Source organism: Cynocephalus volans, chromosome 4 (assembly GCF_027409185.1).
Source record: "Cynocephalus volans isolate mCynVol1 chromosome 4, mCynVol1.pri, whole genome shotgun sequence".
Taxonomy (NCBI): domain Eukaryota; kingdom Metazoa; phylum Chordata; class Mammalia; order Dermoptera; family Cynocephalidae; genus Cynocephalus; species Cynocephalus volans.
Genome location: NC_084463.1, coordinates 6,347,859 through 6,419,947, shown reverse-complemented (window position 1 = coordinate 6,419,947; position 72,089 = coordinate 6,347,859). Strand labels below are relative to the sequence as shown.

Genomic DNA, 72,089 nt, shown 5'->3' with positions numbered 1-72,089 from the left:
TTTCAAATCCAAAGGCTTTGTCCTGGAATTCTCAGCCTCTGGAAATCAAATTAACTGAGAAAATCAAGGAAGAACAAGAGTAGTTTTCAAAATATATTTTAAAACACTATCAGAACAGGAGCAAGGGGGAAAATAAAATAAAATAATGGAAGAAAATATGATTAAGCTGTAATAAAAGAGAGATTTCCTTAGGAGATGTGTTGCAATCTAGAGGACAAATTAGAAGATATGAAATAGGAAATTAGATATGTAGGAATCAGAGGGTGGGAGGAGAGAGAGGCTGAGGCACTTACTCACTGGCTGCCTCTCTGCCAAGCTACAGTTTGGCTGCATTTCCCTGCTGGGAAGCCCCTCTCTTTCTCCTATAGCTACATCTCCCTCCGCCTTTCAGTCTAGGGCTGGTAATAGCTTCCCAGGTGTTTCCCTTGTAGGTTACCTTGACCTGTCTCAAACGTAGTGCTTTGGGAAAAAAGGAAACTTAAGAGGTTTTGAATTATGCAGAAAAGCAAAGAAAGGTACCTCAGATAAAATCTGTGGACTGATGCTGTCATCATTGCAGATCTCTAAACTTTGCAGTAACAGATATTCCTTGCAAGAATGTCTTGAATGCCACTCTTTGACATAATGACAGCATGCAAGGGTGGAGTTACTCTGAGATAGTGTCAAAATTAACCCGGCAATGGGAGCTTTCTTCTCATTGCACTGAAGGGCACAGATGGGGACTTTCTAACAATGGCAGAGACTCTGGTGTCTGGGTGAAGTTGAACTAAGAGATCTTTGTCTGACTTGCATTTTCCCCTTATGGCAGTGAGTCTTTGCTCTGGTCTGTGGTACCACAAAGTACTCATAACTGGGGATGTAGGGATGCAGGGATTAATAGTTTTAGGGTCTATATTTCATCACTGTGGGAACTGTGCTATGATAATTTTATAGGTCCTGTTAACTCTTTTGATTCCTTAAAAGTGGGACATACACAAAGCTTGTTATTTAATTCAACGTGGAAGTGTCTGAAGAGATTAAATACATGCAGTAGACAAGAACCCAGGCAGCAGGGAGTGAAAAATTCAAAATCTACGCAGGCATTGAGAATCCTCCTACCTGAAACAGAGAAGTATTAAAAATAGAGGAAAATTAATTATGGTTTTTAAATTCTTTGGGCTTTGAATTTAAAAAGGCAAGAGAATTTGATTTTGGAGTTTAATTGGCAAAAAAGATTCATTTTCTGAACATTAATTTCTTCCTGGAAAATTTATAATTTGAAATAGTTTATACTCAGACTTGGGGACATGTACTGTTGGTATTTTATTAATGGTGTACAGTATTTGTCTGTTGCTATTTAATAGCAATGCAGAACTTCTGATGAGCTGTACTAAATTTAATGGCTGGGCAAATTTGGGATGGGAAATGGAATACAGAGTGAAGTTTTAAGCTGTGAAGTTAATTGGATTGATGAACTACATCAACCCATTTCAGAGCTCTTAGAGGGCAAAAAGCTAGAGGGACCCCAGAAAAACCCACAAACAAACAAGGATTGGCATTGGGAGATTGAATTCAGGAAGATGGGACAGACTCTCTGACCTTCTTCCTCTCATCTGTTTGGACATGGGATTAATGCAGTGGTTCTCAACTATGGCTGCTCATTAGAATCTCCTGGGAAGCTTTTAAAAATCTCAATACCCAGGCCACATCCTAGACATTAAAAGATAACCAACAAGTGTTAGGCTGAAAAGAGTATTTCCCCCTCTTTTAGTTTTCAGATGAGACAACCACTTCTTTTACCTGAAAAATGGTAATCCTCCTCAGAGAGAACTTGGAAAAAAATGTTAATTTGAGCAATATTAAGACAATAATAGTAACCATTTGCTGAGACCCAGTATATGCCAAAATGTAAGATTTTATTGTTGCCATTTTACAGATGGAAAAATAGAGGGGGTAATAAGCTACCACATTATAGAACACATGCTAAATGCCAGGCACTCTGCTAGGATATAGAAAACATATATGTGTGTGTGTATATATGTATGTATATGTATATCTATATAATCTCAACGCCATAATCCTGTGAAGTTCCACTGATACACTGTGCTATATGGATCTGTTCAGTTCCTGAATTTGGATAAAATAATTTACATAGTGAGAGATACTTATATTATCAGCTCCATTTTATGTGGAGAAATTGATGAGGTAGGTAGTACCCAGCTCTTAATAGCAGTGCCAGAATTTAACCTGGGGTTGGGGGGAGTGGTGGGGGGGAAGAGAGAACATTCCCTGCTCTTCCTGTTTCCAGGTGGGATGGCTTTGTCAGTTAAGAATTTTGGCTACTTTCTGATCTCACTCATTGCCTCTTACAGTAGGAGAATGGAATTCTGATTGAGAAGTTTGGGAGGAGTAACTGGTTATACCTTTGCTTTCTGTTTTATTTCTTTGGATCCCCCCTACTGCAAGAAGTGCTAGGTAAATTCAATGTTCAGAGCATTTTGCTTTTGGGTAAAATGCTGGTCTCTGGGTGCATGAGGATAAATTCGTACTAGAGATATTAGAAAGACCACTTGACCCAGAATTTAGTCATCTTCTCCAAAAAGCATTATCAGTTAAAAGAAAAAAAAGTCAGTTTTTTTTTCTTTTACCTCATCTGCCTGACTTATGTGTTTTTCTCTCAATTTGTCCTGACCTTAAGAGACCTGGGGTGGGCGGATACATGTGAATACCCACAGGCAGGCATATAATTTGCTAATCCTTTTAATCAGTATTTTTAAAATACTTGTTCAACATTTACGTAAGGGAATGGGACAAATTTATATATTTTGCTACTAAAATTTTTATGCCTCTTCCTTTATGTCCAAAATTACTTGTGTTGTGATAATTTTATGTCTCATTAACTCTTGATTCTTTAAAAGTAGGGCATATGCAAAACTTGTCATATACATTGCACCAAATGTAACCTGATGTTTTCACTGCTTTTGTTTATTTTTCATTTTTCAGTTTTTATATCACTCAGATGCACTGAGGATAGAAGCAATTTACATAGAGATACTTGCTAAGTCTTATTCAAAATATTTTGAAACTTATTTTTTCTGTCTTATAGGTAGGCACAATGTTTCCCATTTCTTTGTTGTTTCTATTTTATATTCATTTTTATTTTTGAATTTTGAACTGGACCACTTCTTCAGAATCATACTAAAAGGGTTACTATATAGATATTAGAATGAAGCAATCATTTGCAGTGAAGGGCGTTGCGTGATGCTGACAGTGACTGCCAGCTTCAGATTACTGCAGGTGCATACCAAAATGTGCATATGTGCCTCGTGGAAATAATCAACACAGAGAGATCAGCACCAGCGAGGAGAACTTTTTAAATTTTCACTCGAGGGTACTGCCCACCTCTATGTGATCTGGACCAACATTCATTCTGCTTATGATGTCATCATGTGTGGAAACTGCCACCTCAGTGTCTGCCTATTCCCTGGTGCTTTACTGTTTCTTATAGATTGATCACACCAGACATCTACCTTTCTGGATCCTCCCTTAGGCAGGGTGATGGAGTTTGGATGTGTTGTCCCCTCCAAAACTCATGTGGAAATTTGATCTCCAATGTGGCAGTGTAGGAAACTGATTGAGTCATGGGGGCAGATCCCTCATGAATGGATTAATGTTCTCCCTGGGGGAGGGGGAAATGAGTGAGTTCTCACTCTATTAGTTCCTGTGGGAGCTCGTTGCTTAAAAAGATCCTGGCACCTTCTCTCTCTCTCTCTTGCTTCCTCTGGCCATGTGATCTGCTTGTACCCGCCGGCTGCCTGCCACTTTCCACCATGAGTAGAAGCAGCCTGAAGCCCACGCCAGATGCAGCTGTCCCAGAATCGCAAGCCAAATAAATCTCTTTCCTTTATAAATTACCCAGTCTCAGATATTTCTGCTATAGCAACACAAAACGGACTACAATACAGGGGCTGACTAGGATGTGAAAGGAGAGACTGCTAGCCAAAATGTCAAAAAGAGGCCCGGCTTAAAGTTCATGGTGTTTGGATTATTCAATACAGTAGCGAGTTCTGATGGTGGTGGTGGGGGCGGTTAGAAGTGTGGGTAGGAGCTCGTGTGCATGCCTCTTTTAATTAAATATCCTGAGGATTTACCAAGTAGATAAGCATGGGGTGGATTCTGATGATGTTTATATAAATGTGACAGTTTTCAACTTTACAAATAGTAGCATTAAAATATTGTATATCTGGGATTCCCAGAGCACATCAGTGCAGAGTTGAAGTAAAATAAAGTAAAATATTTTTCGTCACTGAGATGCAGTGCATTACAATAGGCTTTAATGAAATAATTAAATACTATTTATGCGTACGGCCAGTTGACGTTGTTATATCAATTGCATTATATAAATTTGTTATTATGGAAATTTTGCTCTAATGTGTAACTGACTTATTGATAACAACAAGATTCTCCTTTCATGTCTAGTTTCTCCAGAGAAAATCAGACATTAACATCTATAAAGATAATTATTAAGTGAAGAAACACTAGATTATTTGGCTCACCAAAGACCCAAATGAGTTAACTATCTTAGAGTCTCTAATCTTCATATTAAAACCTATTACTGTTCTTTTATCTCATTTCTGTCCTTTTAATGCCCCTAAAGATGACCATAACATTGTGACCTTTAGTACTTAAGGCAGGTTACAGTAGTGGCTTTTTGATGGCTTCCTCCCTGTTCCCAAAGTGCTCTTTTCATTCTCTCATTATATCTCTTACCATATTCCTCTAGTGAGTCATATACACGTCTGTCTTCCCAGTTAGTCTATGAGCTAGTTAAGACCAGGAACTGTGTCTTTCCATTTTTGTGTTTTCAGCATCTGGCACCCGATGGGTACATAGTGATGTTGTATTGATCAAATTATAAAAGAATAGACAGAAGAAAGAAGTAACTGAAGTTTTAACAGGCCATACAAGCCAGCACTGCAAAAGCAGATAGGTCCTTAAGTGAGCTATCCGAGGGAAAGAGCTGGCCAGACAGACACTGGGGGTTGCCTAGAGAATGTTGTCATGTCACTGCACACTCACGGCCTCTTTAAAAAGTTTGGAAATTGAAAAAACTTTGTGATTCCCAACATCAGCCACTGTTCCAGTGGGGACCCAGGAGAGCAGATCTTGATGGTAGCAAAGGAAAGTGGGAGAGACACACTTGTGAATATGTCCTCATTCCCATGGTAATGATAATAGCTGGCATACTTTGTGCAATTGCTACACGTCAGGCACTGTATAAGTATGTTACATATATTAACCCTTGACAACAACCCTATGAGCAGGTGCTCGGATAAGAACTTGAGAAGCTTATAAACACTAATACTTGTCAGAGAAGGGATGCAAATCCAGGATGTGTGTCTCCAGAGCCCAGGGTCCTAGCCTCCACATAGTGTTGCCTCTCATATTTCTTTGTTTGGATTGTTATCTTGATGTAAAGAAGAATGGTGAGTATAGCAATGTTCATCAGCATTTCCAGCATCAGTATTTTCAGCAAACACACCTATCCTATGCAGCGTTCTGCTAGACATCAGGGGTAAAAAGATGTGCAACACAGAGTTCTAGTTTAAGAAACTTGAAATCTTGCCGGACAAATAAAACATAGAGCTAAAAATTGAACAATAATATAAAACAGCCAATGCTAAGGACAAAGAAAGATTATACAGCTAGTATTAAAATTTATTATCACATAAGATACTTTGAGTAAAAATGATCATAAAATCTAATTTTCCTTCTTTGGAAACTAAAGTACACAGAGATTAACTAACTCGCTCAAACCCTTAACCGACCATCTATCCATCCATCCATCCATCCATCCATCCATCCATCCATCCATCCATCCATCCAATGTTTATCATGTGCCTACCTTGTTCCAGAAACTGTGCTTAGGTTCCAGGGATCAATGAAATAAGAAACAATCCCTGTCTTCAAGGAGCCCCTGATCTAGTGGTGAGGACAAGCCCATAGCACTTATGACCATCTATTGCACTATGCAGTGAGCTTTTCTGTTCTGTTTGTTTGTTCTATTTGATTAAGATGGAGGTAGAGATTTTGTTCATTTATTTGTTTCACTCTCATGTCTCCATTTCAGGTTGATATAAGTTTCATGGGGCCTGAAGCTTATACAATTTTGGGGGTCTCCCTTTTTAAGAAAAAGAATACAAAATTGTTAATATAAAATTAGTTATGAGTGGGTATTTGTTTGGAAAAGGAAATCACAAAAATTGTACATTTGAAAAAGCTGACAAATATCATAAACATAATAAATTCCAGAAAATAATGTAATGTCCTCATTAATTAAATGTCTGCCACTGTCACTGCCACAGAACTTTTTTTAATACAATTTTTGGCTATATACTCTTCAATCATATCATTTATAACAACACCTTTTAAATTTATTCTATATTGAGAAAGTTGAATTAGAATTAAAATTTATTCTTTTCCAGTTGACCAAATTTATTTTTTATTATTGAAAGTTTAGAGAAGTTTTTTTTTTTAGCTTCATAGCTTGTTATTTTGTTGTCAAATGAGCTGTTACAGACATATTTGCTATTCACAACATGGTTACAGGTTTGTGCCCTATAATTACGGGACTTCTGATAAATTCTACATATTTTGCAGGATTCCTATCTAAAAAAATTAATATGTGGTGAGTTTATAATTGTATACATTGTATTATTGGATATATTTTGGTCAAGAGAGAACTTCTGTTTTGAATAGGTGGTGATGAAGACCTAATTGCTTGCTTATAATTTTCCATGTCTGATGTTTGGAGGGATTTTACATAGACTAAGTTTTGATTAGTGCATTTAAACTTATTTGTCCTCCACATATATAATTCTGGAGCTGGATACCACAGGATAGCTTCATATTGTGAGACCAAGTCTGGCCCTGAACCTCTGTATTACGATGGCTGGAGAGTTGGCACAGCGCATGGTGGGATATTTCTGGAATTTATTCTTACCCTAGGAAGGCTAATGACAGCTTAACTATATACAGAAGTGACTGAAAACCACATAAAAATACCCCACTAAGCACAAACTAAATGCATCGCAATTCAACCTCCCCTTGGCCAGATCTCTTGAATACTTACTTTGAGTCCAACACCTCAGAGGAGGTCACAGAGTGGAAAGAGAGAGTGGTCTTAACCAATTGAGGTTAAAGTATCTTACTTGTGCAAGCACTGTGGAAACATGTTATAGACTGAATTGTATTGCCCCAAATTCATTTGTCGAAGTTCTAATCCCAATTAATGGACTAAGTTTGGAGACAGAGCTGTCAAACAGGTAATTACGTTAAACCAAGGCTGTTAGGGTGGAGCCCTGATCCAGTATGACTGGCATCCTTAAAATGAGAGGGTGAGACACCAGTGATGCTCTCACATAGAGAAAAGGCCATGTGAGGACATACTGAGAAAGCAGCCATCTACAGGCATAGAAGAGAGGCCTCAGGAGAAATTAAACCTGCTGACACCTTGTTCTTAGACTTCTAGTCATCAAGGACTGTGAAAACAAATGTCTGCTTTTGAAGTCACACAATCTCTGGTATTTTGTTGCAGCAGCCCTTGCAAACTAATACAACATTTGACTATATGAACACATTAAGGCCTCTCTGAGGGTGTTAGAGGGGACTCATGTAAGTGAGGGGCTCTCAAGTTCCACCTTCATTAATTTTCTGAAAGATCCACCACTTTATCTGGTACCTAGAATAGTGTCCAGGACTGTAAAAATGTCTGTGCAGTGAATGACTGAGGCATGAGGAAGGAAGATGCAAGGAGCTCAGTGTCCTAACAGACCTTTGAAAGCATCCTTTGGGGGTTGAGTGTGGGCACAGTGATGTCAGGGAAGCTTTTCCAACTGCCTCTGGTGGAGCAGAGGAAATAGAGACATTCGAAGCAGGGAAATTGCATGAGATGAAGCCTGAGTGCAGGGTAGGCTTGAAGAGTCGTGACTTTGTGGCAGAAGCCGGATTCCACAGGAATCTGTAATTTTAGTCCAGTGTTCTTCCCGCCACATCACAGCAGGTGCTTATTTGTTTTGAAACTGGTATTTCTTCAGCTCTTTAACCTTTAAAAACTTCTATGAGATGACATTGTTGTAGCAAATTGTATTTTCCAAGGTGGCCACTACAGAATCTCTCATCCCCCATACTCTTCTTGCAATATGATGTTGACACTCCACCCATCAAGGGCTCGGGTGAGAGGGTGAGGAGGTGGTTGGCTCCCCAAACATTTTTACATAATGATGCTCAACATAGCAAAAAATCTCCTTCACAGGATTGTAGTAATGAATGTGCAATATTTTTGGTTCCTGTATTAGGCATTTGATTTTCTTTGATCCTTGTTACCTCTCTACCTTTGCACATATGCAGTCATGGATGTAGACAAGGCCAGCTTTGCTTTTATTTATTTGAAAAATATTATCTGAGTGTCCCCTGTGTATCTGGCACTGTTCTAGTCACAGGTGATACAACCATGAACAGAACCAACAAAGCCTGTGCCCTCATGGAGCTTATACAATAGTGTGGGGAGATGAATACCCATTAAGATACATAAAATAATTTTAGATAGTGATGGGTGTTGCAAAGAATAATAAACCAGGGTAAGGATACAGAATATGACTGGAGGGCTTTTTAAAATAAGATGATCTCAAATGATCTTGGAGGAGGAGGCATAGGGATAGAGAATTGAATTGAGCAAGGGGGGAAACCGTGAAAGTGTCTAGAGGAATCGAATTCCAGGCAGAAAGAACAAGTACAAAGATCTGAAAAGGACTGCATGCATTTTTCTTTTCTCCAGGGAACTGTAAATATTTTGAAGGAGAGATGCTCCAAGGATGGGATCTAAGTCCAGCTGCCCTGCTATTGTTACTATTTGTCAGCTGAGACCTCTTCACATTCCCAAAGGAAGGAACAGGGCTTCCTACCCCAGGACACAGACCAATAAATGGAGCCCAAAGTCTGCGCATTTTCATCATATGACTCACGTGCATTAGGATCATTGAGCAAAGACTTACTTCTCTCCTGTGGAGTTCTTTGGAACACATTGGCCAGTTTTCGTCTCTAAGTAGATCACTGGGTTTCATGTCTCTTTTGAAAGCCCTGCTCTATGAGTCTCTAGAATCTTACTTTTTAGCAATATTACCTTTACTTGAAAATATAGGGCTTTATTTTTATGGATTACTGCCCCTAGCAGCAGATAGTCTCTGTTGTGTTTAATTACCTGCTCACTGCACTTGTTTACTGACATTTCTAGTGAGACATTTGAAAAGAGCATGGGCTCTCTTAGGCCAAACTCATCCACTATTGAATAGCCATGTAGCCTCAGGCAAATGATGCCTCTCAGGGTCTCAGCTTAGCCATCTGTAAAATGGCTACAGGTCCTACTTGATGGTAAGTCCTTCTTACTTCTATTTGGCAAATCCTGAATAACTCCTGGATGCAATAGTGTTAAATCACCTTAATTTACCTGGCAGATAGGGTAAGAGGCATTCAAGCACACAGTGAGCTTGCTTCCTAAATGGAGAGTTTGTCTGACTCCACCGGCAGACACTAATTTTAATGACCATTCACTCAATTTTCCTGTTGGCAGTCAGACACTAGTTGCTGGCTCTTGAGAGGGTTGTCAATCCTGTTACTGGATACAGAGGCTGGGAGAAAAAACAGAGTGTCCAAACACTCTAACAAATGGCTCTAAAACTATCCATTAAGGGAAATGGGTGGACCAAAGGCACTTGAAAGCTTTGATAGCTGGCAGGACAGATATTATTTTTTTGTTCATTCATTTAGCTGCTATTTATCAAACACCTATTGTGTCTTAAGCAGGAATAGCCTCTTTCTTACATATATATTACCTCATTTAAATCTCAAGACAACCTTGAAAAGAGTTCTCAGAGTACCATTTGCCATCTGAGACAGTCTTAGGAAGCTAAAGTACTTATTTAGAGTCCCCAGACTAGAAAGCATGAAAGCAGGGCTGGTACTCAGCAAGTACACACCAATGTGGCTATACTTTTTACTATACCATCAAAATACTTCCAAACCTTAGGTAAATAGTCACTTCTTGGAGCCCCTCAAACACTGATTATGCTCCTCTGGTCCCTTCCCCTGCAACCCCTGAGGATCTCCCCATGATTAAACAAGCAACTGGCCCAGCACAGCAGGAAGCTGCCAGGGCCCTTCTCCAGCATTACAACCAGTGTTGGTCCTTAAGTGGTCAGCGCCTCTGCAATACTGGCCAGTAGGTATTTGAGTACCCCGTGCTGATCAGAATTTTGAAAGTCACAACCCCAAATGCGATAATCCCATATGCTGACATCTCTAAAGAGCAAAATCCCTAAAGTCTAAAATCCTTAATATCTAAAATCCAGAAAATCACAATCCCTAAGGATTAAAATCCCGAATGTTTATTTTTTAACAATTCATCCTCACATCATTTCTAATACTGGAGGTATAAATTGTGTAAAGACTTTTAGAGAGTTCTAACTCTTTTAAAGCATCTTTTGTATATTTAACTCCAAGAAAGTGCATTATCACAAAGTTGACTTTGTAAGCACTGTGCCTGCATGTGAAAATGTTGAAACTTCCTCAGTAAATGAGGAGATGTCCTTTTTTTGTACATCTGCATTTGTGAAAGATAAAATTTCTCGAGATCATGGCTCTCTGGGCAGCTGCATATGTGGTGATGACCCATTGTGGTTTTTGACAGATCACGACAAAAGACTTAGGTTGCCGGTCATGGTATCTCAGAGGACTGCAGTTACAAAGCTTGGTGCACACAATTACCAACCATAGAGATACGCCTTTATACATTTTGCTTTTTGATCTATTTCTTTATGAATACAGTTCATCTGCTCATAACTGTTAAAAGTGCTGTTAGTATACCTGTGTTTATGCTTACAAAAATATGTGTGTTATTATTGCCTGTTTTATTGTGCAAAGTGGCCTATAAACTGTTCTGTGATGTTTTTACATGTTTCCCCAATAAATACCCTTTAAAAAATGTAAATACATTTTTCTTACGAAATTTTTAAAATTATATTTTTCCAGAATTATATTTTTGAAATTTTGATCTTTTGTGATTTCAACATTCAGGATTATGGCCCAAGCCCATTTAGGACAATTTGAGCAAAAGTTCTAAGGCACTGACAGTCAAGAAGTTTAATCACAGTTTTGTTGTTTTCTAGCCGTAGAAAATGGCTTCCATCTTTCTGCAGAACATGATGGAAGCTTTCTCAGACTCCGTTTACTGTTCTATAAAATGGGGATTCAGTTCAGTTCAGGTTAGCCTACTTTCTTTAGCAGAATGCTGCAGTGCTAAAACATGGGATTCAAAAGCTTCAAAGGTGTATTGATATAGTTTATGTGCTACAGGAATAAATGCACTTTGGGAGAGAAGACAAATAGATCATTTCAGTACAAACTGATAAATGTTAGGATGTGGACGAGCACACTAAGGGACCATGATCTTGGAGCAGGAAGATGGGCAGAGAAAGTGCCTGGGAGAGCTGGCCCCAAAACATTAAAGGACAATAGGAACTGGAAAGGCAACAAAAGGGGAGGGCAAGTCATGGCCAAGGAAGAGCAAGAGCAAAAACTGGCAAGTGTGGGATGGTGTGGTGGGTTCTGGGAACTGTGCTTAGTTTGGCATTGCTGAATCACATAATGAGGAGAGGAGAGTGAAGTGAAAAGCACTGGATAGGTGGAAACCAGCAAGATCCTGTGGGCATAAGAAACCACTGAAATATTTTAAGCCAGGGAGTGATATGGATAGATTTGTCCTGCCTGAAAGATTCCTCTGGTAGCAATGCAGAGGAAGAATTTGGGGTGGACAGACTGGAAGTAGAGAATCCAATGTCTGGTTGTAATAATCCAGGTATATGCTTCATGGATTTGCTGGCAGGAGCCAATGAAATGATGCATGTGGAAGCAGACTATAAACTGTAAAGCAAACAAACATAAAACAATATTTTTCTAATGAAAACAGCAAATGTTGGAGGGCAAAGTAAAGTGAGAATACAGCAACACAAGAATGCAAGTTCTCCCAAATGGAGGAATGTGCTAGAAAGCAGTGAGATCACACATGAAACATAAGATCACTAGTTGGAAAGCTGTGAAGGTAGCAGAAGTTTTGGCATTTGATCTGAGAAGTCAATGGATGCTTCAGGAGGTTGACAGGAGTGGCATAGTATAGCCATTATGGAAACCAGTATGGTGGTTCCTCAAACAATTATAGATAGAACTACCATATGATCCATCAATTCTACTACTGGGCATATATCCAAAGGAATGGAAATCATCATGTCAAAGGAATACCTGCACTCCCATGTTCATTGCAGCTCTATTTACAATAGCCAAAATATGGAACCCACATAAATGTCCATTGAGGGATGACTGGATAAGGAAAATGTGGTATATATACACAATGGAATACTACTCAGCCATAAGAAAGAATGAAATTCTGCCATTTGCAGCAACATGGATGAGTCTGGAGAAAATTATGTTAAGTGAAATTAGCCAGACAAAGAAAGCAAAATACCACATTTTCACTTATAACTGGGTGCTAAGAAAGAAAGAAAGACCTAAACAATTCCTTGAACTTTCAGAATACTAGAGATGGGGGAGAGGGCAGGGTGGTGGGGGGGGGAGTGTTGGGGAGGGATAGGTTGGGTAAAGGGCATAAAGAAAAATCACAATTTGTAATAATATGCTTATAATAAATAATATCCAAATAAAATAAAATAAAATGGCCAGTTCTGGATTTTTGAGAGTAGGAGAAAGGTCGGAAGCCAGCAAACAAAAAGTTCTAAGAATCTAGATGTGACTAGCTACATTTCTACATTCAGGATTATGGCCCAAACCCATTTAGGATAATTTGGGCAAACATTCTAAGACATTGACAGTCAAGTGGTCTAGTCCTAGCTCTGTCATTTTCTAGCCATGAGACCTGCAGAAGTTGATTTGTACCTTTCGCAAAATTACTTAAAGTCCTGAATTCTGATAATGTGTCCTCCACAATGAGAAGAAACAGTGAGGGCCTTGAAGAAAATTAAGGAATCTTAAAACTGGAAGGGGCTGTAACAGAGGCAATACAGCACAGTGGACAGAAGTACAAGATCTGGAGCCCAGCTGTCTAGAATTGTGTCTTAGCTCTACCTCTTCTAGCTGAATGGGAGAGTTACTTAACCTCTCTGTGCCTCAAATTTCTCATCTGTAAAATGGGGATAATAATAATAATACCTACTTCTCAGAGTTGAGAGGATTAAATAAGTTAATAAATGTGAAGGGCTTAAATTCTTGCCTATTAAGTATTCAATACCTGTAATTTATTAATTCCACCTTCCACTTTAGAAATGGGAACACCGAGGTCTAGAGAAGTTGATTTATCCAACATCCTAGAATTTCTCATAGCCCTCATTGATCTGCATATTAATAGAAAAGTCATGGTTCCTTCCATGCCTGGGAGGCCTAAACACAAGCACCATTAGGTTCTGTACTGGAATGGAAAAGGATCCAAGGAAGAGGAGAAGTGATTTTCATTGACAAGATGAGAGCTCTGGGAGCTCGAGGGTGACCTGATCTGAGTGTGGAAGGCAGGGTCTAATTTGCAGTCTGTAAAGCACTCTCAAACAAGGGGGCTGGGAGCTCACTAACTGAATGTTCACCAGGAGATAGAGGTGGAGAAGGCAGAGTGGCAGATGGAGAGGTGCGGAGAGTTACCTCAGGAAAGAAAAACAAAAAACTGCCTATTAGCTCTGCCGTGCTCTGGATTCTAAGGTGGAGTGGCTGGTTCGTTTCAAGTGTGTCCTCTTTTCCCCTCTCCTCTCCCCAGCACTGTTCTTGGCAATGCATTTTATCTTCTAGCAGAGTGGCTGCAGCTGCTATCATGGCATCTGTTGCTGCTCTTTCACCTTTCAGCTTTGGCAGGAGCAGTTGGCAAGATGAACTTGCAAGGTCTGTCAATATCCAGTAGTATCGCTATCTGTCAAACTTGCAAAAAAAAAAAAAAAAAGAAGAGAGAAAGAAAAAGAATAATCTCAAGGCAGAGAAAGTGCTGGTGCCACTGGCTGCAGCGATCCCTGGGGCCTGTTTGGTTGAAGATTCTGCTTCACACTGGCTCCTCTCATGGGATCAGAGGCACAGAAGGAGGAGCATGGATGTGCTTATTTCACCCGTCACCCCTACTTAGCAGTGAGGACCCTCTGACTGGCCAGAAAAGAAGCCCAGCTGCAAAGAACAGCAGGTTGTACAGATGGAAACTACATTGAAAACCCAGAGAAGGAATTTGAAGGAACGATATGCTAATCCCTGCCTTCCCCAGCCTCACTCTGCAGGATGATCCCAAGCCTGGCCTGAGTCAGTGCTCACCAGCTTGGAGGGACATTCAGAGCCCTACCCACATTGGTGACTGGAGTCTGTGTGAGCCCTGGCCAGCCACTGGGTGTCACAGGCTGTGGTCTTCTCTCCACCTCTGCTATGTTTGCCCAATCTTGGGAAAAGGTGGTTGCTGTGATTGTTTTGTCTGTTCCCTCTAGAAGCAAGATTTGTGTTTCGAACCCCAGCTCATTTGGCCTGAGCTCCAGGCTGCTATTTAGCACTTCTTGGATCCTCCCCTCTGCAGCCTGTCATACAAATAAGAGGGACCAGCCAGAATGAGGATGTGTCTGTCCCCTTGGCACTGTCATCCCTGCATAGAAGCTTTCAATGCCATGCCCCACATGCAATGTCAGAAATAATAATACTGAATCAAGCTTGAGTTAAGCCTGCGTTTACTAAGCCCTCTGAGAATTTGTGATTTGAATGGAACAGCTTACCCACCACTTCACCAGCTCCACTGAATCACTACAGGAAGGATCTGTGAGCCTTTAAATTACTGTCTCAGCCGTTATTGGAAATTGGAAGAGAATCAGCAGTCAAGGGTTGGAAGCCAAAGTTGAACAAGAGGTCAGTATTTTCCCAGTGACCAAGTACTTATGTCCAACTGACAAGTCATAGAAGAAATGATGTAATAAATTTTGAAGAAGATTACTTTGATAAAAATACATAAAAGAGATAGAGGAAAATACAATATTTAGTTCAAATTATTCAAACATTCGTTGGGTGTACAGCTGGGTATTATACTAGGGGTTAGCCCCCAGAAGAGGTTTACAGCACGTGGTGCCCAGGAGGAAAGGTGAAAAACTATTCAGAAGGTGGAGGGAAAGCTAATAGAAATTAAGCTAAACGTAAGGGCAGAAGATATAGCATCAGAGCAGAGCTGACAATCAGACAGCACATGTAAAAAACAATAGTCAAAATACAGTCTAATTCTGACAAATATGATTGAAGAAGAGTACTTCTGTTCAAAGTAGCAATATGAACACATATATCTACCTTACCTCTTGCCAAAGGTTCTGCTGAAATAACAAAAATAGGCATAGTGTTAAGACACAACTATAATAAAGAAAACAATAAAGAATGCAATCGATGAACTAAAAATGTTAAGAAATTTATGCTGTCTGGAAATCCCTGGGATCAGATAGACAGAGAAGCTGTCACAGAGAAAATGTCTGTCTCACATACCAGAGGGGAGTACAATTCTTCTCAAGGGGCACCCTGGAGAAGCTCCAAGCTCAGAACAACTAACTACAGCACGTCAGAGAGGCTAATGGGGGAATCACTAGGGTAGTTAGTTTAAGAACTACATTTGGAACAGCTGAGCCTCAGGCCCCTCCCCGTCACCCTCACATACAGAACATCTGGCAGAACAGCTTTTGCCCCCAGGCTCAAGCTCTGATATGGGTTCTCTAAGAAAAAGGGTGGAAGGTTTCTCAAAAGAACAAACAGACTTTCTAGGACGGATTTGGAACCCTAAGAGAGGAGAGAGCCCATCCTTTCTTACTTTAAAAGAATTCTGGGGCCTTTGCATTACCAGTGACCTGAGAGAATAATAACCATGATAATGGTAATGATGATGAAGACGACGACAGGAGGAGGGGGAGGAGGAGGAGGGAGACAGAGGACAATGGCTGATACACACTGAGTTCTTGGTATCAGCTGAGCACTGTTCTAAGCATATTTAATATATGAACTCATCCGAGGCAATTACTACTATCAGTTCCATTGTAGATATAAGAAAACTAAACCACAAAAAAAGATAAGCAGATTTTGAGATCACAAAGTCAAAACAATGAAGAAGCTAGGACCCAAACCAAGGTACTCTGACTCCAGAGCAATAATAACCACCATTCCAAGAGAATAGTCCCTTACTCTTATAAAAATGTGGACACGGACAGAGAGTGAACACAAAAACATCTCTTCTAAATTTTTTTTTTTTTTTTTACTTTTTTATTGGGAAGTAAAACACATATGCAAAAAGTGCATAAAAATAAAAATATATCTCAATAAAGCAGATACCCATTTAATTGCCACCTGGTTTGAAACATAGACATCACTGGCATCCCAGCAACCCCCCGCCTTCCTGATACTGCCCCTCTCGGCCACTACCTCAATCACTTCCCTCCCCCCAAAGGTAACCCCTACAATGACTGCTACTACTGTGGTTTAGTTTTGCCTGATTTTTGTGCTTTATATACATAGGATTATATTATATATATTTTTGTGTCAGGCTTATTTCATTCAACTTTATATTTAAATGCTTCATGTTGTTACATGCAGATAGATATAGTTTATTCATGTTCATGACTATATAACATTTCATTGTATGGGTCTACCACAATTAATGGTTAGTAAACCATTCTATTGCTGATAGACGTGGTTGTTCATGCAATGCTACTATGAACATTCTTGAACATGTCCCTTGGCGCACATTATACACACTTTAGTTGTGCTTATATCTAGAAGAGGAATCACTGGGTGGTGAATATGTGTATCTTCAGCTTTAATACAGAATGTTAAACAGTTTTCCAGACTGAGTATAATAATTTGTACTCTCACCAATTTTCCATTTGCTTCATATTTTCGCCAACACTTGGTTTTAGCAGTCTTTTTCATTTTAACATTACAAGTTTTTATTTCAATTTTTATAATATAATTTTAATGAGATTCAATCCATTTTCCTATTGGGTTGGGTTGTCTGTCTTTTTCTTGTTAATTTTTAAGATTTATATGTACATAAGTACACACATTCTGGATAAGAGCCCGTTGTCAGTTGTACATGTTGCAAATATCTTCTCTGTAATATGCCTTTTCATTCTCTTAATGGTTTCTTTTGTTTGGAGCTCTTAATTTTAATTTAATCAGAATATTTTATTAGAGAACTTAGTAATAACTATGAAAATGGCATAAGGATTTGACCCAACCCTTTGATCCAGCAATAAAACTACACATTTGCAAAAATACAAAAAGATGTATGCAAGTGGCTACATATTGCAGCACTATTTATTATAACAAAAGACTGGAAACAACACAAATGCCCATAAATAGAGAACTGGTTAAATAAATTATGGTCCAATCACACTACAAAGTACTATTCTTCTGCAAAACATTGTGCAATATTTCTATATACAAGTTAGTTGAGAAAAGGAAAGTGCAGATCAATGTATAGTATGGTACATTTTTATAAAAAAGGGAGAAAAAACACAAATATGTATTTGAATGTATGTTTATGTGTACTTATTTTTTTACAAATGGAAAGATAAACCATAGACTAAAAAAATTATTACTTAGAGGGACAAAACAAGATAAAGGGATCAGGAGTCAGAGAAGAAAGCTAGACCTTATTTTGCATATTTGTTTTTGGATCTATGTTAGAAAGTTATAAAACACCATTAAATAAAAATGAACAAAGATAAACAGCAGTGGCTAAAAATTAAAAGCAATAAAAATAACTTTGTAATGACATAGAGGAAAATTATTTCAAGTGATTTGAAAACAGTAATTTGACAAAAACTTCAAAGAAATCTTAAACTATTTTAATAACATGTTATTAATAATATTGCAGTTGTTTTCCTGAAAGCCCTGTGTGTGTGCAGAGAGTGTGTGTGTGTGTGTGTGTGTGTGTTGTAGTACTGTAGTAGTAGTAGTAGGATAACAGTACTAGTAGGATAAAGCAAATTAATCCTGCTTTTCCTCTGTGAACTATATTCGGATTAGCTAAGCAGTTGATAAAGGAAAGTTCCTTATGGAAGTATTCAGGCTTAATAAATAAAGAAGGAAAGTTAGAATATCCTCATTTTCAGCCTTTAGTAAAATAATGGATCTAGGCAAATTACCAAGTGAATCTAGTTTACCAACCAAGTCCATTAGGTTAAAAAATGATGGGGAATTTTAAAATGGATGAGTCAGGCTGATAATAAGTGAACTCACTGATCAATATTAAAACCACAAAGAGATAAGCATACATTATATGCCTTCTGCTATGTTGCAATAAAAACACAACATTAATGGTCTTTACACAATATTGAACCCGAGTCTGATTGAACCTCTATCAAACTCCTAATTTATATGAAGTACAGGTGCCACAGGAACATGCTAAATGACACTGCAGGGGTACAAAATTCAAAATGTAGGAAGCTCTACAGGACAAAGAACTCAGTTACTTTACAATAATTTGCAAGATAAAAAGGAAGGGAGATCTACAGATTAAAAAATATTTAAAAGATAACAATAAATGAAAAGTGTGGGTTTCATTGGAACTGATTTTAACTCGCCAACTATGAAAAAATTAAGACAGGAAAATTTGGACACTGCTTGGATATCCGAGTATACTAAGGGATTATAGTAACTTTTACATGGGATAACGGTATTGTATTATGTTTTTGAAAAATCCCTTAAATATACTTAATGAAGTATTTATGAATGAAATAATATGATTTCTGAGATTTACTTCAAAAGAACCCTGTGGGATACTCAATTGACTCAGCCAAAATTAGTTAAGATTATCCTTTCCTTACTGTTTTGCAATGCCTCCTTTGTATAGATCAGGTGGCTATTTACGAATGGTGGTGTTTTTGTACCACGTCTTGTTTCTTGGCCCATTTGTCTTCTCCTTATGTAGTATTGCACTATCTTGATAATAGGAGATTTTTCAGAAGTCTTGGTACCTGGTAAAGAAAATTATCTCACCCAATTCTTCAAGAATGCTGTGTTTATTCTTAGACCTTTGTAATTCCATACAAATTTTATTTTATTTTTAAATTTATTTTTAATTGCAACATAATTGATTATACATATTTGTGGGGTACAGAATTGACTATCAGTATTTACGTACAATACATGATGATCAAATCAGTATAGTTGGTATATTCATCGTTATAAACTTACTCATTCTTTGTGTCCATTAAGCAATTTTCTCCCTAACCCTCCTTCCACTCCCCTTCCCCTTCTAACAACTATAGCTCTGATCTCTCCTTCTGAAAGTTCCATGTCTTATTGTGTTTGCTGTTTCTTTTTTAGCCCCATTTATGAGTGAGGACATGCAGTATTTCTTTTTCTGTGTCTGGCTTATTCACTTAACATAATTTTCTCCAAGTTCATCCATGTTGTTCCAAATGGCAGAATTTCATTCTTTTTTATGGCTGAGTAGTATTCCACTGTGTATATATGCCATATTTTCTTTATCCAGTCATCTGTTGATGCACATTTAGGTGGGTTCTATATCTTGGCTTTTGTAAATAGAGCTGCAATAAACATGGGAATGCAAGTATCTCTTTGACATGATGGTTCCCATTCTTTTAGGCATATACCCAGTAGGCGGATTGCTGGATCATCCATAGAAATTTTAGAATCAGCTTTTCAATTCTTACCTAAAAATCTATTTGGATTTTTATTGGCATTACACTATTATTTCTTTAGTTTTACTCCCCTTAGGTTTAATTTGCTGTTTTTTTCCCTAGCTTTTAGACAAGGAATTTTTTAGTTATTTAGGTTTCTAGTTACTGAATTGATAACTTTAAGTATTTAATCTTTGTTTCCTTAGTAGTTACATGCTCTTATGATTTTTTAGTAATTACTCTAAATATTAAGATATATCAGTTTATCAAAGCTTAATATTTATTGTTAATTGCATTTTTACCCTCTTCCTGGGCAATGCAAGGACCTCGGAAATATTTTCACATCTTCCTGACTTATACACTACAGTTTTTGAGTATTTTAATTCTGTTTATTTTAAACTAACAACTATTATTGTTGTTTTAAACAATTATTTTACCTCACTCTCCCCTTTTGTCCTCTCAATTCTTCTTACATATCTTCAATCTAAAATTCTAAAGAATTCTCTTGTTATTTTCTTTAATGACATACTGGAAGTGATCAATTCTCTTAGCTTTGCTTTGCCTGGAAATTTTTTTACCTTCATTCTTGAGGGATATTTTTGCTGAGTTAAATATCTTTTTTTTTTTTTTTTTTTTTTGAATATAGATATCTTGTTTGGCAGTAATTATTTTTCAGAACTTTGAAAATGTATTTTAATCATCTGGTTTCTTTTTTTTTTTTTCTGTTGAAATGCCAGCTCTCAATCTATTTGTTGCTTCTTTGAAGGAAATAGTCCACTTTTCTCTGAATGCTCTTAAATTTTTGTCTTTATCTTTCATATTCACTAATCTTCCCATGTTTTGTTAGATGTAGATTTCTTTAAATTTTTCTTCTTTTAGTTTTCATAGAAATTCATGAATCTGCAAGTTGATGCTTTTCAGCAGTTTTGAAAAATTCTAGGCCATTATCTTTTAAAATATTTCTTCTGGTCCATTCTACTTTCTGTCTTTCTGAGATTCCACTTATAAAGTGTTAGACTCTGTTGCTTGCCTTCTCTTCTGTGTTTTCCACCTCTTTGTTTCTAAATGGTTCATTCCAGATATTTACACTGACCTATCTTACAAGTTATTGATTTTTTTTTTTTTTTAGCTGTTAAACCCATCCATTGAGTCCTTAAACCCAGTTACTGTGTACTGTATTTTTCAGCTTTAGAATATCTATTTGGCTTTTTTTTTTTTTTTTTCAAATCCGCCATTCCTTTTTAGACTTTTCACTTCTTTGCCAGGTTTTTAATCTTGTCTTTTACTTCTTTGAATATAGTAAGCATGCTTATTTTAATGTTTGGCTACATGTTAATCTAAATATCTGGGGTCCCTGTGAGTATGTTTCTATTGTCTATTGTTTCTGCTGGGCTGTGTTTACATTGTCTTGTCTCATGTCCCTAGTTTCTTTTGGTTATGTACTGCACATTATATATTTTTTTTAAAAGTAGAAATAATTAAGGACTAGGATGTGTTCTTTTTTCCAAAGAGAATTTCCATTTGTTTCTGGCAGTCTCATGCATTGAGATGACTGAAACTTGAGCAGCAGTCCCTGTGAAAAACCTGTTTACTTCTTATTTATCTAATCACCCTTATCTGTAGATTTTAGTTTTTCCATATTTAATCCAAAGCAGGAGGTACTCAGTAGGGCCCTTACATCTTGGCAGTCTATGCACTTCAATGTCTGTCCCACCAGCCTCACAAGACTTCCAGAAATTCTGATTAGCTTTTCACCCATCAGCACGTTCCTCAGGAAGTAGTAGATGACTCTACAGGAAAAAAAGAGCTTCAATAGATTTGACTTTTTCCAGCTTTTGGCATAGTAATTCTTTACTGCCTTGTTAGTTTGCTCATTACTTTAAGTTGACTTTTTTTTTTTATCATCTTGTCTATTTATTCTCAGTGGGAAATTTGGTTCGAACTGCCAACTCCATAAGTGTGGGGCTCTTTTAAACAAGTTTTTTTTTAACTTTTAAATTTTTTGTGTGTGTGTGTGTGACCAGTAAGGGGATCGCAACCCTTGGCTTGGTGTCATCTGCACCGCGCTCAGCCAGTGAGCGCACCGGCCATCCCATATAGGCTCCAAACCCGTGGCGGGAGCGCCGCTGCGCTACCAGCGCCGCACTCTCCCAAGTGAGCCTCGGGGTTGGCCCTTAACTTTTAAATTTTTAAACACGTTTTTAAGCTTTATATTCTAACTATTAATGTTAGACTATAGTAAGAAAAGAGTACACAGTAACTGGGTTTAAGGACTCAGTGGATGGGTTTAACAGCCTATTGGACACAGCTAAAAAAAAAAAAAATCAATAAATTGTAAGATAGGTCAGTGAAAATATCCAGAATGAACCATTGAGAAACAAAGAGGTGGAAACACTTGTGATTACTATCCCCAAATTTAATCACTGTTAAGATAGGAGATTATTACAAAGTCAGGGGAACATGTGAAAAGCATGTATTAGAATTCCCATTTAGGGATGTATAATGAGAAATGGTGCCACTGTCTGCAGAAACAGTGCTCTGAACAAGAAAGGATAAACACTTAAGGTTACTTTTTTTTTGGAATACAGATTGGTAGCTTATAGTTGCTGGGAAAAAAAGCTTATTGTTGTTTTTATGGAGCTATCATTGATAAACACTTTTCACCAGAAAGCTTTAAAAATAAACATTTTAAGTGATATATTGAGGCTATAGGAGAAGACTCAGGGAACACTCTTTTACAGACACTCCTTGTAATCTTTACATCATCTCTTCCCTGAGTAGGACAAATATTAGAGACTCTTTGATACAGGAGAAGGGTGGTAACACCCCTCCCCCCCATATTTTACAATATGATGTAAAACAAAAGCAAGAGGCACATAATTATTGGAAAACAGGAGAGTCTGTTAATTACAATTGGTGTTACAGAGTTTTAAAAATATAGTCTTAGAATTGATGTTTAGTAAAGTATAGGATATAAAATAAATATATAATTTTAAATGTTTCATGAATACCACCAACAATTCATTAAAGAATGCAAAAATGTTCATTCATAACAGCAACTAAAAAGATAAAATATATGGAAATAAGTCCAGCAAGAAAAGTGAAAACCTATATTACTGGGGATATTATTTTTATTCTGGCCTGGCATTAGGGACAGAACTGTCTTTGCTCAGGAAAATATCTAATAAGCTCCAGAAAAAGTAGAAACCATGAGGAAAAGGAAAGTTACCTTAATTGCTCTCCACAATAAATAAAGAGGCACTTGGGGACAAGAAATGGCTGATGAATAAGGCAGGATAGCCAAAGTGTTTTTAACAACCTGCATGTTTAAGGTTGAATTTTATATCCTCTCAAACTTATAGCCAAGTCTGCCGAATTTACAGTGCCTTTTGAGAGCAGATTGTGTGTGAGTGTGAGCATATGAATTTGTGTGTATAAGTGCATGTGTGAGTGCAAATCAGGGAATTAGACCAAATTCTACACCAAGCATAGAACAGGGGCAGTCAGGGTTAGATGGCAAAATGATCCATAGACTGAACCTTTTCAGCCAGCTTAGGTATTTGCTCAGAGCAAGAAGTGATTATAAAACATGTATGTTGCCAAATAACAGTGTTTTAGAGAGGGAACTGAAGTTCCATAAACTGTAGAACTGGAATTTGAGTGACAATGTATTTAGATTTTTAAGAAAAAAAGAGGTCAGGATTATATCTTCATGAGGGAAAATCTACAAAAGAGAGATATATAAGAGATTTGAATAAGTAGACAAGCCAGGTTGCTGCATGAGAAGACAGACTACTAAGGAATGTCAATTCTTTCCAAGTTAATCTTCAGATTTAATGTTTTCCAATCAAAAGCCAACTGTGTTTTTAAATATTTTGACAAATGATTCCAAAGTTCATCTGGAATAGCTAAGAAAAAATTGAAAAAGAAGATTAATGGCCCCCCTGGGTATTAAAACAGTATAAAGCTAATCAGTGTGAAACTGGTATGAGGACAGATGGACAAATCAGTGAAATGAGTATATAACCAAGAAATAGGAGCTATTAAATATAGAATATTATTATATAATAGCAAATAAGGGAGAAAAGGTAGAGGCACTCAACAAACAGTGCTAAGACCAGTTTTTAGCTATTTGAGAAGTAATCTATTCAATTCTCATACCATTTTTTCCAAATAAATTTGAGATGGGTTAAGAAGTTAGATGTTAAAATAAAGTCATAGAAAACGGAAGGAAATAAAGTTGTATATTTGTCTGTTCTCTAAGTAGGGAAAGACATTGTAGGCTTAAAAGAAATCCAAAAAAATAAATATTGACAGATTTAACAGCATGAAAACATTAAATGTCTGTATTTCAGATACACCTAGAGGAAAGGAAACTATATATAAATATTTACATTCAATATAATCAAGTGGTAATATATCTAAAACTCATATAATTTGATAAGAAAATATTATTCTTACCCCATCTACTCCCTACCTCCTAATAGAAAATGGATTAAGGACATAAATATATGTCACAAGAGAAAATGAATATCTAAAAGACATTTAAATTCATTGTTTGTTAATAAGATAAATGTTAAACTTTTAATAAAGTATCATTTTTTGCCTATTAAAAAATGTAAAGGATATTTTAAAATTAAGAATATCTTTAGAAGTTAGGCTGTTGTAAAATGGCCACCACATATAGTTTGGGGAATGTAAGCAGGTTCAACAATTTCAGAAAGTAATCTTATATTGCATTGTGTAGAAGGTTTAAATTATAACAATTTTTAACCCAGGAAATTTCACATTTTTGGAAATTTATATTAAAGGAAAAAATAAAATGCAAAGGTTAATATCACAAATATGAGCCACCATGACATGTATAATAGCAAGCACCAGAAAACTTAGTTCTCAAGAATATAACTACACAAATATTACAAAATGCTATGCAGGCCTTACTGAGGTTTTTTTTTTTTTTTTTTTTTTGAGGATGTTTAGTGACATTAAAAAATGCTAAGGAGATAAAAATTACATTTTTATTCTGATCGCAGCTCAGTAAAATAATATGCATGGAAGAAGAAAAATATAAAATGTTAACAATGATTACCCCCGAAAGAAGGTATCATGGGTAATTATTTTATTCTCTTAATGCACACTCTAAATTTTTTTCCTAGCTTTGCATAATGAACCTGTATTATATTCATAATATCTCATGATTTTTTTTTTTAAAAAGAGACCGTGTCTTGTCAATGCAATTACATGCCATTGCTTCAGGTACTCTTGTCAGAAATTTCTCTCTGCCAGTGTGAAGAATGCCAGAGAGGGCCACCCTAAAGGAACCACTGCAGAAGTCCACCCCAGCAAGCATGGCTGGTGATATCTTGGGTTTCTGATCTTTTGGCCAAGCTGTTCCTTCTTTCTTGACTGTATGCTGAGTCTCCTTGTCTTTCTCACAAATTCATACGGTGTGCTTAAACACTTGGCTAAAATATCCACTCCCTGACCCGTTGCACACTCTTGCAGGAAGAGTTAGGTGCCCCGCTTTCTGCAGTCCCGCAGTGCCTTGCTATATGCACCACACTTTCGCAGTCATTAAACCTCTGGAGAACAGAGCCATGTTTTCTGTGCTCTTAGACTACAGCCCACTCTAGGGGCTCAAAAACTATTTTCCAAATGTTTGGGAAATTAAAGCGAGCTGTAAGGTTTAAAGAACAAATCTACTCTTCTAGCAATGTTTCTGTAATGCACTTATTAACTTAAAAAAACCACTATTAATTCCCTATTATGAAATGATTCAAAGATCAATCAAGCCCTATCTTTTCCTAGAGGGACCAGTAGCTTGAGAGAACTTGGATTTTTAAAGAATTAATTGTATCAGGTATGCATGAGATTCTTCTAGTCTGCAAAATGCTCCCTTTTGGAATTTCTGAATTCTTTTATTGCTAATGATCCCAGCAATAGTATTAGAATAAAGTGCTTGAAATAGTCTAAAACCATTTTCCTTTTCTGAACAGAATTTTTAAGGGCAGAGACATGAAAACAAAGGGAAGTACTAAGAGTAGTACTTTAAAAAAAAATTCCCCCTGGTTAATCAAGAAAGACTTTGAAGCTAAAAAGGGATGCACATTCAGTGAATTTTTGGAATATGTTTAGAGGTTCTTACTTTCTTAAAAAAACCATAAGTTGACCAATCTGCTGAGAAGACATGCTTTTGCTGCTATTCCTTCAGCAATATTCCTTTGAATGCTTTCTCTAAGAAAGGCAGAATACTTTAAAGCCAGTTCATTTATTAATGGAGCTAGGGAAAAGGGAGTCTTAATACAACACTAATAAAAGTACATTAACTGCCAAACTCAGGCTGATCCTCTGCACATCCTGTGAGAAAAGCCTGCAGAAAATATCAGATCCCTACCCTCTTTGCACATAGGGAAACCAAAGGGCGAGCAGTTTGCCCAAGGTCATACCAGTCAAGGGACAAGGATGGAGCGGGTCTCTGGCTTCAAGCCCAGCTCTGTTCAACCAGAAGGTACTCCCACCCCTCGAGAGTGCAGCTGGAGTGGGGCAATGTCAGGTGCAAACAGCAAAACAAACATTAAGAATGCAAACCTTGCGACAGCAACAGGGCGGCTTCAATGAAATGGCATTGTCTGAGCCAAGATTTTTAAATACTCAGAAGCCTACAAGAGAGCCGAAGCATCATGAAGGCAAAAGAAATGATGGTAATCACTAAGAAGTCAGGTGTTCATTAAGACACTCTTAGTGTTTACTCCGGTAGAGGAGAAGTCAGCCACATTGTCAGCATAAGTAACAATGGTACATGCTTCTGCCGTCCAGTCTCCCTCCCTGACTCTCTGCTTGGAGATGATGCTCACCAGGAGGCCGTCACCCAGATCAATGAAGACAGTGATAGAGATTGTAACCGAACATCGATGGACTCCGATGCATCCTGCACATTCATTCAGAGTTTGCACACCCTCACGATGTTTATGTGACCTTAAACAGGTGGCTCATTCCTGCAGGAGGAGAGGAAGGACAACATCTGTTATGCTGGCAGACCTTTCTTCATGGAGCCATCCTTGGGAGGGTCTTCTTTGGCCTCGCACTCTAAGTCCTGTGGGCATAGGTCTTCACAGAAGGGCTGCATGATTCTATGTCTTGGATAGGAGTGAAAAGGGATAGGAGTGGGGTCAAGATGTCTGATTTTGACTTTCGTCCATATCTTTGTGGGATCTGAATGGGAGAGGGTTGATGAACATTTGTCCAAGAACTCTTGGCCATTACTGGCCATTGTTAATTTTTAGCTAATTGCTTTAGGCAACTTTGGCTATCATGGAGAACTTACATTCTCTCTCACTCTCTCTTTCTTACACACACACACACACACACACACACACACACAGAAAGAGAGAGAGATACATACCCACATATCTCCATCATTGATATTTACAGCTGCTTTGATCACAAATAATAATAAAACAGTCCACCCTGGCAGAACTCTCTGGAGGAGACATTGTGATAGGAATTTAAGGCCACTTAAATATAGTACTAATATATTAGCCTTCATAACCATCTGGCAGCTCTCCTGAGAGCTCTGGAATCCATGGATTCATTCAATCTTTGCTTTTACTCTTCCTGAGAATCTGCCGTATCTCAGGCACCATAACAGGTGCTGAGAAGACAGAGATAAAGGACCATCTCTGATTTCAATAAGATCTTAGTCTGAGGGTAAGAGATGTGAGGATCTTATAGAAGTTAACCAATGATCTTAATACAATGTGCTAAGAGCTTCAAATATAATAGCATATATTTACTGAGTTTCTATTATATGACAAACCATATTAAGTTCCCCATGTGTATCATTATCATTTTACAGAATCTTCAAACAACCTTTTTATGAAATTACTAATTTGTGTTATAGAAGAAGACACGGAGACATGGAGAAGTTAAATAATTTGTTCATGGTCACACCACTTATCACTAGTGAAGCCTAAATTTGAGCCTGGGTAATGTGGTCTACAGGCCAAGGTTTTTTTACCTGTTAGCTACATTGTGATAGAACAAGTACAGGCTGAGAAAGATGCACAGATTTGCACAAGACTCCACAGATTAGAAAGTCAAAGAATCCTTTCTAGAGAAGTTGTGAAGGATAGGAAGTAATTGGCCAGGCAAAAGGGGAGAGAGGGAATTCTAGAGAAAGAGAGAAGCATGGCTAAACCCGCAGAGGTACGAGCCAGTGTGGAGCTTTCAGAAACTTAGTGTCATTCTCAAATCTAAGTGGATCCATTCACAAATCATTTTCTTGTCTTTGGAAGTTTAGATAGGTAGAACAAAAGCAAAAAAATAGGCTCAAGTAGTTGAAAAATTTGTTACAACTTTTGGTCAAGAAACAGAATTAAGAAAAGAGGCTTTTTCAAGAGAGGCTTCAGGAACAAATCTAAGAAGTGTCTTTGTAAGTGTAATATTGGAATTACTACTAAATATGAATTAATTTCTTCACCAAGAATAATATCCATAGGTCAACTTCACTTCCAGTAGCTCATCCTTCAAAACAAAGCAAACATTTACAGCTATATAGTAGACACATGAATGTGTAAATATAAAATGGTAAGGTAGTGAACACTGGGAAGAAAGGTTTAAAACACTAAATTAAGCCAGAATCAAAGTATTCCAAGTGCCACAAAGATAAGTTAAGAACAGATTGCCTGTAACCCAAAGCTGAGCACAATCAAAGCAGATGTGAGCACAGATCAAAGGCCATGGAAAGACAGGCTCAGCTCATCACTGAGAGACCTCCTTGGCTGCCTTTTTTTTTTCAATAGTCACTCAAAGCCATGTCTAACTGTGCTCATTTTCATCCTAATCCTTTTTATGAGTTACACTTTGGAGATCAATTTTTTTGTAGTTCAGAAATGACCTCAGTCATATTAATATTAACCAGAGAAGTGTGACCCAGTGCTTGCCTAAGGGCTCAAAACATGAAAGGAAATTTTAAGGTCCCCATACATTCTGCCAAAAAGAACACTAAAATAAATAAATTGATAACCAGACCCAGCTCTTCAGATAGCCCTGAAGGTGGTCATTTGTACTTTTAGAAGATAGTATTTACAGAAAATACTTCTAGAGCTCTCCATTCAATAGAAAAATCTAAAAAAGCCAACCAACCAACCCCCCCACCCCAAATAATACTTTCTCTTTTGGCAATGCAGGGGGCAATTTTCCTGAAAACCTTCTGCTGCAAAACAACAAAAATGTTAAATGAATTGTTAAGAACATATTGCAAATGAATTCTATTATAGTAATAGCAGGTTAAATTATGGGTATTAACATTTTTGCTGAAAACAATGCCAGATTATATATATATATATTCCCAAGTCACCTTAAAAGTGTTGAAATGATGATGTTAGCAAGATGGTGGAATAGGAGGCTAAAGGCCTCATCCACCCACAGAAACACTGATTTAACAATCATCTGCTGAAAAAAATACCTTCATGAGAGCTCCAGAATCCAAGTGGGAGGCTACAGCTCCCAGATAGAGCACAGAAATTAGAAAAGGCACATTGAACAGTGTAAGAAGTACAGTTTTATCTAACTCCCATCACCCTTTCTCCACAGTGTAGCACTGATAGAAATCCTATAAGCATGTGAGTTCTCTTGTGGGGGAAATGAAGAGAGAAGTGAATGTCTGATTTCTCTGTGGACCCTGTCATGAGGCCCTCCGCGACAAACCCTGGCAACAATTTGAACCCACAGACCCTGGCATCAGGCACACCCATGGACTCTGGCAACCAGTTTTCCTTTGCAGAATCCAGCACCAGCACCATCCCCATAGATTCTGGCACCAGTCTAGCATATCTGTGGATGCTGACAATGACCCACCCATACACAGGCACAAGTAGAGGCCCATCCATAGTCCCCTCCATTCAGCCCACTCAGAATTGCTGGGTGGGCTGACTGGTGAAGGGCTTCCCTTGGTGAAGCCAGTCTGCAAAACTACAAGAGGCAACCAATTCATCAAATGTGCAGACAGCAAAGCAAATTTATGAGATTTATGAAGAACCAGGGAATCAGGTTACCACCAAAGGAACAAAATGAATCTCCAGTTATAGACTCTAAACTCATGAAGATACATGAACTGCTTGACAAAGAATTCAAAGAAATCTTATATGAGAATGCAGATAGATAACTAAACAAAGCAGGTAACAGTACATGAAAAACATTAGAAACTCAACAAACCATACAAACCATAGAAATGAACTGAACAGAAAATATGGAGCTGAAGAACACAATGACCAAAACAAAAATTTCAGTAGAGAGTTTCTACATCAGACTTGACCAAGCAGAAGAAAGAGTCATCAAGTTAAAAAACAGGTTAATTTGAAATTACCCAGTCACAGAAACAACCAATGGACAAAGAATAAAAAAGAATGAAGAAATCCTATAGTACTTATTGGACCCCATTCAGCAAAACAATGAATTATGGAATTTCCAGAAAGAAGTGAGAAAGAGAAAGAGGTAGAAAGCTTATTTAAATAAATAATGTTTGAAAACATCTAAATCTTGGGAGAGAACTAGGCATCTAAATTTATGAAGTCCAAATAATCTCAAATAGTTGGAACCCAAAGAGCTCTACACTGAGACACCTTATAACTAAATTGTCAAAAGCCAAAGAAAAATTTGAAAGCAGCAAGAGAAAGGTGATTTATCATATACAAAAGAGCCTCCATAAGACCACAAGTGGATTTCTCAGCAGAAATCTTTCGGGCCAGGAAAAAGTGGGAGGGCATATTCAAAATGTAGAAGGAAAAAAAAACTGCCACTCATAAGCACCACACATGATAAAGTTTTGTGTTTTTTTTAAATGAAGGAAAGATACAGACTTTCCCAAACAAACAAAAACAGAGTTTGTCACCACTAGACCAGCCTTACAAGAATTTTGAAAGGGAGTTCTTCAAGTTGATACAAAAGTTCTTCAGTAACACAAAAGCATACAAAAGTAAAAATTTCACTGGTAAAGGTAAATACATAAGCACACCCAGAATAATAGTGCAATGGTGGTGCATAAATCACTTTTAATCTTATTATAAAAGTTATAAGATAACAGTATTAAGAATGATTATACAAACCTGTCCTCAGAAGACCTGCCCCCAAATCACTGAACCACCACATGTCCATGCCCCCAGACAGATAAACAGCCTGCCTTTGGTGACCTGCCCCCAAACCAGACAAACTGCTTCACACCTGTGTGCCAGCCAGAGAGACAGCCCATTGGGACCTGCCTTCAAGTTGTCAAATTGTTGCACTCTCCCACCCATGGCTGGAGAAACATCCCAGTACATATGCCCCTGGTGGACCTGCCCTCAAGCCTCCTAGCCACTGTGGAATCAAGCCTGTGGCCAGGGAACAGGTTGGTAGCCCTGGCCCTGATAATCCACTCTGTGGGCTGTCCAACCCACTTTATGCCTGTGCCCTGGCCCAAGAAACAGCCTGGTGGCCCTGCCTCAGCAAGTTAGTCTCTGATATGGCTAATCCATTGTGTGCCTGTGCTCTGGCCTAAGAAACAGCCCAGTGGTGCTGCCCCAAGTGAGCCAGTCTCAAAATTGGCTTACTCAAAACCTGCATATGCACATCCCTGGCCTGAGAACAAGCCCAGTGAGGCCAGCCCCAGAAAAGTTGCACTGCTGTTGCCTCAAACTCTCACACCCTAGGCCATGAGGCTCTAGCAAAAATCACTAACATGGATTACAGATGAAGAAACTTCATAGAGACTATACTACTGTGTTTACCTGGAACCAAAACCAATACACCTGACCCAACTGACACTCTAGCACCTATCTAAAGGAATGTCTTTCCCTATTAAAGCTACTCTGTAATATTGGAAGAGGCAACTGTTCCACCAAATATGCAGGTATCAATGTAGAAACATAGGAAAAATTAAAAAGCAAGAAGACATGACACCTCCAAAGGAATACAATTATTCTCCAGTATCAGGCCCCAAAGAAAAGGAAATTTATGAAATGCCTGAAAAAAAATTCAAAATGATGATCTTAAGGAAACTCAGTGAGATATAAGAGAATACAGATAGACAATTCAATGAAATCAGGAAAATAGTTTATGATCTGAATGAGAAATTCAACAAAGAGATAGATATCATAAAAAATAACCAAACAGAAATCTTGAAGTTGAAAAATTCAATGAATAAAATAAGAAATTTAATCATGGGCTTCAACAACAGACTGATTTGAGCCAAAGAAAGAATATCTGAACTTGAAGACAAGTCTTTTGAAATAACATAGGAAGACAAAAACAAACAAACAAACATACACACACACACAATAAAGAAGAAGAAAAAAGAAAAAAATAATGAAAGCCTAAAGGAGTTTTGGGACATCATTAAGAAAGAAATATTTGCATTATGGGAGTTCCAGAAAGAGAAAAGATGGCAGAAAGCATAGGAAAACCTATTTCATGAAATAATAATGGAAAATTTCCCTAGTCTTCTAATAGATATGGAAATCCAAATCCAGGAAGCCCAAAGGTCCCTAAACAGAATCAAGCACAAAAGGTCCTTTCTGAGGCACATTATAATAAAATTGTCAAAAATCAAAGACAAATAGGGAATTCTAAAAATAGCAAGATAAATGCATCTAGTCATATATAAGGGAGTCTCCATTCCACTAACAGCATATTTCTGAGCAGAAACTTTACAGGCCAGGAGAGAATGTGATGATATATTTAAAGTGCTGAAAGAAAAAAAAAAACTGCCAGCCAAGAATACTATCCCCTGCAAAGCTATCCTTAAGAAATGAAGGAGACAAGGTCTTTTCCAGACAAGCAAAAACTGAGGGAATTTATCACTAGACTGGCCTTATAAGAAATGCTTAAAGGAGTCCTACATCTGGAAGTGAAAGGATAAGTACCATCATGAACATACATGAAAGTATAAAACTTACTGGTACAGCATATACACAAATGAGAGAGAAAGGAATCAAACCTTATCATTACAGAAAACCACTGAACTGCAAAGATAAACAATTAGAAAGGAAGAAAGAAAAAAGGATATGCAAAACAACCATAAAACAGTTAACAAAATGATGGGAGTAAGTCCTCACCTATCAATAATAACCCTGAATGTAAATGTATTAAATTCCCCAACTAAAAGACATAGACTGGCTGAATGGATAAAAAAAACCAGACCCAAGAATATATGCTGCCTGTAAGAAACTCACTTCACCTGTCAGTCTTCACACACAGACTGAAAGTGAGAGGATGGGAAAAGATATTCCACACAAACAAAAACAAAAAGTGTGCAGGAGTAGCTATACTTATATCAGATAAAACAGACTTAAAAACATGAATTACATCCTCACGTACCAACATGGAAAAATCTTTAAAACAATATTGTGAGCTGAAGGTAAGTTACAGAAGAATTTATATTGTAAGATACTATTGATTTTATGTTCAAAAACATTCAAAACTAAAAATTATATTGGGTAGCAATTCATATATATGAATATATATAAAATCATATAGTAAATTCAGAAAATACTAACCGAGAAATTCAGGTTATTGGGTCCCTCTTGGGGGAAATGTTGAAGTTGTGATTGAAAAAGATACACAGTGTTTTTAAAAATTGGTAATATTCTATGTCTGAACCAACTCTATGTGTTAAAATAATGTTGGTAATATTCTATGACATAAACTGAGGGTCAGGAGTATAATCTTTATTATAATTTTTATACCTTTCGTATACATTATGTGTTCTTTTGGGTGTGTAAATATTTCATAATTTTTCATTGGAAAAAAGAATATGGAAAAAGTAAAAGCATAGTGTTGAAATATCAAAGTTAAGAATTTTACAGAACTCAGAATTTCCAAATTGCATAACTCAGAAGTAGCGCTTCTGGAAGCTCATCAAGTCACTTCCAGGAAAATTCCAGGAGTCAATTCCAGGAGAACTCAACAAATAACGGGAAAGTTCATCAAAAGTTCCAGCCTGATAGATTTACAGTATATTGCTTAGATCTGTGTGAAAAGCATTGGCTTTGGAGTCACAGTCCTGCATTTACAGTTTCTGAAACTGAATGACCCTCAGTTTGCACATTTATATGGTTAGGATTGACTGCAGGATCGTTTAAAGATTAAATGAAATCATGAGTGATAAGTATGTAACATACTTCTAGCACCAGCAATTGTTGTTTTTCTTTCCTTCACATATAGTCTTTGCCACTCTATCTTACTAGCTTCTAGTTCTTTGTACCAACTCACATGGTTTTTTGTTGTAGATCTTTGGATCTGTACAGCATGTTATTTATTTGAAAGTACTTTTACAAATATTATTACATTTGATCTTCAGATTTAGACACCAGAAGAAAAACATTGCTATACCATTTGGAAAATTGATGTTCATAGATATGAAAGACAATAGCAACAATGTCCAAAATTCTGGATAAATCCTGGTTGCAACTATTGCATCTATTATTCCCCCAATATTTTTAAGTCTAGAGAAAAGCTCTAATACTGTGACATCTAAATGGCATCTCTTAGGTCACTACTTGACCCAAAAAGTGTATCCTATCAAGGGCTCTCATTTTATATGATCACTAGACTGTTAAAACCCAAAAACTACAGAATAAAAGGCAGAATAACCCCAACAATTACTAAAAATTTAAAAAATGGAAATATATTTAAACATGTTTCAGATGCATTTAAACCTTTATGCAAAAAAAAAAAAAAAAAAAAAAAAACACCTTCATCTGGAAATAGTGGAATTTCACTTCTGTGGCCTATTTTAGATACATTCCCTTGGGAAGAGCTGCTGCTTAATTTTAAGTCCCATAAATTAAAAAGCAAGTTTTAGTCAGCCATCATCCCCAGAGCTCCAGGTTCCGTATGTGACATATGTGACAAGGAGTGCTCATCAATACAGCCTCCCTTTCAAATGACTATGCCTGACTCTGGACCTAATTAATTTTGTTCAACTTTTATTTTGTGACTTTATCTACATTGAGAGTGAGTCACCAGCACCCTCCAATGCTGATCATGCAACCCACACCCACACTTGAACCATCAAGTGTGCAGATAAAGCATTATCTTCTTTTATCTTTCATCTTAGTGTTTTGAGAGCAAATCTTATAAAGAGCTATATGTCTCTATTGGCATCATCGTGAACAGTTCCACTCCCACGAGTCTCAAAAGGATTATTTCTGAGAATTTTATAGAGCCAGGATGACCCACTGAGGGAAAGTCCCTTTCCTAATTGGCAGTAAAAAGTAAGTGCCATCAAAGCCCCACACTGAGACCAGAGTGGTGGTGAGAAGGTAATGTGAGTGTAGCCATAAAACATGAGAAATAGCGGTGACCTGGAATGACTTTAGTGGTCACTCACAATCCATCCATATCCACTAACATATTTCATTTACTCAGGCTATTGCAAGAGGTGAGAAAAAAGAAGTTGCTTATTATTTCTATTATTCTCGTTTCTATTCTTGCACCTCTTTAAGCCCCTCGTTGTTCCAAAAAAAATCTTTTCCCTGGCAGCTAGACAAGATGTTCTGAGTTTTCATCAGCAAAAAAAGCCTTTCAAAACCATCAGGACTTCCTATCAATTTATAAATGAGAATAAATTGACTTTCATTGAACTTTGAGTACCTCGTGCTGAGCAAGGCATGTTGTCTCATTACAAGTTGTCTCATTGAATCTTTCCAACAACCTATGAAAGAGGAGTCAAAATTATATTCAACTCCTCATGGGGGCAGAAAAAAACAACACTTTTTGTGTTATTTAAATGTTCTCCCCTTGCTCTTAAGCCCGCAGTTCCACTGATGGAAGAAATTGCTGGAAAAAACTTTTATCTTGACAATCTAATCCTCTCTTTTGAGTAATTACTCAGTCTTTTAACATTTTTCTCATTCTTAGATGTTTTTCTATTCCACTTCTCCTCAAGATGGTAGTAAGGTTCAGAAAAAAGCCTGCCCATCCCATTGGCCTTCAGAGGGACCTTGAGGCTCAATCGCAAATAAAGGTTTTCCAGAGAAAGAAAAAAGTGGTTTAACAATAAAGGTGAGGGAGAAGATTCCAGGTTAGGAGAACAGCAACATTTGCATGGCTTAAAGGTGAAAGAGGAGCAGGTGCAATAGAGAGTAAATATGTGTGCCCGAGTGAAGAATGCAGCTGGGCTCCCTGGGATGACGATAATGAAAACCACAGGTTCAGAGATTGCCCTGACCAGAAGAGTGTCTTAATGTCCACTTTGAGTTAAACCAAAGAATTAGCATCAATGCAGGGTGGTGAGAAGGTAAAGGATGTTGCTAAAGTTAAATACAAGGTAAATAAATGGCAGTAGATGTGACCAAGCATTGTGTCCTACTGTTCTAGTCAACACAAAGAGGCATTTCTGGGTCTTCACAAACCAAAGTTCGGAGAGAAAAAGTTTGCTGGACGTAGACAGGCATTATGGAAGGAGGAACATGAGAGGGATGAGTGAGCAAACTATATTGCTGGGAGTAACCAAGTAGCCAAAGAAACCAATTCTGATTGGAGAAAATCTGGGGGCAGTCAAGTTCAGACCATGGGACCACACTTTGTTTCCCAGGATTTAGTTCAATCTGAGAGAGGGCTGACAGCTGGAACCTTTTCCTTTATGGACTGTGAGAGAAAAAAACATAGCTACTCACCGCTGGAAGCTAGCTTTGGGGTTAGTTACCAGATACAGAAGGAAACAACATTGCCTCTTCTCTGACAAGGCCAAGGAGTTTATTAAGAGCATGCCATATGTGGAGGAAGGAGAGCAAGCAACTACTTAAGTCTCTGTCACTGGGGAGAGGAAGTCAGGCTATGTTTAAAACTAAAAGAAAACTTGAACCTGGAATTAATGAGAGGTGAAACTTACACTGAGAGAATAAATTTACCTGAGCTTAGGTATATATATATTTTTTAACATGTACTTTGAACTATGGCTATTATTGGCAAGAATGTATCTCTGTGATTATATACTCAGAGTTTGGCAAATTTATACTGTATTTGTAAAAAATTTAATTTTGTAGGGAAAACAATAAAGAATAATGATCTAGAATGTGGTCTCTGGTGTTTAGATTTTAATCCAGGCTCTCCATTTAGTGCCTTTGTGACATAGGCCACTTAAATTATTGAAACTTCAATATCAACATCCAGAAAATAGGATCATTTCCATCTAAGAGTCTGTTATCTGCAACTAATATGAATTTTCCCTTTTATTGAGTCTACTGATTTTCTGTCATTGTTGTTTTTATATGTGCTTTGTAATTCCCAGCTTAGCTCATCTTCAGCAAGAGTTATTTCCCGTGGGAATTCCATGCAGTGTAGGCTGCACAGGAGATGCCATGGGGCAGTTTTATGTTTTCCTCTTTTCACAAAAGCAATTTTTCTCAGAAAGTCATTGTTAGGATTAAATGAGTTAATATTTGTGAAGAACTTGTCAAGAACTTAGAATAGTACCTAGCTGTCCTCAATAACATAAATACTCAACAAATGAGTATTTGTTGAAAAAAATTTTTTGGTTCAGAATTCCGAGGAGCCCTAGGTTTCTGATTGTTCATAGATGACTTTTCTTACCCAAGGCCTCCTTTGTGGGTGCTGTGTCCTTGGGCCAATAAAGAGAATTCTTCTATGCCCTATTTAAAGATAACACAATCTTTCCTAGTTTCTAGTTTAGGTAGAGGGACTCACCCCCAGGCACACTGGACCTTTGGCCTCGACTTCTAACCATTCCACCTCCACTGATTTGTAAAACTGTAGCCTCTTAGTCTTCTGTCAAGTTTCAATGGCTCTGTGGGCTTTTCAGAGTTAACTCACTCTCATGCTCTGGCTTTGTTTCCTCTTAGTTTCTAGCTTTTCAGAATTTCTCCTTTTTGGCTTTAGAGCTGGGCTATGGACTTTCTAACTTTGTTACATTGTAAGAACTCCATGAGTTGGACATGTGCTATCCATACTTCCCACATCAGTTCAGTCTACAATATTGACTGGAAGTCACCTGCCCCGTCTATCTCACCATCAACACCGATGGTAAAAATACAGTAGGATACACCGTAGAGACAATATCCAAGTCAGGAAATACTCAAAGTCCTTTGGTGAGCAATAGTTTTTAACAAGTGGTTGTCTTAACATTTATCAGTATTAAGTCATTTCATGCAATGACATCTGATCATGTTTGCATTATTATCTGAAAACCACATTTATTCACACTTGTCATTGCCATTGTTAGTTTAAAAATTCAAGGTACAATTGTGCACTCTTACATTGGAATCACATTTCTTTTTAGGTGTTTTCCAAAGTTCCCAAATTATCGCCATATAGTTTGTTTTTTATTAGACTATTAGCTTCTTCATTAAGATCTCATGCTGTTGTAAGTGAATACTTAATAAGCATACTGCAAATACTGCGTGCAAGAGCTCATTCACCCAATCTATTTTTATCTTTCTGAAGTAGCCAGGAATCATATTTTAAACTGGTTCAATAATTCTAATGAACATGATATTAATTGAAAAAGTTTTAAGTAAACATACCAGGTAGAATTTTTAATTCAATTATTTCACATATTATGAAAAATCTAATTGATTCTGACTAAAACAATAGTCCCTCCAAACTCCACCCATATCCACAGTACTACTCCAACAGAAAGAGACAATATTAAGGAAACAATTGATTCACCTCGTATTTTACTTCTATTCTTAGTAATAGTCATATAGAGAGGAATCTCTGAAATTTCTGAACAGAACATGCTGGGTAATTTATCCCTTGTAGTTAGAGATCCACAGCATGAATTTAATTAGTATCAAGCAGAAATAGAAAAAAAAAGCCTTGTTCAGCTTCAATGGCTCAACATTGGTGCTGTAGATTGAATGTCCCCCCAAACTCATTAAAGCTTAGTTCCCACTGTGACTATTGAGTGTGGGAAATCCTATTGTGGTAATTGAAAGGTGTGGCTTTGACGAGGTGATTAGATTGTGAGGACCATGCCATAGTAAATGGATCAATAAGTTGATGGTTTAATGGTGGTCATGGGCGTGGTTCATAGAGCCAGCGAGGAGGTTAGAGACTTGCTTCTGCCTTCCCGGCAATGTGATACCCTGTGTCACTGAAGTCATCACCGAAGAAGGCCTCAGCCTCTGAACTGTAAGCAATATTGTTTCTCTATAAATTACCCAGTTTTAGGTATTTTGTTATAAGCAACAGAACCAAACGAACACAAATGGTCACTTAATTAAATACATTAGGTACAGGCAAACGATAAAAATCTATCCCATAAAAATAATACTGTAGACTACTCAGCAGCATGGAAAGATATTGATAATATTTTAAGAGCTGTATGATCCTGTTTTTCTGTGAAATAAAATTTACTTGTAAATAAATAATCTGGAAATAAGGATAGATCCAGGTTTTGTACACAACCTGAAGTTTATACAATATGGGGAGAGACCATTTTAGGAAAAAAATACAAACTGATGAATGCAAAATTACTTGGGTCCCTATCAAGGCCTGGAAAGGAACCTATGCAAGCTTCATTAGTTCCATATAAATCTATCTTTGTCTGAAAGTTTCTACCCCAAATTTTAACAGGTAGGTATATATCTAGATAGTAGAATTACCAGTGATCTTTTTTTCTGTCCTCTCTGTCTACCATTATTTTCTTAACTTTCTACAGTAAAATAAATAACTACTTATTTAATAGAAAAAAATTACTTTAGAAAAAGCTATCTTCAAAGGAAGGTGAAGCTTACCTATTTTGTGCAGCCTGAGCAAAAGAATGTTGATCTCAAATGTCAGGTGGGGCCCATGTAGGCCTAGTATATGCTCAGAACAATATCGAGAAGGATTATCTGAATCAATATTTTTAAAGAAAAAACACCGTTAAGTTGACTGAATCCATATTCTGTAATGAGAACTACGTGGATTTTTCTTTATAACTATACTATATATAAAAATAGCCAGCAGATAGAATATTTTTTCTGATAGAAAATGTTCAGTTATCCTTTATGCCACTTTTTCATCTTACCCTGTATGGACTTACAAAGACCTGCTAATTCTCTCTTTTAAAAAAAAGGATCCAAACAATTTCTCCTTCTGCCACTTCTCTAGTCCATGCCATCATCAGCTCTGTCCAGGACTTCTGTGACAGCCTGTCACCCAGTCTCTGCTTCCACCTGGGCCCCACACTCCATCACAATCCATTCTCCAAACAGCAGTCGGAGTCATCTCTTTCATAATCATAAACCAGATCATGTTCCTGCTTTTAAAACCCTTCAGTGATTTCCCAATGCATTAGGCTACATGGCCTGCTGGGCTCTGCAAGTTTGGTCTCCTGCCTACCTCACCAACCTCACTGTTTATAATTCTGCCTTTGCTCATGAATTCCAGCTATCCTCATTTTTTCCCCACACATTAAGCAACAAGCTTTCCTTCTTCAGTGTCTTTGAGGGCATTTATTATGATAATGTTGATGTATTCAGCTATGAAGAATAGGGCGAAAGGGCCTGCAGCGTATTCAACATTGAATCCGGATACGAGCTCTGATTCGCCTTCTGTTAGGTCGAATGGGGTTCGGTTGGTCTCTGCTAGTGTTGAAACGAATCACATTATGGCTAATGGCTAAAGAACTTTGTGTTCTTTCCATCTGGGATGTGTAACCCCCAGTTCTTCAATTGCCCGACTACTCCTTACCCTGCAGGTTTCTGCCCATTTATCATTGGCTCTTAAAGGTCTTCCCCAATCAGACTCTTAAAGCTGCAACTCCACCTACCATGCTTCCTACTTTCAAATGCAACACCCAAACTATTAATGAAAGTTATCCCTCAGGGGTGAGATTACAGATTATTTTCTTTCCTTCTTTGTAGATTTGATTTACTAAGTTTTCTAAAATGAAGAAGTATTTCTTTTGTAAGAAAAGTAAACTAGCAATTTAAAAAAATCTCTGGACTAGTAAAGAGAATTCATCTACTTGCCCCTGTATAAGCTCTTCTAAGTCTACTGAGGATAACCCACCCAGTGGTCCAGAACTTCTAGAACTTTAATGCTCCTAATGTGCTCCAGTTCATTCAAGGTTGTGCTCGAATGTCACTCTATTGCAAAGCTTTCCTGAGATCATCCAAGGAAAAGATATATGACCCTGCTCTATATTCCTATAGCATCTCATAAGTACTTCTACCATAGCTCTTACCACACTATATTGTAATTGTTAGTTTATATCTATTTCCTCCACCAGTCAAGATTATATCTTCATTATGTATTCCCAGTACCTGGCACAGTACAATATTGAGGACATTTAAAGTCTCTGATTTATGTTTGAATAAATGAATATGAAAAAAATTTCCCCCTCATTTTCACAAGATATAAGAAAAAATAAGAAAATCTAGAATCTTGGGACTGTAGAGTAAAAAGGATCTTAGAAACTATTCAGCTCCATTACCCAGCTTCAGCTTGGGAATTTCCAGGGACAGGAAACTCACTTTCTGGAGGAATTCGATTCTACCTGGGATACTCTGGCATGCTCTTTTCTTTTCTGATTCTCCAAAGGTGTAGTTTCTACTCCTTTAATAAACAAGGTCAGTCATCTGAGCAGCAGCTATCATGACCCTTATTCATGCAAAATATCTCTAGTTACTTATATAGGCCATTATTGATTGGTTTATAGAACCTTTAAAATCCTAGTCCTTCTCCACTGAACATATCCATGATTTTCTTTTTGTCTATTAGAGTATGGGTATTTCAGCCTAAAGTTAAAGGAGAATTATTACTTCCTTCATTCTGGAGTCTGTTTCTATCAATATTCACAAGATCTAAGATCAAGACTGCTTCAGTTTATTGGCAGCTGTGTCCCTCTTCCCATGCTGAACTGTCAACCAAAACTCTTAGTTTTTAGCAGTATGTGTGCTTCCCATCCTATACTTATATAGCTGGTTTTAAGGTTTTTGTCCATAAAGCACATTTTTATTTAATTTCATAAGTTTAGTTTTAGTCTACTTTTCTTGCCTCTCAAAGCTTTCTTGAATACCAGGACATTGGCTACTCTTCCAGCTTTATGACATCTACAAATGTAATAAACATGCTCTGTACACATTTGCCCATTATTGGGAAAAATGAGGCCAAAGAGAGCCAGTACAAAATGTCCATTGCTAATTGGTCCTAAGGCTCATATCCAATATATGGTGCCATTATATGTTAAGTGACATAGGGAGCTTCAAAGCAACCAGAAAGAGGAGGAAGAGAACACACTCATTTGGGAAAATGGAGAATGGGAACATAGGTAGAATGAGAAGGGGAAAGATTAGGTAACAACTAATAGAAGGAGTAATATTTGAATGGGAATTGAAGGATGGATGGTATCACAATCAGCAGAGTCAAACAAGTGGATATTCCAAGTATAAGAAGTACATTTACAAAGTTCTGTGGAAGCAAATCACATAGTATATTCGCTCATTCAACACTTATTTACTGTGCTATCTGGTAGGTATATATTAGGTAAAAACAGACACAATGCCTTCCCTGGTACTTGCGGTCTACCAGGTGGGACAGACATGGAAACCAACAAATGAAAAATTTCTAGTTTGGCACAAGAATATATTTGGATACAAGCAAATATATTCTTTGCTTGTATCCACATATATTAAGGGAATTTAGTGTTAAGGGAATTATCACCATTTCCAACTGACTGAGGAAATGGTGATAATTCCCTTAACACTAAAGAAACTAGGGAAGGAGGACCAACTCGCTTTGTGAATTGGATATCTAGGAGACCATAATCTGGAAATGAGGGGATAGGGCTTAGGAGAGAAGTTAGGCTGGAGAGGAATGGGAATTAAAACCTTGAAACTAGGTCCTATGACTGAGACAGAAATCACAGAGAAAGAAAAAACTTGGACAAAGCCCTCTAGAAATAGCCCAGAGGGGAAAAGAAGGCAGCAAAGGGGACTAAATGGTGCATTAGTGAGGGTTTATAGATAGATATAGATATAATATAGATATATGGAGAGAGTGACAGAGAGAGAGAGAGAGAGATAGATATCAGGTATGATAAAGAATTGGTTCATGTGATTGTGGAGGCTGAGAAATCCTATGATCCGAAGTTAGCAAGCTGGAGACACAGGAGAGCTAGTGGTGCAGTTCCAGTCTACATCCACGGCCTGAGAATCAGGAGAGCTGATGGTGAAATTTTCAGTCTGAGTCCAAAGGCCTGACAATGAGGAGGACAAGTGGTATAAGTTCCAGTGTGAGTCTGAAGGCCTGAGAACCAGGAGAGCCAATGGTGTAAGTCCCAGTCCAAGGGCAAGGGAAGACCAATGTCCCTGCCCCTGCAACCAGGCAGAAAGAAAGCAAATTCTCCCTTCCTCTGCCTTTTTGTTGTATTCAGGCCCTCAATGGATTGGATAATGCCCACTCACATTGGGGTGAGCAATCTGCTTTACTCAGTATATAGATTTAAATGCTAATCTTTTCCAGAAACACCCCCATAGACACACACAGAAATAATTTTTAACCAAATATCTGAGCACTCCATGGCTCAGTCAAGTTGATACATGAAATTAAACTTCATAAAAGGAAACTTCTAGAGAGGCATATCCACCCTCCCCTTTCAGAATGTCACATTGCTAACAATGAAAAAAGAAAGTTCAAAATTAGGTTGCTGTTTTTACTATACTTCTCTCTCTGCAATATTTATGAGGCACCTGTCATTAGAGCACAGCCTCATGTGATACCTGGTTGCCATCATCTTGCAGTGGAAATGGCCATCATCCTATAGTCAGTCAACGGAGGGTGACTGGCATTTGGCTCCACGTGCAACAGCTCAGTCAGTTCGCAAGGCAAGATGGATACTTTAGGTTTAATCTGAAGCATGCTGGAAATTATGCACACCATATTGTATTAGATATCACTTCTACAAACTCACAGGCAGTATGGCTTATCACTTTTTTGTTGTTTGTTTTCATGTTTTCCACTAAGACCTAATTTCATTCTGAAGTATAAGCTTCCACTTGTGCAAAGAACATCTAATTTTGCAATGCTGGGGCACCACAGGAATGATTTGCATCTTAGTATTTTATGGGATGTAAGTGAAAGGCAGTAGCAGAGCCCAATCCGTAATTTCTTTGTCCCATTAGATCTAGAAAAAATAAGAACTGTAATGTTAACTATACCAAAGAACTTATTTCTTGATATAACTTTAGTCATATGAGTTATTAGTGTAGACAAACAGTCCAATATATATACATAGTCCTATATATATATATATATATATATATATATATATCCCTCCATGTGCACACATGCACACACACACATGATCAGGACCAATTATTGAAGAAAAACTGGTAGACTTTCTAGGGAAAATACCCAAACGTGACATTGTACACCTCAGGAAGAAATATGACAGTTTCCACTCATATTATTTCTTCAACTGCCATACATGCACACAAACACAAGCAGGCAACATGGCTGCAGGGGCCTGCCCTGTTTGAACTAATTCATATAGTACTTTTAGAAATAGATTTAGATCAAAGTAACTATTAATTCAAGTGAAGAAGCACACAACACACACACACACACACACACACACACACACACACACACGTGCGTATGCACAAGTGTTAATGGAAAGACATCATAAGAGATTGCAGTATCTGGCACAGAGCCTCACCCAGAAACCCACAGACCAACGAACATTTCTGAAGCAGCCGAGTTAGCCTAGATTTGGTTTCCATGGCAATAAATACTGAACAGAGATCTGCTACTACCTATTCTGAAGAGAAGGGTCAGAAATCAGTAAAACACTTCATTTAATGATAAAATATAATTACCCAAACCAATCACAATTGCATCCACCACTGTCAAAAATAATTATTTTATGAGATTGTGGAATTTTACCCTGATTAAAAACAGAACAAAAGGGGGATATACAAAGTCACCAAATAGTAAGGCAATTTTATGCCGAAACCCAACAGACCTACGTGAATAACCAACATATGTTGTATGGCTGACCCCAAGTTGCTGTGCCTGAATTTGGCCAACTCAGTGCTCAGCAAGCATCAGAAACAGTTGTGACAGTGGGATGACCTGTGACTGTGGTCTCAAGAATGTCAACATTTCCCTATAAAGAATGACCTAAGAACTGCAGGACTTTTGCCAACACATGCTTTAAACAAAAAGCACTTCTCACTGAGGACATGTGAATAAGATCAGTGGATTGTACTAATGTCTGTATCTTGGCTGTGATCTTGTAGTATAGTTTTCCAACATGTTATCTTTGGGGAGACCGGATACAGGGTGCATGAGGTCTCTCTGTATAATCTCTTACGTCTGCATGTGAATTTACAATGAGCTCAATAAAGATTTCAATAAAATATAAACAGTGACAAAAAAAAAAGAAAAGCTCTTCTGTTTGTCAGCTAGACCCCAAATTAAACTGTTGTGAGGAGCAAACAACAGAGACATCATGCACTCACAGCTGGCAGATATTTTCCTAATGACATATGAGTCAACCTTAACTTCTTGTACTTTTCTCTCAGGGATGGAGTGAAGATGATATCCTATGATCACCTAAACCGTCTCAGAAATTATCCTGCCTACTCTACAGAAGTCATTTAAGCTTAATGTATTTACATGTGCAAAATAAGTCTGCTTTCCTACAGAGTCTGGAACTAGAGAAAATGGGAATAATTATTTATTATTAACTATATTATTCACTTAGTTTTCCATGACTCCCTACACTCTTGGTCTGTGTCAGGTATGCCGTTGGACACAGTATACAAAGATGGAAAATATAAAACCTATACTCAAGGAGTTTAGAGTCTGGCAGAGAGGCACACCTATTATAAAATAAAATAAATTATAATCAAATATAAAATTAAATATTAATTAAATGTAATTATAACCTAATAGTATAATCTAATATTAGTTATAATATTATTATGGATTGAATTGTGTCCCCCCAAAAGTTTAATGTGTTGGAGCCTTGGTCCCCACCGTGACAGTGTTAAGAGGGTGGGAAGTCCTGTTATAGTAGCTGAAAGGTGGGGGCTTGGAGAAGTGATTGGATTGTGAGGACTGCACCCTCATGAATGGATTGATCCGTTCTTGGAATAGTGGGAATGGTTCTGTTGGCTTTACAAAAAGAGTGAATGAGGTGGTTAGTCTCACTGTTCCACCATTTCTGCCATGTGAGACCCCCTGGTCCCTGTCACTACTGCCATGGCCTTCACCAGATGTGTTCCTGCACTTTGGACTTCCCAGACTCCAAAAATGTAAGCAATAAATTTTATTTTCCTTATAATCACCCAGTTTCGGGTATTTGTGTTATAAGCAACAAAAACAGACTAATATGAACACAATATAGCATGTGCCTCGAAGAGAGGTATGAATCCTTAATTGGCTTCTTGCTGCTTTAGGATAAAGTCAGAAGTGCTTACATGGCCTTCAGCGCCCGGTGAAATCTCTGGAATCAAGGCCTTCTGCCAATTCCTGACTCCCCTATCTATGTTCCAGCCATTACTCTTCTTGCCTCTGTTTTCCACACATATTATTCCCTCTAGAGTAGTCTTTCCCTGTCCCTTAATCTGTCAAACTCCTGGTTTTCTTTCAGGTCTTAACTTAAGCATCACTTCCCAGAACTGTCAGGTCCACCTGTTGTAGGTTCTTATATGGTTCCATGTCCTTCCTAGACCGTAATTTCTCACTTTAGTGGCTCTAGTTTTCAATTGTCGATCAAGCTCAGTGAGAGTTTGATTAATTCTTACAAGTTATCGTGTATCCCCAAATGTAAGCACTGGGTCTGGTTCATAATAACGAATGAAATTTGGGGGGGATATGTGAGCACAGAAGAGCTAATCAGTATAGTCTAGCATGACCTTCATCCCAGAGAAGATGTTGTTGTTAATATTAATGTTTATCATTATGTAGCAATGTAGTCTAGTAGATTATGAATTAATCTGAAAGCCTCTACAGAATGGAGAAATTTCTATAGTACAGGTTCTGTATCTAGTTAACTTATCTTCTACCCAGCAAAAGACTGCCTGAAACCTCTGATGGTTTTGTAAGAACTACAATAAAAACATGCAAATTTAGATTTCAGATATTTGAAATTCAGGGTAATGCTCAGAGTGGGCTGAAATTTCCCTGCTTTCTCTAATTGTGAAGGTTTACTAAGCAAATGATGAGCATGCCAGGAGGTGAGTGACTTTAATGAGCAGAACACATTACTTGTGTTCTGAGGTATAGTAGACAGAGCAGTCAGCCAAGAATAAAAAAAGAAAAAAAAAAGCCTAATTCTTTTTACCAATTCTGCCACTAACTAGCTCTCACGAACCTCTCTGAGTCCCAACCTCCTTACCTGTGAGAAGGGCAAGTCCGACTCCACGATCTCCATAGTTACATCCAGCTCAAGCCTTCCCTGAGTCTATGAAAAACGTATCCAATTGAATACAAATAATTAATAGGCTAATTATCTTAGGTAATCAAGTCTCCAAGGGCTTTTAAGGCAACAAACATGTCCTAAAGAGTAGCTACTATATCAATTTTTAAAAAATAAAAATTTTATTACATAAATATTCTCTGGTATTCACTAGATCTTCCTATACTGGCTCAGAGTAGGAAGTTTTGCTGAATTTGACAGCTGGAATAATCCATGCATTCTATGTAGAAGTGAAGCAAGAGGCAAGGGAGTCATGCTCACGAGCATACGTCATCTCTTATCTGTAGGTTCTGGGGCCAACAGGGAGAAATGGACACACGGGATCAGCTCAACAATAAGGGGTGAAGGCTTCTCCTGTTCACCTCTTGGCAATAAATTGGTTCACCATCACAAAACCCTGTAACAACAATGAGATAATTCTTTCAATCATTTAATCTACCTTGGAAATGAATTTTAATGAAAACAGACAATTTTTACCAAAACAAATAAAAATATCAATTACATCATCTCGAAAAATGAACACCAACACCTGTTAAAGTATAACAATGCAATAAAACAGTCAAATTATGAAGTAAAAGATTAAGTCAACCAGTCAGTTGGGTAACTGAGATCATTAAATGTTAATTTATGAGGTAATTGACTTTTTATTTTTATTATTATTTTTAATATCGTTAGCATGGGGACATCCAATTCCCATTGCTTTTTCCTCCTAATCTAATTACCCTCCAACATTGAGCTCAGTTTCCAGTAAACATATGAACGGAAAAGTGGAAAATAAAAGCTTTTCCTGGGAGACTATTTGCTTTATTTATTCATTCACAACAGCAGCATTATTTGACATCTATTGTATAACAAGAGCAGTTCAAGGTTCCAAGGGGGATCTAATTTTTAAGGTAGAAAAAGATGGCTCTGGTTTTGAAACATAATCTATTGAGGAGATAAATGAAATACATGAAACAACTAGAAATCAAGTGTAAGCAAGAATTAAATAATTCAGTAAAATATGTACATAAATGTGCTGGAAAATAAAAAAAATGGGGGGCAGAGTTAGTCTTGGAGGTTACCCTAAAAAAGGAAATATTTGAACAAGACCTTAAATAATTGGTTGGAATTTTTATACCAGAGACTAAGGAAGTGTTCAAAAAAAGTAGGAAGCAGTATACTAACAAGTATATTGGCACCAGCTTGAAGGGGCTCTCATGGGCCCAACCTGGGACAATTTCAGCACCAAAGAAAATTAAGTTCAGTAATAAATTATAAACAATTGAAAAAAATAGAAATTCATGAGTCCATCTAGGTAATAATTAGATAAGTAAATGAAGAGTTTTTTTAAATATTTAGATATTATATAATTAAACAACTACTTATATTGGAATGATGAGGGTCAACTAATATTTCATTTATCTTTTCAACTCATTGTGAATATTTAAGAACTAGGGCCTGCTTTTTTTATCTAAAAAAATTAGATTCCCTTAGGACCTTGAACTGTTCTAGTCATACAATAGATACGAGGTAATGCCGTTTTTATGAATGAATGAATGAATGAATAAGTCAAATAGCCTCCCTAGAAAATTGTTTCTATTTCATACTTTTCAACATATATGCTAGTGCTGGAATTGGAAAAATCATCATTTTGCAGCCATTTTTGGCAAAGATTGGATTGAGCAAAAATTATTACTGTATGGGGAAAATTGAGAAGGAGCAGTATATTTCCAGGTCTCTGTAAGATTGTTTATTAGTTGCAAAGGAATGAAATGAACAGTAAAGTACAGTAGTGAAATTGGCAACCCTTCACTGGGTGATTGAAATTAACATGACCAATGAGGGGCATAGGGACATCATGTGCCTCCAGAGAAGGAAACAGAATCATCTGTGCAGTATTCTAGCCAAGACTATGTAAGCCTGTCCTAACCGTGATTAAGGTAATGCCAGACAAACACAAGGTGAGGAAAGCTCTTTTTAAAAAAAATTTTTGTTGAATCATAATTGATTATATATATTTTGGGGGTTCAATGTTGACATATGTTGATCAAATCAATATTACTAGCATACATATTGTTACAAATCATATTTATTCTTTATGCCCCTTGTCTGATCTCTCCCCATCCCCCCTTTTTCCCCCTTCCCCCTCTAATTACCCTAGATTTCTTCTCTCCTTCTGAAAGAGTAATGGTTAATCTGTTAATTTGCCTAGATGATCTGTCCAATGCTGAGAAGTCTGTTCAAGTTCCCCAATATTATCATACAGCAGATGTTTCTTCTGTCACTCTGGAATAAACTTAGTGGAGAGACACATCCTTTTCTTTTCTTTGGTCTCTGCTGGTGACTCTCCTTGTGTCAATGCACTCCAGTGGCTGACAGACCATCTGTGTGGTGGTTGTGACATCTAGCCACTTTCACAGCAGCTGTGGTTACTGTGGTGGCTGTGGTGGACCACCCCCATGGAGGTGATGTTTTTGACATGCTTCTTACCTAGTTGTTGGTGGTTATTGGCTGTGCAAGCAGCAACAATTTGTTGGTTTTCATTGCTGTATTATATTTTTTCCATTTTACCATTAATGGAAAATTTATAATTTCCAGTTTGGGGAACTTATGAATAATTGTGCTATCAAAATTCTTACATATTTTTTTGGTACACAAATATATGCTTTGTTGGTGACTATAAAGATAGAAATAGAATTTTGAGGTCATAGAGTGCACATATGTTCATCTTTCAAAGATACTGCCAAAGAGTTTTCCTAAGTAGTTGTGCCAATTTATAATCACACCAGAGTGTATGACAGTTCCAGTTGCTTTACATCATCTTTAGTCCTTAGAATTGTCAGTCCTTTTAAATGTAGCCCTTCTCATACATTTTACTGTGATTTTAACTTGCATTTGCCTGACTACTAATGAGGTTGAGCACCTTTTCTTAGGTTTTTTGGCTGCTTGGATATCCTCTATTGTGACATGCTATTCATATCTTTTGCCCACTTTTCTTTTGAGATGACTTTTTATCATCGATTCCTATGAGTTTGTTATATATTCAAATGAGTCCTTGCAAATATCTTCCCCCAGTCTGTGGCTCATCATTTAATTTTCCTAGCAGTATCTTTTCATAAATAGCCATTAACAATTTTATTGAAATACAATTTGCCAATCTTTCCTTTATTTTTAGTGCTTTCTGATCTTAAGAAAGAAGTATTTGTGTATCCAAAGGCCATGAAGATAGACCACTTTGTATTCTTTCAGAAAATTTATTGTTATGTCATTCGTATTTAGATCTACATTCATCTGAAATTGATTTTTAGTTTGGTGTGAAGTTTCCAAACTAAAGAGATAAATAACCAACTGGAATTTTGATAGTGATTGAGTTGCATCTATAGGTCAATTTAGGAGGGTTATAACATCATTATAATGTGGAGCATTCCAATCTGTGAACATTCCATGTATTTTTTTCCCATGTATTTAATTTCTCTCAATGTTATGCATTTTTTTGTGTGTAGAGGTTTTACAGATATTTTGATACTTGATGTTATAATATGATTTAAAATTTTATTATTTATAAATTCCATTTTCTAAATGTTTGTTGCAGGTATATAGAATAGAATTGATTTTTGTACTTTTAATTTGTGATGAATGATCGTGCTAAATTTACTTATGAATTCTATAGGTTTGTCTTTATATTTTCAATCATGTCATCTGTGAATAATAACAATTTAATTTTTTATAATATATATATTATATATATTTTTTAATTCTTATACCTTATACTGTTAAACTTTATTCCCTCCTTCATTGCCATGTTTCTATTAGGGAATATTTTCTTCTGCATGAAAAGCTCACTCCGGGATTTCTTTAACTTCAGGTCTGCTGGCAACAACTTGTCTCAGGTTTTGTTTTGTCTGGAAATGTATTTATTTCACACTTTTATTTTTTACATTTTGTTCAAGTAAAATATACATATGGAAAAGTGTACATATAATTTTATAGCTGTATGAATTTCCACAAACTGAACTAACTACCTCTTGAACTAATCACATCACTGCACCTCCCCCAAGAGTAATTATGATCTGCTTAGATTTCACTGTTGGAACTTTGTATACAAAAAGTCAGTATGTATTTCTTTGTGCTGGCTTCTTTTACTCAACACTGTGTTTGTGAGATTCATCCATACCGCCGCGTGGAACCAACTTCAGCCTCATTGCTCTTTAGTCTTCCTCTGAGTGATAATATTTGGGTAGTTTCTAGGTTTCGAGTTTTTGAACATCTATGTGCAATTATGTACATGTCTTTTGGTGGACAAAAGCAGTCATCTCTGTTGGCTATATTCTTTGGTAACATAGTGTGCACCATTTTATTTTTTCAAACATTTCCAAAGTGAAAATAGTAATTTATATTCCCAGCAGCAGAATATGAGAGTATCACTTTTTGTCATCCTCACCAATCTTAATATTTACCATCTTTTTCATCTTAGTCATTCTGATGGCTTTACCGTAGTACAAGATAGTAGTTTTAATTAGTGTTTCCCTGATGACAAATGCAGTTGAGCATTTTTCCATGTATTTCTTGGCCACAGAGAAGTTTCTGCTTGAGTTTTTGTTTTTGCCTATTTTTTAGGTGAGTCTTCTGTCTTTTCCTTATTGATTTACACAAGTTCTTCGTACGTTTTGAATATGAGTTTTTAAAATCAGATATGTGTATAGTAAATGCAGTCCTGCTCTGAAGGTTGTACTCACACTCTCTTAATGGCATATTTTCACAAATAGAAGATCTCAGTTTTAATAGAGTTCAACTGATAATTTTTTCCTTTATGATTAACATATAGTTTAGATCATTGTTAGTATATAGAGAAATAAACTGGAATTTTGTATATTAATCTCATATTCTATAACCTTGCTGACCTCTCTCATTATTTCTAGAAACTTTTTTTGTAGATTTGATTGGATTCTTTACATATACAATCATGCCATTCACAAATAAAGACAGTTTTACTTGTTCCTTTCCAGTATGGATACATTTTCTTTCATATTCTTTCCATACTGCACTTTCTAGAACATTTAGGACACCACTGAATGGAAGTTGTCAGAGCAAATGTCCGTGTTCTGATCTTAGCGAGAAGCATGCAGTCTGTCTCCGTTAAGTATGATGTTAGCTGTATATTATTATTACTGAGGCTTTCCCGGAAATAGCAGGGAAAGAACTGGGGTAAGAAGAGAATGGGGTTGTGAGGTAATGCATTCAAGGAGGGGGACACTTGGAACCACTCCCACTCGGGCATTAATGCTAATGCTGGTTTCTTTTCACTTCCTAATTGATGAAGATATTCTGAGAATATGGGAACAGGTTACTAGATAACTAAAATCGTTCTTTCAGATTCATAGAGGAAATCCAGTAATGTTTCATAGCCACTGAATGCTGCCTGGAGTGCCCATTCACTAGGTGAAGGTGGCAAGAGAGAGCTGAGTGGATAGATTCAACTGGAGGAAATAATCTCCAGTGATAAAACTCTGTGAACCCAACCAGGAACTCTTATTCTCTAGATATATATCCAGGAGATAGAAGGGAGTGTGGAGTATACATATTCATCCACAACCGAGATATCATCCTCTGCTGAATTTCTTGAGCAAAAGAACTCTAATACAGGCATTATTTCCATCATCATTTAAATTGTACCTGCAGTTCCACAAAGGCATATTCAGTCGATGTAGTCTGAGGTACTTTCAGGTTGATGATTCCTATCTCGCCTCCCCCTTACCTGATTATAGAAAATTGCAGTTTAAAAAGGGCTTTAACTCACACTGTATTTTAACCTTGAACTACACAACAGCGCTGTGATGTGCATAAAGCAGTATTATTATCTCTTCTTTAGATATTAGGGAATGTGCCAGGAAGGTTGAGTGTTTTGTTGAGGGTCACAGGCTAATAGAAGAGCCTGGATTAAAACCCAGATACTCTGTTCTAAATCCAGTTCTCTTTTCAATACAGTGTACACCTTAATACCTGTCAAAAAAGAAGACAGAATAAGAAACAAGTTTTATCCAAATATTTTTCAAGAATGTCAAATCTACCTTGCCTAAAATAATATCTGGTAACTTGTACTGTATAATTTACTAAGGACCAGAAAATATGTTAAGTATTTTAGATACATTATATCATTTTTTTTCTTCAACAACCCCATAGGGTAGGTATTATCCTCATTTTACAGGCAAGACACTGCAGCTTATGGAGGCACAGAACTGTTCCAAGATCATAAATTAATAAGTGGAAGCAATAGGATCCATTATACCAGACTTCCTAACTAAATAAATACATTGACTTATGCTCTGGAATTGTGTTGGAACATGTAATTCTTATTACATTCAGGAAGTTTTCTATTCTCATATTCAATTCTTGATATTTAAAGGCTTTTAAGGGAAAGAGAAATTAGGCTGAAGGTTCATGGCTGCAGAGAAGAGAAATAAGACTAGCATGAAGAAGTTCCTAACAGTCAGATTGTGCTTCAACATAGGAAGTAGTTTTTTAATAATCACATTAAAAAATGAACAGATAATAGTCTGTATCTTGTTTGGAGTGGTGATTACACAGGGATATACTCTTATCAAAACTCATCTAATTGTAACTTCAGATCTGTACATTTCATGATATGTAAATTTGACATAATTTTTTAAATGAAGAGGCTACTTTGTGAGATAACGAGCTTCAGTCAAAACCTTAATGATAACTTGCCAGAAATAGAATGGAGAATATTCCTGAATAAAGTGTAGAGGTGCTACTGGACAGTATATTAGCATTATCCCAAACCTAAGTCTTTACAATATTTCATTGGCATATATAAAAGAGAATATGAGGTCACTTCCAGATCTAAAACTCTTAAAGCATTTTAAAATTGGCTACTCTTTATACCCATATTGTCTCTTCAAATATGTAATGAGTTTCCAGGTAAGTTGCCTCATAAGGATGTTTTAAAGCAGTAAGAGCCAGTGATGAGTGTTGGCTGGTATGTGTTAAGCTAGCATGTCACCTCCCTAGAGGTCCCCTAGAGCAGACTTCCCAAATGAATTAATTACATTGGTCAATAACCTACTCCTCAGCCTTAAAGACTCAGAATCCAAATTTTGCTGTACATCAGAGCATATCCCAATAACAAAATTTACAAGTCTGAGAGCAACCTTTATTATTTTAAAATAAGAAATAAAATTTCCAAGGGGATCAGACCCATCAAATCCTTCACCACTGAATTATTCTTGTAGTATACCATAGAGGAAGATAGACTATAATCAGCATATTATAATCGTTAAGGTCAAAGTAAAGGATGCTGTATGACTCAAGATTTTAATGGCATCTTTGGGCAGCTCAGCCTTCAATCAGTTTATGGTTTCTAGGAGCAATCCTGATTAATAAAGAATTGCAAATGCCTGCCCTGTTTTTTTTATGGATTGATATTTTAGTTTATTCAACGGAGCAATCTTTCTTTCCTTTATTTCCAAGTTCCTGGGAAGCACACTGCAGTCCTCATACACTACAAAAGATGAAATCAAGTGGAAATGTCACACCTATAAAATATCACAGGGGTGCTCTGTCTGATCTAGGAAACGTGAAACTACAGATATGACACAGTCCTTATATTAAGGGTACTTGAAATCTGGTAATAAAAACCGAGTGGGTGACATGTAATCAGCAGACCAAGATAGTGCTGAGATCAATTCCTACTTGTAACAGAAAAATGGAAAATAAAAATAAGGATAGTCTATTGTGTCAATCTTTGAATTCCATCTATTTTTCTTTTACAGGGACACATGCCCATATTTAGTTTACTCTCTTTACTTCCCTGGCGTGTTTATGCTCTCAGAAGTATTTGATTATCCATTAATTGTTGTCTATGCCAGATTCCCTGTGTCCCACAATATGTTTAACTGTGAGAAATGCCAAATCACAACACAAACACAGGGGGTAAATGCTTTTGGAAAGAAGAGAGTTCTTCATTTTCTATGTCAAAAATGGGGTAGGAACAAAATTAATATTTGTTGAATGCCTAATTTATGACAGGCTCTATTCTAGACATTTTAATCTCATTTTAATCCTTACTCAATATAACTTATCAAATATTATCTCCACTTCATAAAGGTGGGAATTGAGCTAAGAGAGATTACCTGAATAACTAATAGTTTCATACCTACTTAGTGGCAGGGCTGGTATTGAATCTAATCTGTCTGATTTGAATGCCTAATTTCTATCCATATGCTGATCTTTCCTGCTCTCCTGATTCTCTTACTATCTTATAACAGTAAAATATTTCCTTCGTTCAGAGGGAAAAACCCATTGCTTCCTTCAACTTCCTGAAAGCTTTCGCTGGCACCCACTGAAGAACTGTGCATACATGAAATGACCAGAATCGTCATCCACAACCATTCACCCCCAACCACACGAATTGCTGCATAATGTGACAGCAAAGTTCTAAAATGTAATTATACAGTACTGAGCAAAAATTCTAAAATGTAATTACACAACATTGGGTAGAATTCTATGAACATTCTCAGCTGTGCCATTAAAACTTTACAAAGCAAAGGAAGAGATAGATCTCAAGTGCCAGCTGATGCCTTTTGGGGAAGCTGCTTGCTATGGCCAGTTCTCCAGAGAGCTTCACAAAGGAAGAGTGTCAACCTTGCAGAGGCCAAATTAAAGCAGGGCTGCTTCAAGAACCGACATGTCTGATAGGCTTCCAGTACCAAGCAAAGGATCATCCAGAAGATGCATCTGTTCATTCCACATACCTTACTAAACCTCTACCCAAAGCTAGTGCTTTTTTCTAGGCCCTGAGCCTAAGATGAATGAGAGACATTCCCTCAAGCATAGATGCAGTAAGTCTTTATTTTCTTTTACTATATAGTCAAGTATACTGCATCCAGCATACTTCCAGCTGAATGATACAGAAGTGAATCAAATAGACACAAAATTCTGCCCTCATAAAGCTGACATTCTAGAGGGGAAGAAGAACAGATGAGCAAATAAAGAAGCAAAATGTATATTATGTCAGATGGTGATGATACCAAGGGGAGAACGGTAATGTGATTGCATGACTCTCTACAGCATAAATGAGGATGAGAGTCCTGGGGATGAAAAATGATCCATGAGTCCAGAACTTCATGGAGTTATTGGCATAAACAGAGATAAGGGGCAAGTTGAGTAATCCTGATGGTCCCAATGCAGGTAGTGGTGCGAGTCTGTGTGTCGAAGGGTTGAATGGTGGTGGTCTTGCTGGTGTATGTAGAGCTTTGGGACTCTCTCTTCATGTCTGACAATGGGGTTAAAGATAAGGGAGAGTTTTATCTGAAAAATTTGGAGTCCTTGGACTTCCACTTGAGGGAAAAAAAGTTTTGAGAAAGAAAAGGAAGATATTATCAGCTAATAAAATCTATGGTAAATCACTTATTAGTTTCACAATGACATAGCTTGAATCTAAGAATCAATACATTAGTGGGCCAGCAACCCCCAAATAAATTCAGTATGCACGAGAAATTTACTTTACCTTTTTATTGAAGTACAAGCTATACACAGTAAAGTGCCTAAATATTAAATGTGTAGATATATGTATATGTACATATAAGTAATGTTTCTAAATTTAACTATAAGTAGACATACACACACATGTATATATGTATATGTGTACATATAAATACATATAACACATCATGTGTATGTGTATATATGTATGTATGTTTTTGTGTGTGTATATATAATGTAATACCTAGAGCCACCACTAAGAAAGCTATACAAAGCAAGTACTCAAAACCACTATATAGAAATTAATTGGAACCCTAAAAATTGCTTGCTTAAGTATCTCACAGGAAGAAAAGAGAGAGAGGAAGAATAAACAGAGAAAACAAACAGAAAAGCCCTAACAACTAAATAGTTACGTTAAATGTAAATGGCCTGAATACACCAATTAAATTCAGATTATTAGAGGAGATTAAAAAAAAATCCAACAATATGCAGTCTATAAAATGCACTTCAAATACAAAGGTGTAGGTAGGTTGTAAATAAATGGATGAAAGAATACATATCATGAAAACATTATTCAGAGAAAAAGCAAAAGTTAATATATAAATGTCAGATGATGTAAATGTCAAACCAAAGAAAATTATGACATGAAGAGGGACATTACATAATGATAAAAAGATCACTCCACCAGGAAGACATAATGATCTTTGTGTGTATGCACCAAACAACAGAGCCTTAAAATACACGAAGCAAAATTAATACAGCTGAAAGGACAAATGAACAAATCCAAAATAATAGTTGGGAATTTTACATCTCACTGTCATGAAATGATAGAACTACTAGATAGACAATCAGCAAGGACATAGAAGAACAGAACCACACAGCTAACCAATAAGATCTAATTGAAATGAAGAGAACATTTCACACAACAGCAGTAGAATATACATTTTTTCCAAGTAGTCATAAAACATTCACCAAGATACACCAGGTCCTTAGCCACAATACAAACATTAACAAGTTAAAAAATATTGAATTCATATGAAGTATGTTCTCTGACCATAATAAAATCAAACTAGAAATAAGTGACAGAAAGACATTAGGAAAGCCTCCAAATATTTGAATATTAAACAACACACTTCTAAATAATTCATGGGCTAAATAGGAAATCTCAAAGGAAATTTTAAAAAATGTATAAAACTGAATGAAAATTAAAATACAATGTATCAAAATCTGTAGGATGCAGCCAAAGCAGTGCTGGGAGGGAATTTTATAGCTAAATGCTTACATTAGAAAAAAAAAGAAGGTTTCAAATTAGTAAGTTTCTACCTTAAGAAACTGGAAAAAGAAGAGCAAACTAAACCCAAACCAATTAAAAGGAAGGAAATAAAGGTTTTTGTTTGTTTTTCATTTTTTAAAATTAAAACATGATTGTATATATCTGGAAATAAAGATTAAGAGCAGAAATCAATGAAATTGAAAACAGAGGAAAAGTTGAGCAAATCAATGAAACAAAAGCTGATTCCTCTATACCTAATTTATTGAGAGTTTTTATCAGGAAAGGATATTGAATTTTGTCAAATGCCTTTACGTATTGAGATGATCACATGATTCTCATCCCCTATTCTGTTAATGTGATGTATCACATTCATTGATCTGCATATATTGAGCTATTGTCACATTCCACGGATAAATCCCACTTGAACATGCTGTATGTACCCTTTAATATGCTGTTAAATTCAGGTTGGTAGTATTTTGCTGAAAATTTTTGCATCTACATTCATTAGGGATAATGGCCTGTAATTTTCTTTTCTTGTAGTGTCCTTTTCTGGCTTTGGTATTAGGATAATATTGGCCTCATAAAGTGAGTTTGGAAGTGTTGCAACCTCTTCAATTTTTTGGAAGAGTTTGAGAAGGACTTGTACTAGTTTTGTTTGTTTGTTTGTTCGACTGAATTCCATTCCATTCCATCTGGTCTTCAGCTTTTCTTTAATGGGAGACTTTTGATTACTGATTCAATTTCCTTATTCTTTATTAATCTGTTCATATTTCCTAGTTCTTTGTGATTCAGTCTTGGTAAGTTGTTTGTAGGAATTTATTCATGTCTTCCAGGTTATCCAATTTATTGGCATATAACTGCTCATAGAAGTCTCTTATGATTCTTGTATTTCTGTGGTATCAGTTGTAATGTCTCCTCGTTCATTTCTAATTTATTTATGAGTCTTCTCTCTTTTTTCTTAGAACTCTAGCTAAAAGTTTATCCATTTTATCTTTTAAAAAAACCTATTCTTTGTTGATTTCTAGTCTCTATTTATTTCTGCCCTGATCTTTGTTATCTTTGTTATTTTCTTTCTCTACTAACTTTAGGCTTACTTTGCTCTTTTTTTTTTTTTTTTTGGTTCTTTGTGGTATAAAATTAGGTGTAAAATTGCTTACTTGAGATATTTCTTTTTTCTTCATGTAGACATTTATTGCTATAAACTTTCATCTTAGAACTGCTTTTGTTGCATCCCAAAGGTTTTGGTATGTTGCTTTCATTTTTGCTAGTCTCAAGATGTTTCCTAATTTCCCTATTAAGGCTACATATGACAAGCCTACAGCTAATGTCATACTCAACAATGAAAAGTTTAAAGCTTTACCTCTAAGATCATGAACAAGACCAGGATGCCCATTTCTGTTCAGCATGATACTGGAAGTCCCAGCCAGAATAATTAGGCGAGAAAAATAAATAAAAGGCATTCAAATCAGAAAGGAAGAAGTAAAACTATCTCCATTTGCAGATGATAGAAAACCCTAAAGACTCCATCAAAAAGAAATTTAGTAAAGTTGCATAATACAAAATCAATATACAAAAATTAGTATTTCTATACATTAACAATAAACTATCCCAAAAAGAAATCAAGAAAACAACTCCATTTTCAATGGCATAAAAAAATACTTAGGAATAAATTTAATCGAGGTAAAAAATCTGTACATTGAAAACTGTAAAACATTGATAAAAAAATTGAAGATGACACAAATAAATAGAAAGATATCTTATGTTTATGGATTTGAAGAATTATTTTAGTTAAAATGTCCACTCTACTCAAAGCAGTCTACAGATTCAATGCAATTGCTACCAAAGTTTCAAGGACACTTTTCACAGAAATAGAAAAAAACAATCCCAGAAATAAATTCACACATATATGGTGAACTAATCTTTGATGAAGTCACCAAGAATACGCAATAAAAAGAATTATCTCTTCAGTAAATGGTGTTAGAGAAACTGGATATGAACATGCAAAACAATAAAATTCAATCCTTAATTTACACCATACACAAAAATCAACTCAAAATGGATTGAAGACTTAAACATAAGATCCACAATCACAACTAGAAGAAGACATAAGGGAAAGTTCCATAACATCAGACTTGGCAGTAAGTTTTTGTGTATAACCCCCAAAGCACAGGGAACAAAAGCAAAAATAAAGGGGATTATATCAAAATAAAAAGTTTCTGCATAGTAAAGGAAACAACCAACAAAATGAAAAAATAACCCATGGAATGAGAGGAAATATGTGAAAACTATATATGAAAGGAACTCAGACAACTTAATAGCAAAAAACAAATAACCCAATTAAAAAATGGACAAAGTACTTGAATAGACATTTTTACAAAAGAAGGCATAAATGTCTAATAGGTTTATGAAAATGTGCTAACATCACTAATCGTCAGGGAAATGTAAATCAAAGTTAAAATGAGATATTATCTCATACATGTTAGGATGGTTATTATCAAAAAGACAAAATATAAATGTTGATGAGGATGAAGAGAAAAGGGAAACCTTATACATTGTTGGTGGAAAGTGTAAATTGGTACGGCCATTATGAAAAACAGTATGGAGGTTCCTCAAAAAATTAAAAATAGAACTACCATATGATCCAGCAATCCCACTTCTCGGTATATATCTGAAAGAAATAAAATCACTAAAGAGATATGTGCATTTCCATGTTTACTGTAGCATTATTCACAATAGTCAAGATATGGAAACAACCCAAGTGATCAGTGATTGATAAATGAATGAAGTGAATGTGGCATATATCTATGTCTGTATCTACCTATTTGAGGGTACTTCAAAAAGTTTGTGGAAAGACTGTGTTATCTTTCAATTATATTTTTCTGTGAACTTTTTGAAGTACCCTCGTGTGTGTGTAAATATACCTATGTACATATACATACACACACACACAGGGGAATATTACTCAGCCTTAGAGAAGAAGTAAAGCCTGCCATTTGTGACACCATGGATGAACCTGGAGGACATGCTAAGTGAGATAAGCCGGACACAGAAAGACAAATACTACATGATCTCAATGTGAAATCTAAAAAAGCCAAACTCATAGAAACAAAGAGTAGAAAGACGATTATCAGGGATCCAGGGTTGGGGAAAAATGGTGAGGTCAAAGGGTACAAAGTTTCAATTATACGAGGAATAAGTGCTGGAGATTGAATGCACATCATATATAGCTAATAATAATGTATTGTTTACTTGAAATTTGCTAAAAGAGTAGATCTTAAATATTAACCCAACAACAAAAAAGGGTAATTATGAGGTGATGGGTATGTTAATTAGCTCGATTGTGATAATCATTCACATATATAGAAACATCAAAACATCACGTTGTACATCCTAAATATATGCAATTATTATTTATTAATTATACCTCAATAAATCTGGAAAAAATAAATTTAAAAAGCTGATTCTTCAAAAAAAATTACTGACAAAGATAAAAAGAAAGTGGACACAAATCACCATTCATAACTATGAAAATGACTGAAATAATAAATAGTAACAAATGCTGACAAAAAGCAGGAAAACTAGATCATTCACACATTACTGGTGGAATGAAAAGTGGAATAGACACTATGGCAGACAGTTTGGCAGTTTTTAATAAAACCAAACAAAGTGCCATACACCCCAAGAATTGTACTCTGTTTATCCCAGAGAAATTTATTTTGGTATAAAAACCTGTGTACAATGTTCAAAGCAGCTTTATTTGGAATAGCCCCAAACTGGAAACAACCTTTATGTTCTTCAATGGGTAAATGAATAAACAATCTGGGGTATATCCATACCATGGAATACTATTTAGAAATAAAAAGGAATGAACTATTGGTACATGCAACAACCTGGATGAATATACAGGGAATGAGGCTGAGTGGAAAAAAGCCAATTACATACTGTATAATTCCACTTATATGACACTTTTGAAATGTCAATATTTTAGAAATAACATATTAGTGGTTGCTAAGGGTTACTGACTGAAGGTGTGGGGCAGGGGAGAGGGAGATGTCGTATAAGAGGGCAACGCAAAGGAGGTTTGTGGTGATGGAAATGTTCTGTATGTTGACTGGTGACAGATATAGGAACTTATATATGTGGTAAAATTTTATAAAACTAAATATATACCCACATATACACACAGATGAGTACACATGAAACTGAAGAAATATGAATAAGATTGGTGGATTGGACCAGTATCAATATCCTGGTTGTGATACTGTACTGTAGATTTGAAAGATATTATCATTGGGGGAAAATGGATTAAATGTACTCAGCATTTCTCTGTGTTTTTTTTTTTTTTTTTTTGGTAGCTGAAACCCTTGATCTTGGTGTTAGGACACCGCTCTCTCAACCAACTGAGCTACCGGCTAGCCCTGTGTTATTTTTTACAACTGCACGTAAATCTATAATTATCTCAAAATAAAAAGTTTTTAAAGGTGATGCTCCCGGACGGAAAGAAAAGAATAGGAGGAATGAAGTTGAACCCGAGGAAAGGGAAGTCTGCATGAATGCTATGATCTAGCAGAAGATCGGCTTTTGACCTACTTAGCCATGTAGTTTGGCTTCAGCATCTTAGAACACACATTCTTTTTATGGAATAGGCTTCAATTCCCTACACAGTAACCTAAGAATGTTGAGACTTTCAAAGAAGATAAAAGAGTAGACAGATGGTGTTACAGAAAAAAAGAAAAAAAAAATTCATAGACCTAAACATGAAAAATCTGGCAAGGAAAGAATGTTGCCAACCAAAATCGGAATCATGTTTTAGTAAAATTGAAGATTTATTTTGCCTAGCACACATGAAGGAAGACGTAGAAATTATGGAACTATGGTATAAAAAAGTAAACATGTAGTTTAAAGAATCATTTAGTTTAAAGAATCTTTTAATACAATATCTTAGCTACACTTGGCCAAAAAAAAAAAAAAAGCAAAAAAACCCCAGTGCTGGCCAAGTACATAATTCAGTAAATCTCTAAACTCAATACCTATGAAGAATAAAAAAACTGTGTACAACTCTAAGTGAAATTATAAGTATTTTCATAACTTCATGTAGTTCTAAAATAGGTAAGCAATATAATTATGTTTAAAAAACTAATGAAAAACACAATTTTGTATTTTTTGAAACAGACTTATTAAAAAATCCTCGTCACATCAAAATATCAAGAATTTGAGAATTTTTATATTGGTATAGTTTAGCTTTGTGAATTGCTTTTAATAATTAGGTTACCACATTTTGGGTTAATAATGAATGTGAATTTTTAAAGATAAACAAAGGTCAGAAATAGAAAAAATATGAGAAATAATTTATTCTCTTATATTTGTATGTATGTCTTTGAATTTAATAAGCATAAAAATCTCAAATTATTAACCTACAAGTCCACTCCAGGGAGCTTTCACAGACAATTTTCACCATGCCTTAAAAACTTGCTTTGCCAAAATTTATAAACGCTAAAATTTCATTTGGAAAACTGTCTTAATTTACCTTTGACAGTCACCTTTTTGAAATACCCATGACTGTTATGTTGAGCTGTGAGACATGATTCATAACGATTCGTTTCCTATAAGAGAGATAACAGCCTGTAGTAAAAAGTGTGAAAAGACATTAAGAGAAATGGGAAAACACTTTATACTGGCAACACTGACACCATTTCAGAATTCTAAAGAAAGCTGTGAATAAACTATCCACTTAGAAATCATGCTTATTCAATTCTGCTTGTAGGTAGATACTGGAAACACTTGGGAACAGAAGCATGAAACCTCATTAAAGTAAGGTATAAAAGCAACTTGAGTAAATAAATAAACGACCTACACTTTTTACCTCAATTTGACCTTAAAGGGCAGTAGAAAAACACCCCCAAATTTTTATACAAATCAATCATTTCTGGTGAAAAAACATAAGCACAAACTAGAGATACCTTTAAGCATGTTCCCCTAAATTCTAGATAAGCAGGTGTCTGACCGATGAACACTGACATAATTAAAATGTTTTCAATCCTGTAGATGAGAATGTATATAACACCTGTGCTCTGCCCTGAATACCAGTCCAGGTGAACGGCACCACTGTCCACCCTCAGTAAGAACCTGGACTCACCCTCGGGCCCTTCTTTCTTCTACCTCATTAACACTCCTTCCTCTCAAACCACCCCAACACTTACCCCCCAAATCTCTTACCTGGACACTTGAACTTCTGACTGAATAGCCATCCAGGTCCTTGTACTGGACTAGATTCTCTGGATCTAGTGCTGGAATGATTCTCTGGATCGGTATCATAGTGATTTGATTGACAACACACACCTGAAAAAATTACTTCACTCTCTACATGCAACCCCTTAGCCTGGCTTTGCACAGTCTGGTTTTCCCAACTCAACACCTTCATTTCTTAGCACCCCGACCTCGTCACTATTTGCATTCTGGCCACACCAATCTGCATGCTGCCTTCTAAATGGCCCACTGCTTATACTCCAGTGTTTCAATCATGCTGTTTTTTCTGCTCAGATTTTTCTTCTCTTCACATCAACTTTCACCAATCCCAGTGTAAGCCTTAACAAAGCAGAGAGTTGATTTGTTTTTGACTGCCTGATCCCAAATCCCTGAAACAGTACATGGTTCACAGTAAGAGCATGGAAAGTTTTCAAAGCTAGGCCTAAAATTTGTCACATGATTCATATTTCTTTGTCTAGAATTTAGCCACATGGCCGCATTTAACCACAAAGCAGGCTGGGAAATGTGGTAGGTTTGTACCTGAGAGCAAGAATAAATAGACATGGATGAGCAGTCAACAGTCTGTGTCACAGCAGACTCTGTAAAACATATACAAATGTGCAAAAACCAAGGAAAACTACTTTTTCTTGAAATAAAAAACTACTAGACGCTCATTTTGTCAGTCGTGAGACCTGTGCTGGCTCCCACCCCACGTGTCAAGTTGCTACGATGGAAGTCAAAGGGGAAAAAAAATTACAGGAAGAGTACAAGGTCATCACAAGAAAAAAATCGACTTCATAGAAACAGCGATTCCGGTTCTTCAAAGACATTCCCAGGAAAAGTTGTTAGGGAAGGTGGACCTAAAATCACTTCCAAAGACTTTGAGAAAAGTATCATAAAACCTGGGAAGAAGGGTGTGAAGCAATTTAAGAATAAGCAATAAGGGGACAAAGCACCGAAGAATAAACTTAACAAGAAGACACTGAAAGTGATGAATCAGCAGCCAAGAAACCCAAATGGGATGACTTCAAAAAGAAGAAAGAACTGAAGCAGAGCAGGAAACTCAGTGATAAGACCTACTATGACACTGTGGTTCTGGCATAGCAGATTTGGGAGATTTTAAGAAGAAAAGACTGTGACTAAGAAAAAGGAGTAAAGTTGATGAGTGACCCGCAGAAGTTGATTCAAGAGAAAATTAAAACTATTGCGTTTGCACATGATTCAACTTGGGTGATCCAGTGTTACATTCGGTATGGTAACGAAGAACAGAGAAAACAGGCTTTGTAGAATTGCGAGATGATCTGGTTGAATTAAGTAAAGCCAAATTATACAGACATATTGTTAAGAAATTTCTCACGTACGGAAGTAAACCCCAGATTGTGGAGATAATCAGAAGTTTTAAAGGCCACGTGAGGAAGATGCTGCGTCATGCACAAGTGTCAGTCATCATGGAGTATGAGTGCAATGACAAAGCCATTTTGGAACAGAGGAACATGCTGACAGAGGAGCTCTACCAGAACACATTTCAGCTTTACAATTCAGCAGAACACCCAGCTCGGGACAAAGTGTTAGAGGTACAGCCAGAACAATTGGAGCTTTTTATGGATGAAATGAAACAGATTTTAACTCCAATGGCCCAAAAGGAAGCTGTGATTAAACACTCAGTGCATAAAGTATTGTTCGACTTTTTTTTCTATGCACCCAACTCGGATCAGAATTGATTGAAGCCATCCGCGAAGCAGTGGTATACCGGGCACACGCACACGATGGCGCCAGAGTGGCCATGCACTGCCTATGGCAGGGTACACCCAAGGACAGAAGGTGATTGTGAAAACAATGAAGACTTAAGTTGAAAAGGTGGCTAATGGCCAATACTCCCATTTGGTTTTACCGGCAGCATTTGATTGTATTGACGATGCTAAGCTTGGGAAGCAAATAATCATATCAGAAACTATCAGTTCTTTGCCTAACATAGTAAATGATAAATATGGAAGGAAGGTCCTGTTGTATTTACTAAGCCCCAGAGATCCTGCACGTACCGTACGAGAAATCATTGAAAGTTTTGCAGAAAGGTGACAGAAATGTACACCGTAAGAAAGATACAGAGATCTGTCGATGCGAGCTCGTAGAATCCATTTCTCCAGCTTTGTTAAGCTACCTGCAAAAACACGCCCGAGAAGTGGTGCTGGATAAGTCTATGTGTGTGTTGGTGTCCTGCATCCTGGGATCTGCCACTGGAGACATTCAGCTGTCATGAGTGCCATCTCCAGCTTGGCAGCAGCAGAACTACACCCCGGGGACAAGGACAGAGAGCTTCATGTTGCAGAACATCCTTATGGACATCTAGTTCTGAAGTGGTTAATAGAGCAAGATAAAAAGATGAAAGGAAATGGAAGCGAAGGCTGTTTTGCAAAAACACTTGTAGAACATGTTGGTATGAAGAACCTGTAGTCCTGGGCTAGTGTGAATCGAGGTGTCATTATTCATTCTAGCCTTCTCCAGAGTTCTGACCAGGAAGTTGCAAACGAAGTCAAAGCTGGGCTGAAAAGCCTGACTCCCACTTTGGAAAAAAACAAAAACACCAGCAAAGGAATAGAAATTCTGCTTAAAAAACGGACCACATAGGTGGAGACGGTTAAGAACAAGGTGGAATATTGTTCCTGTTCTCTGCTCTGTTTTCCCAGTGCACAAAAAAAGGGGCTAGGGTCCATCTGACTGGTAATTTGGGTGCTCTGTATAAATGGTTCTTCTTTGTACAAGAATCTATTTATAATTTTTTTAAAAATAAGTCAGTTATAAGATAAATGCAAAAAATTAGTGAGCAATCAATTAGAGAGCCCTTAGCTCTCTAGATATTTCAGGAGTAATTGTATCAATCTTTTCTGTATGGAACATATAATTATTGTACTCTTTAAACTACTTCAGAATATTCTTTTATGATATAATATTGTATAATATATTATAAGTATAATATTTATACCAAAGATAGCACACAAAAAAACCTACTGGCCAATGTCACTTATGAAATATCAGTGCAATAATTCCAAATAAAACATCTGTAAATAGAATACACAGAACACTGAAAGAAAAAATCATCATATGCATAAATAGAGTTAACTCAAAGAATATTAAAGAATATTAAATATTAGAAAGCTCTTGATATAAATCACCACAATAATAAGTCAAAAGACAATATCATATTATCATTTGCATGGACACTAACAAGGCATCTGATCCAATCCCAAATCCATTCTTGATAAAAAGAAAAATCTTTTTTTTCTTTAAAAAGATACCTCCTTCCTGTGCTAATTCCCAAATGTGATAAATCAATAAAAAATTATATGATTATATAATTGGAAAACTTAAGAAAATCTACTGAAATTTTGAAACAATACCGTAATTTAGCTAACTTGTTACAAAATTAATATGAAAAAAATATCATTCTGTATACAAAAAAAAATCAATTAGAAAAAACCTTGTTTAAATAGCTCCTAATGGCAAGGACGTCCAGAAAGGGGAACTTTTACAGGTTGCTAGTAAATTAGTACAACCATTATGGAAAACAGTATGGAGAATTCTCAAAAAATTAAAAATAAATATACCATGAGATCCAGCAATCCTACTGCTGGGATAGATAGCCAAAAGAAATGAAATCAGTATGTCGAAGAGACATCTGCACTCCTATGTTTATTGCAGCACTATTCACAATAGCCAAGATATGAAATCAACCTAAATGCTCATCAACAAATGCACAGATAAAGAAAATGTGATATATATACACAATGAAATACTATTCAGTCATAGAAAAGAAAAAAATTGTCATTTACAATGACATGGATGAGCCAGGCACAGAGATCTCATTCATATGTGGAATCTAAAAAAATTGATCTCATAGAAGTTGAAAGTAAATAGTGGTTACCAGAGACTGGGGAAAATAGGGTGGAGGGGGAAATATGGGAAGGTTGACCAATGTGTATAATGTTACAGATAGGTAAGAGGATATACATTCTGGTACTCTGCTGCATAGTAGGCTGACTATAGCTAGCAATAATGCATTGTATATTTCAAATAGCTAGAGGAGATATTTTTGAATGTACTCACAACAAAGAAATGATAAATGTTTAAGGTGATTGATATACTAATTCCCATGATTTGATCACTATACAGTGTATATGTATATTGACATATCATGTTATACTCCATAAATATGTACAAATACTATGTGTCAATGGAAAATAAATAGCAGCTAAAAGATTAAAAACCTAGAAATAAACTTAACAAAATGTTCAAGATAATATCATATGAAATTGTTAAATTCTGTGAAGGTACAAAAAGGAAGATATGAATAAAAGAAAAAGCATAGCTTCTTCTTGTCCTGGAAAACTCAATATCAGAATGAAATTAGCTCACCATAAAGTAATTATTAATCTCATAAATTTTAATAAAATATCAGTAGATATCTTTTAGTAATTAGACAAAACTGTTTCTAAAGCTCATGTGGAAAAATGAGAGTAGGAATAAAATGGAAAATTCTGGAAAAAGAAATAATGAGTGAGGAAGAGCTCGACCTGATATTAAAGCATATTATCAAATTATAATAATTAGAAGAGTGTGATATTGATACATAAAGAGATGGATAGTAAAACAGGATGGTAGATCCAGAGCTAGACACAAATACGCACTGGATTTAGTCAAGCCATATCTTGTGTACAACCATTCAAATAGCAAGTGTTCGGTTCATGAAGAATTTCATTTACCGTCCCTGCTTTGGCTCATAAGGCTTTACCTGTACATAAGAAGACCAGTGAGGATTCTCCCTGAGCAGCAGAGTGCTGTGAAATTATAGCTGACACACAGACCTCTTTGGAGTTGTACAGTTGGTGTATGTTTTGGTAGATTTTCCTCTCAAAATGCTTTAGTACATAGTAGTGATAAACTCTTTTTACATTAATTTCATTGATTTTTTTCTGCCTTAAAATTCAATTACATAAACATTGAGAATTATATGAATACTTTGTGAGGACGAAGAGCAAAATATTTAATAGTTATGAAAGAGATGAATGAGTAGAGATAAATAGCCACATTGTAGGAAAATTAACTAATGAAACTTATTTTTTGTGTCATGTTGTGATAAATATTAATTATTAAAGTTATTGAATAAATTTCAAAGAGTTATAGGGCTATTTGAGCATAAAGTGGATTTTAGTTTTGAGATTCAGGAAACTACATAATTTTTTTCCATTGAAATAATAGTAAAAGATTTTATACTCAGAACAAACTGCCTTCATAACACAGAGGAAGAACTCTACCATTATAAAGGGAGCATTGTGCATGGGGAGGCGAGGAGTGGAAATGACTTATTCAAGAAAAGAACAAATGAATCACCATCTAGAAAATAATGAAAATCGTATCCCTAATTTCATTCCTTGCACCAATATAAATTTCAGATGAGTCAATGATTTAAACACAAAAATGAAATTTTAAGTTTCAGAAGAAAACATGAGTTTTCGCTATAATCCCAGAGAACACACGCATGTCTCTCTTTTTCACAGTTGTAATCTCAGCAACCCAGCCTCTTAACAAATATCTGTTGAATTAAAATAAAATAAATTGAAAACCAGATCAAAAAGGAATAAGAGCTATGTCCTATAAAATGTTCAGGTACAGATAAGAGTCTTCTGCCAAAGAATCTTTGGGAAAATATGGCATTGCATCTAGGAGTAACTTTTTAAATAAATTTGGGAAAGAGACACATTCAGACCTCCACCTGAGAGATGTTAAGGGTTTCCTGACAGTCGAATAAGTCCTCAGCCAAAATCCACAGGGTAGCACCTGCCCTCTCCTGCACCAGAGAGGTCTGTGATCAGCACATCTGTCAACCTCCACAGCTGCCCAACTGAGCTGTAGCCAATGTACCTCATTCTGGCTCCCTGGCAGGCTTCCAGTAGTGTTGCTTTTGGTGACTCCATCTGCCAGTAGATGTAGAGTGTGTCATACAGACAAGCTTGCCCATGACTCTGCAAGGAGGGACAGGCAAATGCTTTGTGACCTGGTGTGAAACTTCACGTGGTGTGGTAAAGCTGCAGACTGCTAAGAAACAGCGGCAGCAGTCAGACCAGCTCAGCAGGAAGCTATTAGGATTGGGGCAGCTCACTTTGAGCAAAGGAATCTCCCCAACTGAGGCTGTGGCAGCTTTACCAACAGTGGCAGGTTTTGTTCAAGTGGCACTATTCCTAGTGATCAAAGATGAGATGGTTTTGAAAAAGAAGGATGACAAGTCCCAAACTGATCTTTTCTAACTCCCCTGAGCACATGACCATCATCAATCAGTGTTAACAATCTGGAAATAAAAAAAGTATGTGAAGAGAATCTGTGGCAGATTTCATATTCACAGCAAAGGTCTTATTCTTAGTCTAAAATGTGAGCCTTCTCCAAGAGGAAACTCTGCTGGAAATTTTACTAAAGCACCAACTGCCCCAGGTGAATGTTCACCTTTTATAACATCAGCATCAGTACCATAGATCAATCAACCTACAAGTATTTAGTAAAGATTCACTATGAGCCCAACACAGTGCTTGGGTTCAATGAGGACGTGAAATTTTTAAAAGATTTCCTCAGGCTTCTAGGAACTTAAAAATATCATCATAAAAATAATTTAAGTCACATTAGATGTTTGGGGAACAAATTAAACACAGAAATATGGTAATGATGTTAAGAAGAGAAGTACAGAGAAAGGAGAAATATGAATAGGGAAGTAGAATGTGATCTGGCCTTGGAAGGAGAGAGGGTAGGATGGGTAGGCAGAGAGGAAAGGAAGAACATTGTGGGTGGGAGGAGCAGAATGAGTGGGGGCTCAAAAGTGGGGGAGAGCTGGCATGAAACGAAGGTCATAGCATCTGGTGAGAATTCATGAATCTGTGTCTACAGGGAAGCTAATGATTTTGCCTTGGATTGTTTTTAAGCTGTCAATTCATTGTTCCAGGCTAACACCAATCCATCCTGTATTATTTAACTTCTTGAAAACAACAAGCTGGACTACTACTTAAAATCAAATTTTAGAGCTATGAGGGATCACAGCACTTTTGTAGGTCATCGCCTCATCTCACAAAATCAGGAAGGTTGCCCTTCAAGGTTATAGTTAGTTAGTGAGAGCTACCAGATCTCCAGATAACCTCATTCCTGGACCTTTTTTCTCTAAGCCATATTTCTTCACAGTTTAAGCCTGGGAGCTTTTCCCTCTGGTCTGATTATTTCACCAAAGATTGTGCTCCTTAAGAGCAGGGACATCCACCAACTTTATCTATCACAGAGTAAATATTAAGCACCAACTATGTGCAAGGCATTTAGCAAATATGCTGAATGACATGGGAAAAAAAAGTAACAACCATGCTCTTGTTTGTACCCACAGTGCTAAAATCAAATGGGTGGTTTTTCAATAGCAAGTAAGTGATTTCTAGGTATTTTATGTTATGGTAGAATCTAGGAATCCAAAAGAAGATGTTGGAAGGAGGCAAAAATACAAAGAACATTTACTGCAATACAGTGTGTGAAATAAAATGACATCAGTGAACTGTGGTTACTGAGCAATACTGATCAGAGATAATTAATCAAGCTCAGATTTGGGGAGAGGGATGGCCAGATGTCAGGGGAGTTTTTATGAAGGAGTTAATATCTAAATTCGGTCTTAAAAAATGCATAGAAGTTGCTCAAGTGAAGGAAAAAGGGGTGAAGGGAGGAGCAAGATCAAAAACAAGGCAACATGGTGTGTTCAGAGAGCTGGAGCTTTTCAGTGTTGGTGAAACATTGTACTACAGCCTAGGAGTGGTAAAAGGAGAAGCTGTTAAGAAAGGGTAGACCAGACCACCAGGGGCCTTGCACATCAGATCACAGAACTCAGTCTTTATTGCAAGGGCCACAGCAACCCACAGAAAAATTTAAAGAAGGG

General features: G+C 36.6%; 1 pseudogene; it reads left to right on the top strand.

Annotated features, from left to right (window-relative positions):
- The first annotated feature begins 26,307 nt into the window (after nucleotides 1–26,307).
- Nucleotides 26,308–66,769, top strand: LOC134375095 (pumilio homolog 3-like; annotated as a pseudogene).
- The last annotated feature ends 5,320 nt before the right edge of the window (nucleotides 66,770–72,089 follow it).